Source organism: Tinamus guttatus, unplaced genomic scaffold (genome assembly GCF_059628265.1).
Source record: "Tinamus guttatus ecotype Peru unplaced genomic scaffold, ASM5962826v1 Tinamus_guttatus_pri_ptg000100l, whole genome shotgun sequence".
Taxonomy (NCBI): Eukaryota; Metazoa; Chordata; class Aves; order Tinamiformes; family Tinamidae; genus Tinamus; species Tinamus guttatus.
This window is the reverse complement of record NW_028288634.1, coordinates 22,513-94,601: the sequence shown is the minus strand read 5'-3', so window position 1 is coordinate 94,601 and position 72,089 is coordinate 22,513. Positions and strand designations below refer to the sequence as shown.

Sequence of the window (72,089 nt, the reverse complement as noted above, 5' to 3'; positions counted from 1 at the left end):
AAATTGACAAAAGAATGTTAAGAAAAAACTCAGATGTTTCACTTTAGCTCCCTTTTTTTTTTCTTTCATAAGAAAATACAACTCTAAATTGGCATTCAGTTTTCATTTGATATTCGTGTTTTTTTCCTCTAGTCTTTTTTGTAATATACTTTTTTCTACTGCATTGTGCTGCTTATTTCCAATCTCCCCTTTACATGATGGTTTATTTTTCTTACGTATATACCATGGAGTGGTTTTCTGGTTGAATTTTTATGATCAGTTTACAGGCTGCTATGAACACCTGTTTTGATTACACAACTGCTGTCTGCATACCATGTGGCTTCTCTACAAGTGATTACTGGTTATTATTTCACAGTTAAACATTTCCTTGATATATATCCCATCCTCTTGTGTTATAAAGGGAGCTTCTAAGGCAATAGATGATTTGCTTGGTCCTTCACTGTACCTGTTTCTACTGCATCTGCCACTTGTTAAGCTTATGGAACGATCCTGATATTGATTAAACTGTTTTCTCTTATAGATAACTGATGCTTGATGTATCATGTGTAGTGCTGAAACATAGTTTAAGTCAACGCTGTGGCTTCTTAGGATTGGCATAAAGACTAAAAGAATATTTATGATACTAAGAAACCAAATCTGAACAGCACATTCATAGATTTAATTTGGCCCAGTATGTTTACTAGGGAATGGCCTAGAGCTGCAGAGTTACGATCTGAAAATTGAATTTGGAGACATGGCTAAATGTATGTTTAATCTCTAACTGCAAAGCTGTGATGAGCGTGCTCCTTCCCCAGCCTGACTGACAAGCCTGACAGCAAGTTCAGATGTTGATCACCAATGTCATTATCCGGTTGTAATGTCTGCCTCCCTAAATCTCTCCCCACTGAACATTAACTGTACGGCTGCATCCTGCTGGGGGTGTTCTGATGGACCTTGGGGAGAGAGAGAGCAACAGCACAATAGCTGAGGACTAAGCTGGAGTCAGCCAAAATTTGACTGGCATGCAAAAATGACTATGAGTCAATCATCTTATTCCATAAATAGGGGAACAGCCCCAGAGCTGGTGAGCTCTCCTTGCAGGGCAGTGGGCTGCATGCTGTGGGAAAATTGCTTGAGAAGTGAGAAATTAGAGAAAAACTAGGGCCTAACAGAAGTTTTGTCATTACGGAAGCGTGCTTGGGGTGAGAGATAGTGGCCACTTCCAGGATGGTTGGTACGCACAGACTCTGCTCCTCCATGGTTCCCCAGGCAGCACAATCTGCCCTCCTCACAGCTGCAAAGAGGAGTAATGGAGGGTGGAGCGGAGTGAAAACAATGAGGCCAAGCTCTATTGTGCTCCCCGCAGAGGTGGTGACCTGAGGGTGCCATGCCACTGATAAGTCGCACAGTAGCTGTCCCAGGGGAAGCTATATATGAGAAGATGTCTGGTGCTGGGCCAGCAAGGGTGGCGAATCAATCCCTTTGGTTGGACTTTGCTCATTATAACCTCATTATAATACCAACACACTCCTCCATCCCAAAAGTTACCCGCCTCCAAGGTACGACCACTCCTCACCGAGCATGCGCTCTAGATTTTCTTTTGACTATACCTTTAATTAAAAGAGAGAGACTTTTACACCAATCAATAACAAAAGTATGACTACAGTCACTCAAGCTCCACCTAAATGGAAAAAGAACATAAAAGGTGAACTAAGGAGGAGAGAAGTGGGGGAAGACTCCATCGTAACTCCTGGGATCGATCCACAGGGCTGAACCTTTTTCCCCTCGGGTTGGGACACCACCTGAGGAGACTCTTGGAGACTGAGAGCCCTCTCCCATCTTCTTGGGTGAGTGATTATTGTGCATTTGTACATTAGAGCTAGATAAGAATCCTGAGCTGTAGTAGAGAATTTCCTGTACTGACATCCTAAACCTGCTTTGTAAATGTTGCATTTGAATAAATCATACTATTTGTGAACTCGACTACTTGTTTTGAATTCAGTCAGGCCTATAGTCAACAGAGCAAGTCTGGGACTAAAATTGGATTCCATCGCACTCAGGCTCCTCTGAGAAGGAGCTTTGAAAGCAAGGGGATCCAGTCTGAACCCCATCACTCAACTGGAGAGTCTTCCTGGTATTTTTGTATAAACTTGTCCTCTATGCAGTAAAGTGACTAAAATCTCCTTAAGTGACTTAAATCTCCTTAAAACCACTAATCGTATCAATAAAACATATTACTATTTCTTTCTTGATTGAAGTGCTTTGCATCACTCACACCCCCTCAACACGTTCATTCTGTGACAAAAACCTTCTCACATAAAAATTGCTTTGATTTTATTAGACAGATCACGACAATAGCTGAGGTCAGCAGAGGTAGCAACTGGATGTCTACAGCAAGAGAGCGTGAGCTAATTCCTTCCCCAAGGTGTGGAAGAATTGTTTGAAAGCAGGAACTGAGAGGAAAACTAGGGCATAACTGAAATTTTGGCATTACAAAAGCTTGTTTGGGGTGATACACAGTTGCCACTTATGCACGGACTCAGCTCCTCCACGGTTCCCTAGGCAACACAATCTGCCCTCCTCGCAGCTGCAAAGGGTAGTAACAGAGGATGGAGCGGGGTGAAGACACCGCGGCCAAACTCTGTTGCACTCCCTGTGCTGGGCCGCTGATAAGCCGCACAGTAGCTGTCCAATGGGAGATATACATGTCTGGTGCTGAGCCAGCAAGGGTGGCAAGTCACTCCTTTTGGATGAACTTTGCTTGAACTTTGCTCATTCTAATGTCAAAACACACCTCCATCCTAAAAGTTACCCACCTCCGAGGTACGACCACTCCTCACTGATCATGTGCTCTAGATTTTCGATTGACTGTACCTTTAAATGAAAGCGAGAAACTTTTTCACCAATCAATAACAATATTAAGTATGACTCTAGTCACTCAAGCTCTACCTGAATGTGAAGAAAAGTATAAAAGGTGAACTAAGGATGAAAAGTCAGGAGGGAAGAATCCATCGTAACTCCTGGGTCAGTCGACGGGCTGATCCCCCTTCCCTCCCCTTGCGCTAGGACGCTGCCTGAGGAGACTAAGGAGTGAGGAGGGAAGATTCCATCATAAATTTTGGATCAGCCGATACGCTGATCCCCCTTTCCTCCCCTTGGGTTGGGATGCTGCCTGAGGAGACTCGAGACTGAGAGTCCTCTCCCATCCTCTCGGTGAGTGATGATTGCACATTCGTACATCAGAGCTAGCTAAAAACCCCACGCTCTAGTAGAGAATTTCCTGTACTGACACCCGAAACCTGCTTTGTAAATGCTGCATTTGAATAAATCATACTGTTTGTGAACTCGCTTACTTGTTTGGGGGGAGGCGATCGGACCTACAGTTGACGGACTGTTCGTGAATCCGATACTGCCAGAGTCGAGCTTATAGTTGATCACACTATTTGGGAACTCGATTCGCTCCTAGGAAGGCGATCGGATTTGCGGTCCGCAGACTGTTTGTGAATCTGATACTGATTTGATATCTCCTCCCCTCCACCACTACCACTATGGCTTTCAAACTGCAACATTTCACACAAGGAACAATGGAAATAGGATCTGGAGGCCAGTTGAGTTGATTGGGGTGGGCACTCTTCTGAGCACAGGGGGAATTTGGAAATACTAAGGGCTAGAGCCAAGGACACAGGTGATTCAGACTGTTTTTCCACAGGGGTCTCATGATCAAATATTCCTCTGGATGTGTCAAATTAATTTCATCCTCCCCGAAATAATATTGAACGCATGCAAGCAGATAAAATGTGCTATGCAAATCATTTCCTTTGCTTTGGTGTTATTATCTTTCTTTTTTTAGCACATTTTAGCAGAGTTCTCTCCCTTGCATGGAGGTAGATTTAAGGCAAAAATCACATCCACACGTCAAAACTACACTGATCGCCTCCATCAAAAGGCAGGAGTATGAAAACAGAAGGGATACCAAAAGCAAAACTCTTGCAGACAGATGCCTCAGTAAGGAGAAGCCACAGAACTCAAAGGAGAACTATGAACTGAGGAGGTATAGGTAATAAAGTTATATAAAAGCTGACCACCATTGCCTCTTCTTCTGGCTATGTTTGAAAAAAAAAACAGCAAGGCCTGCTCACTACTGCCTTTTTGAAGTATTTAGGTAGTAGATCTGAAATGGATGGTGTTGCACCTTGTGAAAGAACGGACTCAGTCTGGGATGCAGAGTGAGACAACTTTATTCTCAAACCAACTTCTTTTATACTCTCTTAACACAAGTGTTGCTAAAATTACAACCGGTCAATATCTTGCCAGCCATGCAGTTGTAGTTATCTTCTTTTCCTTGCTTTGTTCCTCATCTGCTGACAAAACATTCTACATGCGGTTGTAGTCCTCCTCCTTTTCCTGCTTTGCTCCTTGCTGATAAGACATTCGTCCTTGCGGTTAATTGTTTACTAACAAGGCATCCAGTACTATTGTCTCTGAAGCGGGCCTCCACAGATGGAGGTATCCACTCCTGAAGGGGATAGAAGGACAGGCAAATGTCCATGAGTTGGCATTCTCCATTACTGAGCTGTGCGACATCCCCAGGATGTGGTCTTTCCATGTTTCTGAACTCCTGGTGATCCATATGGAGAACTGACTCTATGTATGTTGGATTCTATTCACAGGAGGTCTTTCAAACTGTATTCGAGATGCACAGCAGCAACCATCCAGGATCGGACCATACATCGGTAAAGACAGACATGTCCAGTCTGCAGGCACTCTTAGTCAGAGGCAGACCTGGGCTGTCAAGGAAGTTTGGCCAGTCTGCTCATGGAACTGGAGAGAAGCTGAGTGCATGGGACTACTGAAGACCAGGCTTATACGTAGGGTGGAAGAACAGCTGGTTATACCCCAAAGACCAACCAGGTTGGTGGAGTCACTACCCATGGACATATGTGAGAGCAGCAAACTCCCTAGAAAAGGGATTACCTGGGGAGCAAGCCCTGTTGGAGATGGATTTTAACAGCCAGTTCTACCAAACTGAACTGAATGAACTAGTGCCAGCCCACTCCTGGGCAAGCATGCCCAGTCCTGGTTTGGGAGCTGAGTAGTTCAGATGGCTGGCTTAGAGACAGAATATGTTTGTGTAGATGCAGTCATTAAGGCAGCTGCACAGCTTTGGTACCAGAGGTGGCTTCAGTCTGGTCTGTCTGAAGATTGGTGTAATGAAAATTTTTCTGCCTGCTCTAGAGGCTTGCTAGATCTATTCCTAAACAACTACACAAGGCAAGTGGAATACAAATGAGTGTAAAAGGAAGGCAGGGGAGCAGTGAAAATAATAGTAAATATAAAAAGATTGCAAAACAGGAGAAGTAATCACAGCTATCCACTTTAGTTTCCATTGTCATTAATAGAGATTTACTTTAGCATTTTTCTCTGTGATTCACATACAAACTATAAATGGCTGGACTGTTGCATTTGGTGATTTCCATAAGAAATATAGCTTGATTCATTATGAAGGTACTCGGTGAAGATATTTTTTCAGAAGCCTCTTGGAAATTAAAAGTTGCTCTTGTGAACTCAGAAGTGTATTTGACAAAGACAAGATGACTCATTTTTTAAATAATAAGAAAAAAAATGATTCTTACAACTTTTGAAAGAAGAAAGTGAAGGAAAAAAAGATTTCTTGAGCCCTAAATGTGCACATGGTCCTCAAATGGAGTCTAACCCACCACTTAAAGAGCTGTCAGACTCAGAACTGGTACTGCTGGTAACAAGAAGTTTTGTACAGTTAAATTTGCCCTATCATGGAGCAGTTGGAAAGCAGCCAGAACTGAACAACCATTTGGGAAAAGTTGTTTATTATTCACTTTGTCTCCATTGCCCCTCTCTAGCTGAGTGTTCTGACATACACTCAATCTTTGCCATTTTACCACATCACTGCTTAGTCTTAGACTTGATTTCCATATGTTGCAGAAGAATTCAGTAATTACTCAGTTATTTATATAGCGAGATGTTGCATTATTTGCTAACACCCACATATTGGGAAAAAAATTACCTCCAAGTACAGTTTAGACTAAGATGTTAACTGCAACCTACATTTTCTATTGGGAGTTTAATAATCTGGGAATTTCAGAAATCATTTTCATGATTCTTAGCTTCTTTATCACAATCTATATATTTTTCCTGTTCTCAGACCTAAGTCTCTGTCATCAGACCCTTCTTTTTACAGAAATCTTTTTAAAATTAGCTTAGAGCTCCTCATTTAAAGCGGAGTAGATATTGTCCTGCTAACTACTATCTGCTTGCTGTTTCAGCCATGTACACCATGATAAACAGCTCAACCAGACAAATTTGATTTACGAAGCAGCACTAGCAGCCTGTGTTAAATACTACCCCCTGCTTCCAGGGGAATGGTCAAAGAGTTCGTGCACTCACAAAAATAGTAGACAGTGGAAGACCTTCCCTTAGTTTTCCCTGCCTTCTTTCTCTACAGTTGAGAGGAGTTGTATCATTTTGTTGATGTCAGGGAGCCTCTCTACTCATCAGCAGGAAACATCCTTATAGACATTCGTATTATAGGTGCATAAAACAGCAGGGAATATTTCTGCAATAATAGATTGGCATGAGTACCAAATAAATACATTTTTATTTCTTTTACAAGGAATATTGTTTTCTAATGCTTCTGCCTTATTTCTATCTTGGGTTTGTATAAAAAGCCTTCAGATTCTGAGGCTACATATAGAGTTGTGGCATGATAGCCACCTTTTTTTTTATTTGTCCATCACCATTTTTCTTTGTAAATTGTCCTCATCATTAAGGTTAATCTGAAAAAACAAAACTGTATATGTCTTTCTTATCATCAATTACAATGCTTCCTTTTCTGTCTTCAGGAAAACTGTCAGGTTGAGAACTAATATACTCTAAGCATATTATATTAAGTGGCTGAGTGATTCATTGCAAGCTAGTACTAAAAATCCCATGGTTTTCTATCTGTTAAAACTAAGACAAGCAATGTCACTTGCAGCTAGAGTTCTCATTTTATGTTAGCTCAAGCATGCAGTTTGTTTTTTGTTGAAGCGTTTCAAAAAATAGTTGCTGATAGTCTGTGCCATTCACTGCAAAGGAATGGGAAAATCAACTGCCTGGTACATGGGACTTAAACACCTGCTTGGTAGTAAACATTCAGTACTTCCATTGACTGTAATGCAAGTATTCATGTGTTTAAAATTAAACACCTTTTAAGTGCTTTTCTGGGTAGGACACATTTTTAAAACTGATGTGACTAAAATGCCAACAACATAACAATAGCTGCAGACAGCTTTTTAGTTAGACTTTCTTGAAGCAAAAGACTTTAGTCTGCAATGGTCTAGGCTACTCTAGTGTCCAGCCTGTGTTTCTGATCATATTTCCCTGTTTGAGTTATAAATGCTCTGGTTCCCCAGCACAAACTGCCTGATTTGGTGGTGCAAACAGCATCTCCCCAACTGCCCCTGGTGTTCTGCTCCCTCATGGGGTGATGGGATGGACCTGGGTTTCCAGGTCCTGTGATTCTGTGATTCTGTCTTCCTCTGCCCCACCGGCAGTCCCCACCAATACTGGCTCCACAGAGATGCCAGCCCATGCAGCACCCTGACACTATGTGTGGAAATATATGGTGTTTTGTATCTGTCATCTCTCAAAATCCAGGGGACCTTGCGGGAAATAGTACACAATTTCCTGCATCTCTGTGCATTGCTGGCACTGGAGAGGAAGACCAATGTGCAATAAGTCTCACTTTTGAGCATTTTTTACAATGAAGAGGAAATGCAATGTTAATTTCAAAAATAAAACCTGGACAAAATTCTCTGGGGAGGCCAGTGGATGCAGTTATAAAGGGGAATAGCTGAGGCCCTTACTGTTGTCCGTGTCTAAATGGAGCAAATCTAGTCATGCTTTTCTAAAGATTTTAAGTTCATTGAATAGGTCTTTGGAAATGATAATTGTTACCCATGATCCTAATGCTGATCCTTGACTGTTTACAACAGTTGTAGCTTTCTGTGTGCATGTGGGCTATGTGCAAATCTGAAAAATTGGCACAGAACTTTCCTTTTGACATGCTATATATATTTAATCGCAGTAAACTCAGTGTGCCACTTAGCACAGGACTTCACCAGATTTTTCTTGGCATTTTTATAGTGTTTTTTTTTTTTGTAATGTCACTATATCCACTTTCTGATTTCATTCAGGGTGTAAGAGCACTCATTTGCATCTCCTTATAAAGTTGAGAGCCCCCTGTACTTTCAGGGTATAGAAATGCTAGCACATATTTTTCACTCCTTGCAAGGTTGAGAGGCCCCTGCATATTCAGGGTGAAGTAATGCTATAGCATTTTATCTTATCTTATCTTATCTTATCTTATTTTTCCTTCTCTCTGGAATTCCTGTTTACTAATTGATCAGCCGATTCCTATAACAATCGCACCAGTTAATGGTGGATGTTATTATTGAAAAAATCTTGTGCTGGTGAATAAAAGCAACTAACTAAAGCCCAGTGGTTGTTGCCCCTCTGGATTATTTTACTGTCTCCTTTAACAACGGATAGTGCGACAATATCCTAGTGAGACATTAATGTGAGATTTTCTTCTGCTCCTCAAATGGGAACTCTGATAGTTTTCAGCTGAAAGTTGCAACCTAAGAGACACAAGATATTAAAGTACATTTCAAACTTCCTCTGTAATAATCCCACTGACTGCATGGATCTTACTTTCTAAATGTTTTGTATTAACTTGAAACCACAATTAACTTAAGGACAATGTATAACAATTAGGAGGAACATTAGGGAATAAGTCTTCTTTGTGTGTAACCAGTAAAGAGTTTATGAAGGGGTCTGACGACATTTTTTATTTAGTGCAGCATACTTTCACTGCCAATTTCTGAAGATGTTAATCATTATTTCTGACAAAATGGTTTTCAATTACATTAAACAATGTTAGAAATTAAACTTCTCCCAAGAATCCTCTTTCAATTGAATGCCTATTTACAAAATGATGGGGTTTTAGAAAACCATTTACAAAACAAAATCTTTGCTCACAGAAATCGTTTAGTTGCCTTGGATACTCAGTATTCTGTACTCCCAGGAAAAATGCAGGTTGTTTTCTTACATCCAACCCTCATTGCCCATGAAATATGGGCCTATACATAGAATAATCACTGATCTTTTGATGCTGGCTACTGTACTTTGGATATGTATCAAAATACACAGTCCCTTTCAGGTTGATTAATATTCATTTCTTCTTCTAAAAAAAACCTTTCCCTTTTGCACTGTTCTGATAAAATTTATGAGGTCTTTTGCTCTAAAGCTTTAAAACACCCTACTCAAGACGAATGGTCTAGTGAATGGGAGTTTCTTACACAATTAGAAGTAAGGACTCAGGCATGAGGAAGTTGTTTATCTTAAAGTTCCAGTTTCTTTTTAATGATGGTGCACAAACCAACCTGAAGCATTAAATAAATTAGTGCTACTAACCTTTTAAAAAACTGAAAATGCCATTGCTTCATAGAATATCTGTTTGAAAAGGTATGGACATTTTTCATATTTCCATATGGAAAGCAAAATTGTGCTACTCCTTTTATGCTACCATATGGCCTTGCACATGCATGCACTTGCAATTTACCATTGCTGTTACAACAAATCTTTTAGCTGCTTTAATGCCCAGGTTCTTCTAGCTTTTTTGCTATCCTCATCCTCCTACATTATTGAGAAAAGTGTTCTTATTATGGGTAGCAAGTATAAACATTTTCATATCTATTTGCTTTTCACTTATTTTACAGCATTCCCTCTTCTCATTTTGGTTTCAGTGTGTTAGATCTTCCAGAACTAGCCAAGTAAGATTTCTTGAAATTCATAATTTTCTACCTGCCCAGATTCTGCAGGTATATGAATTAACTAATTTAATAAAAATCAAATAGTTATCTGAATGTTTTTCTTCACTGATCTCCTGTCTCTACAATTTCTAGTAGTCTTTAAAAGAGGGAGGAAAAAAAAGATTTAATTACTTTAGGATGGTCTGTTCTCCTCAAGCTTTCTACATGCTTAAGAGTTCTAAGTAATTTTGGTATATTTCCTTTGAGTTTCATCTTTATTTAAACAAAACTAAGTACCCTGTAGATCTTCAGAGATGCTCATGAGCATTTCCTATAGCTTACTGGTTTAAACAGAGCCTTAAAAAAATCTCTTACAGTAATGCTGACGACTTGAATTCTTTGCTGTATCAGCAGTGATCTATTTCTCTACAGCACTGTATCATAAATTTCTTTATTAAGCAAAGTACGCAGAGTCTTTATAAATCCATTTTAGGAGCTCCAAGCAGGAGCAGCACAATGTGAGTTCTTTATGGTAAGAATATAGCTATTGTTAAGATTTGATAGGGAATAATATCAGGATTTGAGCCTGCATCTTTAGGAATACATGTTGGAGCTCTTCAATGGAATGTTGTGATGGTTTGGGGGTCTAGAATCAGGCTTAGGAGACATAAGCTAGGTGAGTGAGCAAAGGTAATAACAAAGTGACTAGGGAACTTTGTGCCATGACTAAGGTCACCAGTTTGGCTTGACTACAGCCCTCAAAGTGGGTGTGGGTGAGGGTCTGGATAAGAATTAAAAGGCAGGCCAACAGGGGCGACACTGTGGAGGGTGTTTACTACAGGCCTCCTGACCAGGAAGAAGAAGTAGATGAGGCCTTCTACAGGCAGCTGCAAGAAGCCTCACGATCACAGGCCCTGGTCCTTATGGGGGACTTCAACCACCCTGATGTCTGCTGGGATGACCACACAGCTAGGAACAGACAGTCCAGGAGGTTCCTGCAGAACCTTGCAGATAGCTCCTTGATGCAGGTGGTAGATGAGCCAACAAGGAGAGGGGCACTGCTGGACCTGATACTAACAAACAGAGATGGTCTGGTGGGAAATGTGAGGGTTGGGGGCAGTCTCAGCTGTAGTGACTATGAGATGCTGGAATTCGCAATCCTGCAAGGAGGAAGCTGCTCAAGAAGTAGGATTGCAACCCTGGACTTCAAGAGAGCTACCTTTGACCTCTTCAGGGAGCTCCTTGGAGGAATCCCCTGGGCCAGGGTCCTAGAAGGAAAGGGGGTCCAGGAGAGTTGGCTAATATTCAAGCACCACTTTCTCCAAGCTCAGGATCGGTGCATTCCTACAAGAAAGAAGTCAAGCAAGGAGGACAGGAGACCTGAGTGGATGGGCAAAAAGCTATTGGGAAAACTTAATGAGAAAAAGAGAGCATACATAATGTGGTAGAAGGGCCAGACCACATGGGAACAATATAGGAACGTTGTCAGAGAACGCAGGGGTGCAACGAGGAAGGCCAAGGTCCGTTTGGAATTAGAGTTAGCAAGAGATGTCAGGGGCAACGGGAAGGGCTTCTACAAATACATCAGCAGCAAGAGGAAGATGGAAAACGGTGAAAACAGAAAACAGGGAAAACGGTGGTCCACTGCTGAACAGAGTGGGTGCCTTGGCGATGGAGGATGCAGAGAAGGCAGAGTTATTAAATGCCTTTTTTGCTTCAGTCTTTACTGCTGAGGCTAGTCCCCATGAACTACAGAGCCCAGACACAAGAGAGAAAACTGGGAGAGAGGAAGACTTTCCACTGGTGTATTGGAGATGGAAATTTCTATGATCTGTAGTCATAACAATCTCCCATGGGAAGCAGAGGCCAGAACTTGAGGAAAAAGATGTTTGCCTGCCTAGGCTGAGTGATAAGGAGCACGGATGCAGCTGCTCAGCCCAGTTCACAGGCAGCCCCCCCTGGAAACCTGTTGAAGGTGTCCGCTTGGCTGGGCTTGTAGCCAACTTAACCGCAGACGTCCTCCAAACTGGCTTTGGAGGCCAAACGCCCGGAAATGAGGAAGAAGAGGAGGAAGGCAGGACCCTCGAATTGAGGGCTGGGACCCCCAACTGGCATGCGTGCCTGCGCACTCGGGGCAGCGGGGGGGGACGAGTTGCACAACTAGAGGCGGAGTTCATCCGCCTCCCTGGCCTGCCTCCTGGGTCGGACTGACCCTACGTGCCAGGATGCACCGGGCATAGAGAGGACAGTGAGGAGAGAGCAGCGGGGGAAGAAGAAACTCCTAACTCTGAGACCTACGCTGTCTCCGCGGGAGCCGGTCAGCAACTCTCTCTCTCTGATCTGCCAGCTCAAGAGGATGTTCGGGTCCAGTATCCTGCCAGCAGGTATCACCTCATGAGTAGTTATCCATACTTTGCTTCTTTTATGTGCTTTCACCTGAATAAATGCTTGATGTAGTCACCTTGTTCTGGCGTGATTATTGCCGAATCCCGAGCCCATCCGGAACAGCTGGTCGAGGAGGACTGGGTTAGGGATTATTTAGGCAAACTGGATACCCATAAATCTATGGGCCCAGATGGGATGCACCCAAGGGTGCTGAGGGAACTGGCAGGCATTATTCCACAGCCACTCTCCATCATATTCAATATGTCATGGAGAGCAGGAGAGGTGCCTGAGGACTGGAAGAAAGTCAAAGTCACTCGAGTCTTCAAAAAGGGCAAGAGGGAGGACTCAGGAAACTACAGGCTGGTCAGCCTCACCTCCATCCCTGGAAAGGTGATGGAGCAGCCCCTCCTGGAGACCATTTCCAGGCATGTGAAAGAAAAGAAGGTGATCAGGAGTAGTCAGCACAGATTCACCAAGGGGAAGTCATGTTTGACCAACCTGATAGCCTTCCATGATGGGATGACTGGCTGGATGGTGAATGGGAGATCTGTGGACGTTGTCTACCTTGACTTCAGGGAGGCTTTCGACACAGTCATCCATAAATCCTAATGGGGAAGCTCAGGAAGTGTGGGTTAGATGAGTGGACAGTGAAGTGGATTGAGGACTGGCTGGATGGCAGAGCTCAGAGGGTTGTGATAAATGGGGCCAAGTCTAGTTGGAGTGACTAGTGGCATCCCGCAGGGGTCAGTACTGGGGCCAGTACTGTTGAACTTGTTCATCAATGACTTGGATGAGGGGACAGAGTGCACCCTCAGCAAGTTTTCAGATGATACCAAACTGGGTGGAGTGGCCGACACTCCAGAAATCTGTGCTGCCATTCAGAGGGACCTGGACAGGCTGGAGAATTTGGCAGAGAGGAACCTCCTGAGTTTCAACAAGGACAAATGCAGGGTCCCGTACCTGGGGAGGGATAATCCCAGGAACCAGTACAGATTAGGAGTTGACCTGCTAGAAAGCAGCTGCACGGAGAGGGATTTGGGAGTCCTGGTTGACAAGAAGTTATCCTTGAGTCAGCAATGTGCCCTCGTGGCCAAGAAGGCAAATGGGCTCCTGGCCTGCATCAGGAGGAGTGTTGCCAGCAGGTTTAGGGAGCGGATCCTGCCCCTCTGCTCAACTCTGGTGAGGCCGCACCTGGAGTATTGTGTGCAGTTCTGGGCTCTGCAGTACAAGAGGGATGTGGAACTTCTAGAGAGGGTCCAGGGTAGAGCAACAAAGATGATTAAGGGACTGGAGCATCTATCTTATGAGGGAAGACTAAGTGAGCTGGGCCTGTTTTGCCTGAAGAAGAGAAGATTGAGAGGGAATCTGATCAATATGTACAAATATCTGTGGGGAGAATGTAAATAAGAAGGGGCCAAACTCTTCTCGGTAGTGGCCAGGGACAGGACAAGAGGCAGTGGGTACAAATTAAAACACAGGAAGTTCCATCTGCATATGAAGGGGCACAAGAAAAAAGAGAGCAGTTGTTACCTTTTGCAGTTATCACCAGCAGGTCCTCACATTAATTCTCAGTTGTAGTTGGCGTTGCATCCAGCCGACAAGGTGATGCGTCACATGAAAAGAGTAGAGGGCTGCTGTCTATGTATGTGATTAAGTTTTATTTTGCAATATGATATTTAATATGAACTTTGTATTTGCTTTTTAGCAATAAGTTATTTCAAGAAAAGTGTTTTGGCAACAACCCCACTTGATTTGATTATACCTTCTTGGCTTTCAAACATGTATTTGAGAGAGATTCTATTTCTCTTTCAGAGCATACTGTAATTAAAGCAGCACTACTTATTTTCATGTTCAATTTAATCTTACTGATAAAAGGCTTTATTTTTTCCCTTGTAAATTAGGCTGTTTAACCCAGAGAAGAGAAGATTGAGAGAAGTGTAGGGTAATTGATAGAGCAGAGACCAGTGATCTTCAGCCAAATACATTCATTAAGTCTGGAGTGTGGGTATTTGTACAACCTTCACATGTCTTAACCCACCAATCCTGGAGCACCAACAATCCAGTGACTCATCCTGCATTTAAGTGAATCCCCTCTGCCTCACCAGCAGTTCCTCATTCCTAGTTTCACAATCTTCAACAGGTGACCTTTATTAACCTTTTATCCTATATATTCCCACAGAGGGAGTCTTATCAACATGTACAAATACCTGAGGGGGAGAAAGTAAGGAGGGTGGGGATTAAGCTCTTCTTGATAGTGACCAGCAATAGAGCAAGGGGTAATGGGTGCAAACAGGAAGTTCTATCTCCATGTGAGGAAGAACTTCATTACTGTGAGGGTGACAGAGCCCTGGAACAGGCTGCCCAGAGAGGTTGTGGAGTCTCCTTCTCTGGAGATCTTCTAAATCCACCTGAATGTGGTCCTGTGCAATGTGCAGTAATTCTCCCTTCTTGAGCAGGGTGCTTGGACTAGATGATTTCTAGAGGTCCCTTCCAACCGCAACCATTCTGTGCTTCTGTGAAAAGAAAATACTGAGCTGCATTTACTGTGAAAAGATGTGTTATACAATTGAAAGGCTCTGACTTTTTGAGCAACAATGTAACTGGCAGAGAAATGTGATAACTGCTGTTAGGGATGAGGAAAATCTGTGCCCTGTGTTCCTATCTTCTAACTAACAAAATTCAGCCATATTAGTGGCATTGTATTTCCCCCCTCCCTCCTGAGATGGGAACCAGTCTTGACTGTCCATTTGACAGTTGAGTAGTGTGACTGTCCTGTAGCTAGGAGCAAACAAAATATAGTGGCAAACATGTAGGATGGGTTTTTCTTTGTTCTTATGAGTCTGCAGGGCCCTGCCTTTCTAACTTAGCCTGCTTGAAACAAGTCAATTCTCCATCTTGGATATATCAACTGTACCGTGATATAGGAGGGGGCATACACCCTGCATGCACAGTTGACCAAGTGTGTTTTCAGGGAAATTGAGTTTTTCTTTGAGGTCAGGTTATTTCATGGAGACATGATCTCTTCAGAACTTGGAAAAAGTAAGGGAGGCTTTAGATGAGTTGTTAGAGTATGGGGCTGAAATGTGTCCAAGGCAATTAAGTACTACCACTGTTTGATCTGTAGCAAAATGCTTGTGTGTGCTGCAAAGAAGCACTTGGGCCAGGATCTCCAGGAATATCTCACTCTTGTGCATATACCAGCATACATCTGGCATACCGTGGATACCTTTGAAAGGCTGCTTTTTTTTTTTTTTGGTCTTTGTTCCCATAAAGAACAAAATCAAATGTTAATAGCTGATGTGATGCTGAATTATTTCCCCCCGCCCCCAAGAGCTGTGCAGCTGAATGCTCTTGTGGCTCCCCAGGAGTACATCAGAAATATGGCAGAGTCTCTGCACTGTGGCCTGAGAAGCCAGACAGCTTTAGCTTTTCCTTCATGCCCTTTTTTTGCTGCAAGATGCAATATTAGTGGGTTTCCCCTATTGCCCCCTGAGGAGCAGACATGTGGCAAAAAAATGTTCTTTGGAAGTTGTCACAGGTCATGAAGACCAAGTGTGAATGAATCTGTGCCTGGATTAGTTTAGCCTCTCTAATACAGTGTAAAACTATCGCATTTACAGAGCAAGAGTACCCAAGAATTAACTTACTTTCTTTGAAAGTAATGAGAGAATTTACGATTCCATCATGTTGCTTTGCAAAGAGCTGCAATGGACACTTTTCACTGGAGTTTCATATTGGCACCCCAATGTTGGTGGTGGTGGCTTGCAGAAATTTTGAGGAGCTCAGAAGAACAGCTGGACAAGAGCAGGTTGTTCAGATTGGTGGGTGTCCAGGCTTGGAAAGTCTTGCAGCAGCGAAGACGATGGTCTGAGCTGAATACTCGTGCAGCAGGGCACCTGCTGATTTCTGGGCACTGGCATGGCCTTGCTGCTGTTAGGTCTTATTCATACTTCTTGAGATTAGCATCAGACAAAATTTTTTTTCATGTTAAAGTAGCTTACTTCGTTATGTCCGTTTTTCGAATTTACTGAGAAGGAGGCAATCACCATTGAGACGAGAATCTCTTTAAGTGACTTTAATAAAAACAGAGAATAACTAAAAGATAATAAGCCTACCAGCTATCTGGGGTCTGGGCTCATCCCACGCAGGGGTTCCGCCAACGGACCCCGTACCATGCAGTCGCCGTCATTTTATTTCCACCGAGTCCCCCTCCAACCCCCCTGTTTCCTCCCCACCTGCATCCTGTTTATTGTTCTTCTCGTGTCTTATCTCTTCGTTCCATATGAAGGGGGCCCTGTTTGTTCTGTCAAGACGTTCCGCTCTTGCAATCTTGTGATCTCTGCATACGTGATTTCGACATCCGCAATTCTTTGTTGAGCAGTCCAGCTTCTAAGCACAATGTTAACTCTTCGTACTCCTCATTCCCCCCTTTTTCTCTTGTTCATTTAGAGAAACCTTTCTCTATTTCTTAGGTAATTGCTTTAGAACCATTATTTGTACTGCTCCTACTCTTTGTCTCACAAATTGAACTAACTTATTCAATATTATCGGGCCAAAAATTAAGAGTAACAGAATCACTATTATAGGTCCCGCAAAACTCGTTAGTAGAGTGGTCAGCCATGGGGATTGACTATACCAACTCTCAAACCATCCTTCCTTGGCTTCTCTTTCCCGTTTTCTTCTTTCTAACCCTTCTCTGACCTTTGCCAGCAAGTCGCGCACTATTCCCGTATGGTCTGCATAAAAGCAACATTCCTCTCCTAATGCGGCACAAATTCCCCCTTGTTGTAGGAATATTAGGTCTAATCCCCTCCTGTTCTGTAACACCACTTCCGAAAGTGAGGATAATGATTTCTCTAGGTATGAGATAGACCGTTCTAATTTCTCAATATCCTCGTCTACCGCAGCTCTCAGGGCGGCCAGTTTATTCGGCTGTATTACCAGGGCCGATACCCCGGTGCTCACGCCTGCAATTCCTAATATCATAGCAATTGTTAGAGAGGACAAAGGTTCCCTTTTCGCTCTCTAGTGAGCTACTTCCCATTGAACAAACATAGTTTCTGCTGGATGGTATACTATACATGGTACGACCACGACTTGTATGCAATACTCTCCATTCTTCTGGAATACAGTTAATGACAAGCATGGCGTAAGCCCAGTTTTTGAGCAGATCCACCATTCATTATTCATAGGAACAGCCCACTTCATACCTGGGTTAATTATATTCTCTTGTTCCTTTCCACAAATCAACTTCTGTCCTTGGAGCACTTTCCCTACACATAGCCCTTGTCCCCTCACTATTTGCAAGGTAATTCCTACTTTCCTATCCTCCCACTTGCATTGTTTTGGGTTATCTTCATTACTATATTTGAAGGTACCATTGACTCCTATCGCCTCATAGTAGGGGGGTCGTACATCGTAGCACAATCAACAGGCCTCAGTGGCATTAGGATTAGTTTCATTAAGAGCCTGGTATGCAGCCTCCGCCATTCTCCACATTGGTCCTCCTTGCCATTCTTCTCTATAGGGGACAGTGGTAGGTGACTCAGCCCCCTCCTCCATACTCCCTGTAGTTACGGTGGAGTTACTCGTATTCATCTCTCCACTACCACTACCCTTCCCTTTTCCTTTCTTTTTCGGCTTCTTCTTTTTCTCCCCTGGATCCTTAATCACAGTGTTAGGTCCCACGGACCTCCTATCACTCAATATCTCTTTCTTGATCATAATGTATCCTCCCCTATCTTGACTTTGTTCCCATATTCTAACTCCCCACATTTTACCAACCTCCCATCCTTTATCCTCTGGCTTTGTGATATTTAGTACTAAATACTGGCAGTTTCCTTCGCTCGGGAAGTTACAACTATTCCCTCCGCAGACCCCTACCCCATAATGAGCAGGGGGTGTGCAACCCCTGGGTCCCCAACCTACCTGCAGAAACTCGTCTCTTCGGGGAGGGTCCCATGCGGCTGCTATTGTTTCACAGCCCCAATATCCACAGAAATATTCCCCAGGATAATTACAATAACTCTTGCCTGGATTTGATCCTGGGCAAAAATACCATGCGTGAATTGGACATTTTCCCTCCCCCTGGGGAACGAGATCACAGAGGTTTATGGAGTCAAAACTTGGAGGTCCATCTACCACCTTAGTTTGAATTACTTTAGACATGCCCATACTTGCCAGAGTCCATCGGTAGGGTCGATGGGCGCTATCCGGTGTTCCTCCTCCTTTTCCTCCTTCTACATAGTCCCATATTAATAGCAAGAGCAATGTCCACTTAGGCATTTCCTCGTTGGAGACGGAGCCTCAGCGGATTCTCCGGATCTTGCTTGACTTGCCAATCACATGGTCGGGTCTCCCCCTCCGTCGCTCTGCGAATATGCGAATGGTGTATCCACGGTCCTAGACCATCAACTTTAACAGCAGTTGGTATAACAAGTATCACCACATATGGACCCTTCCACCTACTTTCCAGAGTTTTCGGATTATGTCTTTTTACCCACACCCAATCCCCTGGTTCAACCTCTGACTCCGAATTTTGTCCCTGGTTTCTCTGATACCATTGTCGTAACAAAGGGAATAACTCATTCTGTATTTCCTTCAAAATTTGCACCTCCCGTCCCACTTCTGTAGACTTGCCCATTACTTTCCCTACATTTAACGGATATACGGGTGGGAGTGTTCCGAACATTATTTCAAATGGAGTCAAGTCTAGGGTATATGGAGTAATTCGAGTCCTATAGAGGGCAAAGGGTAACACGGTTACCCAATTTTCACCAGTCTCCCTTACTAGCTTCGTAAGGGTTTCCTTGATTGTTCTATTCATTCTCTCTACCTGACCAGAGCTCTGAGGGTTGTAAATACAATGTAAGTTCCAATTCGTCCCCAGACTCGCGGTTAGTTCCTGAATGACTTTTGCCACAAAGGCTGGTCCATTATCCAACCCAATGCTTACAGGTATTCCATACCTCGGGATTATTTCTTCTAGAAGTATTTTGGCCACTACTTGGGCCGTCTCTCGCTTGGTGGGGAAAGCCTCAACCCACCCCGAGAATGTATCTGCTAACACTAATAAATATCGATATCCATATTTCCCTGGCCTCACCTCCGTAAAATCTATCTCCCAATGCCTCCCCGGCTCTCCGCCCCTCCTTCTTATCCCTTCATGTACCTTTTTTATTCTTGTTGGTTTCATTTCCTGACAAGCCTGGCATTTTTCTATTATTTCTCTAAATGCCTTCCTCTGGTTCTGGAACTACAACCCGAATTTTTCCATCAGTAGCCCCATTTTTCTTTCCCCCAAATGTGTAGTTCTATGTAGCTGTTGTGCTATCTTCTGCCCCATTCTCGTGGGTATTATCATTCTTCCTTCAGTGTCCCAATATCCCTCTTCTCCGTCTCCTCTTCCGCCAATTCCCTTTATCCATTCCTCTTCGTCAGGTGTATAACTAGGGTCTCTTCCAGTGGGATTTCCAGCCTCTGGCAGGGGCCAAGCAAGAGTCACCACTACTTGCTACTGTACTAAATTCCCTAAGGCCGCCTGTCTAGCAGCATTGTCCGCAGCCACATTTCCTCGGCTTACTGCATCAGTCTTTTTCTGATGTTCCAGTATATGCACAATAGCCACCACCTTGGGTTTCTTTACAGGCAATAGGGGAGTATTCCAAGGGGACTTACACTTGCACAAGATGCCGGCTTCCAACAATCTCTTAATATGCTTAGTTATTCCTCTTCAAGCTTCAGGGGTCATAGGGTACTATTTTACCCGAACTGGGTGCACACCAGGTTTCAATTCCACAACCAGAGGAATCTTCCCTTTTACTTCTCCTATTCCCGAATTCTCTGCCCGTACCTCCGGAATTTCCCTCACCCACTTCTGTGTTTCAAATCCAATTTCCTCCTGCCTTTCCTCATATAATTTGTATTCATCTTCTATCCTAACTGTAAGAACTTGAATCGGTCGTCCATCCTTGTCATCAACTCTTACCCCATTATCCTCAAAATAAATTCTTGCCCCTAATTTGGTCAATAAGTCTCGTCCCATTAGTGGTACCAGACTCTCTGGTATATACAGGAAAGCGTGCGTAATCTGCCTATTTGCCACGTCAACTTTCCTTTCCGATGTCCAGTGATATACTTTATTCCCATTTACCCCTTGTACTCAAGTCTTTCTATTTGACAATTTTCCCCCTTGTTCATTTATTACAGAATATTCTGCTCCCGTATCTACCAAGAATTTTACACATTTCCCTTCCATTTCTAATTCTACCCAAGACTCGGGGAAGGATACCGAGTCTTGGCCCCTTCAATCACTCTCTTCCTGGGCTGCCAACACCCTGGGGGACCCCCTTTTCCCATTTCTCTGCCCATTTTCTCTCTTTCTTTCGGGGCACTCATCCTTCCAGTGTCCCTTCTTTTTACAATATGCACACTGATCTTTCCCTAATCTAGGTCGGGGTCCTATCCCTTCAGGAGGTGGTGGTCCCCTTTGCCACATACTCCCCTTCTCAACTGCCCCATAGAATATTTTTGCAATCTCTTTTTGATTGCGTCGATTTTCCTTTGCCTGATATTGTCGGCCCTCTCTCCTTATTCTTTCTTGCCTCTCCTCCGGAGTTTCCCTATTATTATACACTTTCTCAGCCACTTTTAGGAGATCTTGTACAGTTTGCTCTCCTAATCTTTCTATTTTCTGTAATTTTCTTCTTATATCGGAGGCAGCCTGATTCACAAATGCCAGTATTACAGCCGCCTGATTTTCTTCCTTTACCAGATATAAAGGGGTGTACTGCCTGAATGCATCTAATATACGTTCTAAAAATGCAGCGTTTCGTTGCCCTCCTGTCTAACCGCGTTTACCTTGCCCAGGTTAGTTGGCTTTCGTGCCGCCGCCCTCGATATACACGTAGGCGTTCCCTACCTTCAGGTTGTTCAAAATCCCACGGAGGTCTTACCAATGGGAACCCCTCATCAATAAGATTCTGCTGGCCGGTTGGCCTCCCATCCTCCCCTGGTACCAGTTTCCGAGCTTCTGTCAAAATTCGCTCGTGCTCCTCCGTAGTGAACAGTACCCTTAAAAGTTGTTGACAATCGTCCCAGGTGGGATTATGAGTAAATAATATAGATTCTAACAGATCAATCAACGCACCTGGTTTCTCAGAAAATGAAGGGTTCTGCATTTTCCAATTATATAGATCACTAGAAGAGAATGGCCAATATTGATACGTGCGCTGCCCCTGCGGTCCTGTTGACCCTATCGCCCGGATCGGGAAGGCTTGGGATGTGCTAGACACCCTGTCTACTTCTGCTCTTTGGTGTGATCTGGTCCCATATGCTGGTCCTCCCTCCGCTCTCCTCTCTCCTCGCTGAGTACTACTACTAACCCCCTTCGCCCATCTCAGGCGGCGGGGGCACATACGGAGGGGGGTTATTCATTTGTCCTCCCTCTAAATCTAATAATTCTGGATATAAAGAGGAATTTGAATCTGGTAAGACAGTTTTCCCGTTCTCCTTATTTTCGTCCTCACTATTCCCTTTTTTTTACTATTAATACATCCACCTTCCCTTCTTCCCGAATTTCCTTCGTACAGTTTATAAATGGTTTTAACCAAGGTGGAGGATTCAAGACCAAATCTTCCCAAGTATAAATATACGGTATTTGGTCAGGGTACCCCTCCGATCCCGACCTCATAATTATTTCTTTCACCTTCCTTATTAAGCCCAAATCCAAACTCCCTTCTCAGGGCCAGCCCACATCAAAACTTGGCCATTCACTTGTACAAAATATTTCCCACTTATTTTTACTTACTTCCACAGACAGATCATACGCCTGATGTTTAATATATCCAAAATGTCCCAACATTAATGACAATGGAGTTGATTTCCCTTGTCCCATATCGTCAGCGAAAATCAATATTCCAATTACTGATGCAAAACCAGCGAGTATTATTACTGCCCTAATTCGAGTTTCCCAATTCAAATTTCTCAAATCAAAGAAAAATGAATTCCCAGATCTTCCACCCAACCTTCCCTTCCCTTCCTTCCAGGGGAACTGGGGAACGTCTCCCCCAGTTCCCAGCCGACTCTCCTTTGGTGCGTCCACCTGGATTAACGTCGACTTACCTCTAGAGGCCTCCCCGGACTTATTATCTTTCAGTATTCTATCCTTTCGTGATTTTGACATCCACAATTCTTTGTTGAACAGTCCAGCTTCTAAGCACAATGTTAACTCTTCGTACTCCTCAACTTATGCTACAGATTGCACGCAGTTCTGTAAAGGTTCTTCACATTTATGAGGCAGAAACTACTTGTGCTGTTAATGGCAGCCAGGAAGATGTATAGTAATGGAGGCAGGTTAATCTTATGATGATGGGACAGGTGCTTTAGAAAATTGAATCCTAGGTTAAAGTTTGGGGGTTGTGGGTTTTTTTGTTTGTTTGTTTGTTTATTTTTGTTTGCTTGCTTGCTTGTTTTAAAGTGTTAATTCATGACTGATTTATTTGGAAACGTATTTTATTTCTAAGTTTGAGTGCACTACTCTCCACTGTTGTGGGGCATTCTGATTTTTGGGAGGGTTCTGTTGTTTTTAATTTATTTTCTCTCCACAAGTGTGAGGGAACAGTGTTGGAGCCTTAGCGCTTTTGCAAGAATATGAGGAGCTGAGGCGATGGGAACCGAGGAGCTGAAGCGATGGGAACCGAGGACACCCGGAGGAGAAGATAACGTCTGTTAGCAACTTTTAATGAATTAGGCCAGCCATAGCCAGATAAGCGTCCGGGAGGCCCAGCAACAGAGCATTGGGAAGAACACCAGTCAGCTGCAAGCTAGCTATGCATGGACACTATAGCCTAACCAATGGGAATGCTGTTGCTTAGCGCGTGTCTGCGTTTACGGGTGTTGGAATTGTATAAAGCTACATAGCAGACAATAGTAAAGCGAATCGAACCTGCTTCACATTGAAGTGTTGTTCATTCCGTCTCGCGGGGTGGGCCTCGGCAGAACAGTTGTATACTCTGCTTATTACATGTTAAGACCCCAAATCCAAAATACTTGCACAAGGTGCCAGCTGTTTTATGTGCTGGTGTTGTTCTGCATGCCTTGCAAGTTACGCATGGGACTTACCTAAAAGCATTTTGGGGTTGTCCAAGAAGAGATGGGCTAGGAACGGAAACTGTCTTAATGGTTAGTTACCACCGGGGGATAGTCTACCAGGAGGTCTCCTGGCTAGCAAGTGGGTAGAGTTGAGCGCTGTCTTGCTGGGGTTACCCACCGGCCCACCTCATGTGATACAGTGCATGAAAATGAACCTTTTTTTAAACTTCTGGAAACAAAAAGGTAAATGAGGTACTCAGGTTTAGGGCACTGTCAACAGTTGTTAACCAAACTTCAGTGCAGCTGAAAGTGGGTGGTACTTCTCATTAAGAAGTGAACAGGCTATTTTGCCCAAATCAGTAAATGTATTCAGGGTTGAAAGGTTTTTAACTCCAACAACTGGGTTTTAGCATTTAACCTAAGAGTGAGTGGTAGTGTGTACCCTTTCTGATCCCACTAAATCTTTAAGGAGTTTATCTAAAGCCTAATGGAATCTATTTCAAAGGCTACTATTAATCTAGACTGACTTTCCTTCATGGCCTTTGTTTCCAAAGTTTGTTTTGTTGTTTAAACCAATGTCATTACTCTTTCTGTAATCCTGTGTCCCACCTCGTTACCTGTTGTAAGAATTCTGGGGATTTTTTTTTCCAGCTGGGTGCACTTCTGTCTTCCTGGGTTACAGAACCATGAGGAACTGGCTGAAGCTAGGTTCATGGCCCTGACTGCAAGTTTTCTGTAATCCAGTGATTTTTGAACTTCCTTGGCTGGAGCGGGGGGGCAGTGAGCAGAATACTTCTATCTGTCTGGGCTCATTGTCCCACTACCTTTGTCAGAGTTAAGCTCTCTCCTATTACATTTGATGTCTCAAATCCGTAGCTGAAGAAAAATAAGCCTTGTTTTCTAGTTCATCACTTAATAGGACAATAGAAACAAGCATTAAAATGGTAGTTAATGCTCTTGAACTCTGAGCATTTAATAGTTATAAATATTCTGTATATTTTCATGTTGAAGCAATTTTAACTTTGATCAGACTAAGCTTTTCAACAACCATCACCCAAATTGCATTCAGTCTAACCATGACCAGCTTGCTAGTTTTGCCTATGTGACAGCAATAGTGGAGTAAGAAACAACTTTATGCAATGTTGTCTTCTTGTTTGCTTTTTGCAATATATTAAACACAACATCCAGTAAAAATATAAGCACATCTTTTAATAGTAGTAAGGTCAGCACTTCTTAGCAGAATTCTAAGCAGTTATCTCTGTGACCTTTTAAACTAATAAATTTAATTTAGGAAAAAGTTATTAAAATATACCATAAGGCACATCATTCTCTTTGATTCATTTCCTTACTGCTAGAGTGTCTCATGGATTTCTGTTGCATATAAAAGGGCATTGCCTGATGCAAATGTTCAGACCATTTCTAGCTCCATAAAAGTGGAAGAAGCAAAGCACTAAGTCACTGGTGCTTCCTCTCATCCAATAAGGCAAGAGAGAGGCTGTTGCGAAATGTGCACTTGACACTTCTTATTACCTATGGGGGTTTGAGTGCAGCTTTCATGCTGTCTGGGGAGAGCATCCTGTGACAGGGAGAATGGCACTGTAGATGTGCTGTCCTTAAGGCATGCATCTGGAAAGGAGCAGAAGAAATGTGTATGCTGGTTCTTGCTCTTATATGTATCTTCTAGTCATCTGAGCACATATAGAACATGACACAGCTGAACCAAATCCTTCTCCTATGAGCGTCCTTGCTAGCAAGTTTTGGGTTATTTATTTCAGCTGCTTTTCCTCAAAAAAAGAAACCCCAAAACAAAGCAAGCAAGCAAACAAGCAAATAAAGGGAATTTCTGATCTCCAAGTATGTTAACAGGTGTGGCTTACGGACATCCACCCCTGAGGGAATGGAAATCAAATCTCAGGGAGCAGAGTGGTATTTCCTAGAGATTAATTTGGATAGATAAATTGTCCTCTGTGACTCCTCTTTCATGGAAGACTTATGTACCAGAATTGGTACAAGCTACCAGGGTGTGCAATGAAAATATGAATTTACTTGCCATCAACATATTCTGACAGTCATCGTGCAAGTTATTTGGAGCAGTAACATGGTGTGCAGCTTCAGGGTAACTTCTGTCTCCGTTTAAATGAATTAGTGAGCAGTGGAAGATTGATTCTTGACTGACTCTTCACAAAGCAAGTGTCATCATCTCCCTTTCTGGACTCCTTTGTGCATCAGCCCACTTTTCCCTTCTGGTAGGTAGTTAAGGTAGTTCCAGAATTTACTAATGCCTGTGCCAGAAGAACAAGCATGGAGTGGCATCATAAGGCAGCAGCCCTGGAAATCCCACAGTGCCAGCTGAGACTGCAAAAGAAACAATTCTGCTAGACTTCCTATACACCTGGGAAGCTATTGATAATAGTAATGCAAAATTAGTGCACGATAAATACCTTCCTTTCATTTCAAATGGGGTAACATGTTCGGCCTCATCCCATCGAGACAAGTTTTGTTTTCTCTTACAGTGATCCTTAAGATGGCAAACGAAAGTGCTATGTCTGAGCTGCTGAAGTCTCTCTAGCTTGTGTACATTGAATATGAGGAACTCCTCTGTGTGGGGGAATTAGGAAGATTATGTAGATATTGAATGCACACAAAAGGAGCACCCGGAAGAAGCAGCGGGTGATCGTCGTGGCTGACTCCCTGCTGCAGGGCACGGAGGCACCAATAGGTAGACTGGACCCCTTATCCAGAGAGGTCTGCTGCTTACCAGGGGCTCAAATAAGGGATGTTACAGAAAGGCTCCCAAGGCTTGTCCAGGAGTCTGACTATTACCCACTGGTACTGTTTCACATGGGCACAAATGATGCCACGGGGAAACTGAGGGATATCAAGCGTGACTTCAGAGCCCAAGGGATGGCCATCAAAGGTACGGGAGCCCAGGTAGTATTCTCCTCTGTCCTACCAAAGAGGGGAAGGGATTCAAGGAGGAGAAGGCGGATATGGCAGATTAACAACTGGCTGCGCCGCTGGGCTTGGCAACAGGGTTTTGGCTTCTATGACCATGGGACTCTGTTTGATGACCACCAGCTAGTGGGGAATGATGGGAACCATCTCAGCAAGAGGGGCACACATCTCTGCCAAAAGGCTGGCCAACCTGGTTAGGAGGGCTTTAAACTAGGCGAGAAGGGGGAAGGGGAGTGTCACACAGACAGGGCAATCAGTACCACGCAGCCCAGGTCAGATGGCTTCCAGCGGGAGTATGGTAGTGGGGAAGTGAGGATAGGAAATGATCACGGAGGGTCCTCTTTCACCCCTCCTGGAAAACCTGCGGGCTCGATTACTTCCCTGAAATGCCTGTACACCAATGTGCGAAGCATGGGGAATAAGCAGGACGAACTGGAGATCTGTGTGCGGTCCCAGCGTCATGATCTCATTGTAATCACAGAGATGTGGTGGGATAGCTCGCACGACTGGAGCGCTGCCATGGAAGGCTATGTGCTCTTTAGGAAGGACAGGCTTGGAAGGCGAGGTGGTGGAGTTGCTCTTTATGTGAGAGAGCAACTGGAAGGAGGAGAATGAGTGAGTTGAGAGCTTGTGGGTAAGGGTTAAAGGGCAGGCTAATGTGGGAGACATTGTGGTGGGTGTCTGCTACAGGCCACCTGACCAGGATGAGGAAGTTGATGAGGCCTTCTATAGTCAGCTGGATATTGCCTCACAGTAACAAGCCCTGGTTCTCATGGGGGACTTCAACTACCCCGACATCAACTGGAAAGACAACACAGCCAGGCACAAACAGTCCTGGAGGTTCCTGCAGTGCGTCGATGATGATAACTTTTTGATGCAGGTTGTGGAGGAGCCAACAAGGAGAGGTGGGCTCTGGAAGTGTGGGAGAGATGAATGGACAGTGAGGTGGATTAGGAATTGGCTGGCTGGCAGAGCTCAGAGGGTGGTGATCAGCAGTGCAGAGTCTAGTTCCTTGAAGGAACCTCTAGCTGACATTAGATGTTCCTCCACAGCTTCCCAATCATGACAGTTATCACGAGCCCACTCCCCTGAGAAGTTGGGACTCGGGTTCACTCCATGTCTCCGTATATAATTAGTGATACAACTTGCCATCCTGCCGATTACGCCAATTTTGTCACGGAACGAGTGGTGGTGGGGGTGAGTGACACAATGCACTTCACTCGTGGGAAAGAAATAAGAATAGGTTTTATTGGTAATGACAATGGTTTCATGAGATTCTATGGCAAGGTCACTTATTAGTTACTGCATGGAGGTTCAAGATACACACAGAATTACCAAGGACACCCTCCCGTTGGGTCACGAGGTTCAGATTGGACCCCCTTGCTTTCCTTGCTTTTCCCCTTGCTATGATTCTGTTAAATAATTGAGATATTTTGAACAAGCAACACATACTCTTTTAGCAAGCAAAGAGTAAAGGTCAGGCATCAGATAGCATTCCTTAATCTCTAAGCTGAGTTTTATTATTTGTTCCACAGAGCCAGGCTATGGAGGACATACAGCCTGAGATAGTCCTGGGTAGTATTTTGACTTGGTGATGATTTTTGGGTTCCCCTCCTTGCTGTTCCCTTCTTGTTCTGGGACAGAAATGGAGAGAGAAATAAGCATCTGCAATGGTCAAAACTCTTAGAAACAAAGATTGTCCTCACACAGATTCTGCATCATGTGCTTGGGTTGAGCCAGAATTGTTCAAATAACTATCAGACAACTTGAGTAGCAGTGCAAAGTGAGCTACTCCTTAGATTCCTGCAGCACCAACAGTGAGAGTCAAGGCAGAAGGAACTTCATAACCTGAATTGTGCATTCAAATGCCACCAGCTCATTTCTGGCCACTTTGTACACAAATAACTGTCATTTTTTTCACCAACCTAGAAGGTTGTAAAAGGCCTCTGCATCTGACAATGTCTTTCTTGGAGGCGCTGAGTAAAGATCAAAGGAGGGGAGGGTGAAGACAGCTTGTGGGGGGGGAGAGAGACTTTACCAATCTGCTTGTCATTTAGAAAAAGCTTAATGTACAAATTGTTCTTTCTCGATAAAACCAATACTGTGCTTCATAATTCATCCTTTTTAATCTTTTTAATGCAAAGGAAAAAGAAGGCAAATGTTAAACTTTTAAAAGCAAGTATTTTCTATGGTAGCAGTCTAGCTGTCTGTAGTTTAATGTCTAGTCATCTTTTAATATTATATACTACAGTTGGAGAACCTTGAGCAGGAAGCTGACTACCCTGACAGATGAAGTGGATGTTCAGACTGATGAAATCTGAATAGAGACTAACACCGCCACCAGATACCAGACCCTGTCAGCATTGCCTATAGAGGTTGTCTATCTCCTCTTTGAAGCTGATATGGGCATAGCCTTCAAAGGACAGTTAAAACTCATCCATTGACTATTAATAGCCAGGCTCCAGGCTGTGACAGCCTGTCTCTATCCTATTTCTATCTCTGAAATTTGTGGCAAAACTTATTTGTAAAGCCTACCCACTACTTGCCCATCTCTCTTCTGTTTCCATTCTGCTGAGAAGAATATCTGCAATTCTGAAAGTGCACTTATTTCATGCTGCTGTATTAGAGTAATTGCTTCAAACCAAAAATAAATATAGCAGAATCACTAAATATATTTTATAGGCTGGAGGAAACAAGGCAGCATGGCAGGAAATATAACCCTGAATCTTGTAGCACTGGAAAAGCAGTCTATTTCTTATGTACAATTGTAAAGTTTCTTTTCATGTACTTGATAACTGAAATAAGTAAAAAGTATGGCCTAATTTTCTACCACTGCACTTTTGATACCTGAGCGGCTTCCTCTGTGTGTAGATTGCAACTTAAAACCCTAAAAGAACAGAAACCCTTCCAGCTGCTCTTGCGTTATCTTTTGAAGCAGCTTGGGATTCATTTGAGAAACTTAGTGATATCTTTGGATGGGAGAAAGGGTGGAGTCATAGTAATTCCCCAGTTACGAGCATGGCTACCTGCTCAAGGCGATGTACAGGGTCCATGCCCCCTTCTCAGGAGGGATCTTGCCATCCACTACCTCCTGCTAGGCAAGCAGGTGCCTGGAGCTGTCTGGCCTTTCAGGTCAGGCTGTCCCAGGGACGACAATGCCATAAGCACAGATCACAGGGCTCAGAAGTTGAAAACATTTACTGCAAAAAGTTGAGGGTGGGTGAGAGCAATGGAGGAAGTGGAGGTGCCCTGCACTGTTGATGATAGACTTTGCAGCTCAAGCCTACATGTTTGTAATGTAATGGGGTTTTCTCTCGACAATGACACTTGCTGCTTGAGAGCATATTATGCTATACCCCATTACATCTTTGTGCATGTGCTTGGCAATGCCTTTTTCAGTGACTGGCCTTTAAAATGGTGTCTTCTGCTAAATGATGTTTATGAAATTCAAGTTTGAGGACTTTTTGATCATTAGTGTAACATTACCCTATGCGCCACAAGTGTTTGAAAGTACAGGATAAATTAGGGGCGATTCTTAAGACAGGTTTCTTGTCATCATGCATGTGTGCGAAGTTCATGTGCCAGCCAGGTTTATTTCCATGGATCTTTCTAACTTCTCCCGTAGAAATTTGGATTCTTGGTTTGTTTGGGATGGCAGAGTGCTGCCACACTTTGTTCTAGGCAGGCTGGCTTTTGTTGCTCAGGAAACTGTAAAGTTTATCTTAAAGTGCTCCTGAGGTAGGTTTTTGTTTGTTTGTTTTTGTTTTGTTTTGTTTCGTTTGGCTTTCAGACACTAATTTATCACAAGCTCTTTCATGTTTTCTTCTGCTTTCTATTATGGAGTTTTCGAGGGCTTTTGGTGTGTTTTGTGTGTGTTTTTTTTTTTTTACTCTTGGTTCATTTTGTGAGATGAGCAGCCCTCAGCATACCCATGATCTCAGAATCTCAGACCCAAAGCGAAATTTCAATTAAATATCCTTATTGTTTGTAGACAATCATTCAAAGAAAAATCTAACTACAGAAGCAGTTTCACAGATTTGCCATAGCATTACTTTCTTGTTTTGGCAAGCTATTATGGTGAGCACTGTGAAGGAGCTTATGTTTCAGAAATAAACTTAAAAAATAGGAATGGCATTCATGGTACAAGAGTAAAATGAGGAAAAATGAAAAAGAGTTTTTAATTAGGAGTAAGAAAGTTAAAACCATAATAATTTGTGCTGAATGCAAGTTTATATATATATTTTCGTGGACGAGATTCACATGTAGTGCTTTTCTAAGACAGATCTTAGAAGGAAAGAATTATCAGTGTCAAAAATTCAGATAAAATCTGTAGAGAGCTATAGAGTAAATCAAGAAATTGAATTTCCCTGGTGTTGTTATTTGTAGGAATTTCAAATAATTTGGCAGACTAGTATAAAATCCTATTGATGTGATTAGCCTAATCCAACAGGACTGCTTGCAAGAATTTAGTAGGTTCAGGCTCTTGAGTCCTACTGTATAACAGAGGTTAGAGAGGTTAAGGTGATTGATAGTTACTCTTTCACAGCAGGATAAGCCAGTTGAACATTTGTAGACAGCTCTTGACTCAACCTTAACTCTGAGGAAATGGCAAGAATTTTTAATACGGAAGTACAGTTCTTTACAGAGTTGTCCAGTCAAGACAGGGGAAAGTAATCATAAAAAGGGTCTTACAAATTAAAAATTATGTTGTAAGCAAGAGAAGAGCTAGTTCAAGCTGGCAAGAGAAAAATAAATGTTTTAAGCTATAAAAAACAGTATTTTGCATTCAATGACTGCAAAAACATTCTAAAATATACATGAAAAAAATGGGAGAATGACAAAATTAAAATCTTCAAGAAAAAGATCCTTATGCCTAGCTATTCAACTGTGATGGCTTAATGTCTTCCAAAATTGCATCTAGTTTAGGATTTACTGTGGCTGAGCTGGCAGAGTAGTAGCACTATGTAATATCATCCATCTTTTGACTTTGGTAACTCAAAGGAGATGAGCTGAAAAAAAAAAACAAAGCAGATTTGTAAATACTATGCATAGTGCTTATTATTTCTGGTCACAAAATACCACAGCCTATAAAGAAGTAGTACTCAAGCATGCGCTGCTTTTCAGATTATGAAAGGGCATGTGTTTGGTTTGGGGAATATTGGGTGTTGAGAATAACTCTTCTGTTGTGCCTGACTTTTGTGTTATTGTCCTCCTTGGCTGTCTTGGCTGACCAGAACTTGTACTCTTTCCATAAAGCAACCCTCATTTCCTTCACCAGGCATATTGGTTATATTTAGCCAGACTTAGTATTCCTAGGAAGCATTTACCCCTGCTTACTGGCTACACTTAGCTATAGTTGTAACTCCTGTATGTAAATTAATGAGGGGCTTATATAATTTGCTATTTATAAAAGAGCAAATATTATAAATTATTTTATAAAGTAAAATAATTTCCTATTTATAAATAGAAATCATGAGCGCAAATTATATGTACTGTGCATTTACACTTACCTAGGGTTGCTCCTCTGGAATAGAAACCAAGAGAAAAGCCATCTGGAATCGTTTCATAAATGTGTACCATGTGCTTTCTGAGGAAAGCAGAAGACTATTATTTGTGCATGAAAGTAAAGTACCACAGATATCCCACTAGTGTAACTCAGTCTATGCCAGGTTTCTTTCCAACCTTTTTTTGAAAATATTAAGTGTGTGTTACAAAGCTTGGTTGCATAGCAGAGACCACAGAGACCATGAGGATTGCCTACATAGGATGCATGCAGAATCTTGTGTTGCCATAACACATTTGTGTGTGCTGAAACTGTCTTCAAAAACTTTAAACACAAAGACAAGAGTGGAAAAAGGACCAACTTAAGACTTTCAAAGCCCAGATAGTTTTAATGGGAGACTACCACCTTAGAAGTGATACTTCTTTCTGGGTATACTTACCTGGTATGATTGGGGGAACTCAACTGAATAAGTTAATGGGAATTCACTCATGCCTTTTGCACACATAGTTTTAAAAAGCCTTTGCCATGGGCATTGCATAAATAATTTATAGATGTGTGGGTGTGTAGTGTGTGTACAAATGCATTGTTAAACAGAAATGCTAAACAAAAGCCTTAAGAAGATATTTAAAAATTCATGGTGTATTTCATAACTGATTTTCTAGGATAGATTATATTTTTAACTAATCACTTCAGTAACTGAAGCAGTCAGTGACCTTTTAAAATGACTACACATACACAGCACATTGTTAGAGGAACATTGATGTTTTTCCCCTCCTTCCACTGCAGGCAAAGTTTAAAGAATGAATTTTCATACTGAGTGATAATTAAGCTTGATTTTTGTTTCTTAAAGGTTTAGTATTAGCACTTTTGATCATTTTTTTTAACTGTTAAAGTCTGAGCAACCAAGGAAATAAGTGCAGAAAATAGCCTTTTTATTATATATTGTAGTAGTAAAGTTTGTTTGAAGTGCATGAATAAAAAGTTGGTGAAATTACAGGAGGAACAATCTAATATAGTAATAATAGGTGCATTCACTGTGCATCTGGGAGGAGGAAGAGGGGAAAAAAATAGTTTTCACTCAGGATTCTGACATCAGAACCCAGATAGATAACACTGATTAGAACCATAGGGCTTTACAATAAAAGCTAAAATATTGACCATATGATGGCAAAAAAGTCTTTATTTTGTGGTTAGCTCAATCTCTTCTAGCTACTCTCTGATGAAGTTGGTGGTGCTGTAGATGAGGATCTCCTCCTTGACAAAGACTGTGATCGCTCAGCACTGTAAGCAACATGTTTATCACAATTTTGTATCCGAGACTCGAGGAAATCTCTCTGTTGCTGGCTGATTGTCTGGCTAATCAGTTCTGGGAGAGCTTGAATGCTACCAATTAAAGTTTCCAGTTTAGTTTCCAGAGTAACAATTCTCAAAATCTTCGCTTCTTTCAAGTCAGAAATCATGTCGTACATGATGTTTTGAGTCTGAAATTAGAAGGATGTAAGCAAAGGTTTAGAAAGTTCTTGCAAACATTGCAATGTGCAACACAACTTTACAAGGGTTTGCACTTCACAAAAGGGGATATGAATATTAGAACAAGATCTAGTCTTATGAAATAATTTGTCGATTCACAACAAAAATTTCTATTGGTGCTAATTTTTTTGAACATAAATGTAACACTGATATTTTCAGTAGCATTTTAAATGTCAAACTCTAAATTAATTAGATAAACCTTTTTAGAAGTTCACATATTTAAAAATGCACCATTTGCATGTGTAATGCATAACATACACATGCATATGCATGTGTAATGCATAACATTCACTTACACGTTCTTCATTTTGAAAGGATGAATGTTATTGCAAAACAACAATAATTGCCTACTAACCTTTGCCAGGTCCACCAAAGTGTTGGCTTGATCATTCAGTTTCCTTTGTTCCATTTTTACACTTCTTAACCTAAAAAGTGGAATTTTAAGTGAGACTGTGTGGGTGGCTCTGGAGTCATCCAAGGCTTTCTAAAAAACATGCATAAAACTTACAAGGACAAGAGAATTGCATGGACAATGCCCAAGTACATTGTATAAGATCAGAATTGGTCATGTGTCTAGTACAATGAGAAGCATGCTTCTTTGACACCGCAAAAAAAAGAAAGAGCAAGGAAATGTGATGTCCTTTAGACTACTGTTTGCTATGGTTAAAGTTGAATTCAAAAAGGGAGGTAACAGTTTATCCAGGCTACATGAAAGAAAGCCAAAACATTCCTCAAAGCCTCAGTATCGTGGCAAGTAGATATAGGAAGAAACAAAGGATTTTTGTTGTTAATGTTGTAGCAATCAAATCTTCCCATGCCTACATGACTAGATACAGGTATTAGTCCTGTTCAGTCAGAAATGGATTGGCTTAGCAGGTATTTGAACCTGATGGAAATACAGTGATAAGTGAGTTCTCACTAATTTAACAGAACTTTCATCTGACCAGCAGCTAAATAACCAATATACTTGCCAATATGTTTAATTACCTTACCTTTCTGTACATAGCTTGCAAATCTAAATGATTACATTTTAAACTTATGTTAGACATAACTTTTCAATGCACTATTCAAAAATTATGAAAGAATTGAGTGTATATTTTATCTTTGCTTACCTTTGTTAGGCATGTACTTTGAAAGATATATGCATGACCTTCCTACATATTTTTGAATTAAACTGTTTTTCAGATTAACTTCCATAGGAGTGGGTTTCTATATGTGATTTTCAAAAATAAGCAATTCATCTCTTAAGTGAATTAGTAGTATGTTAAACATTTTCCAACAGAGATTAAATTAGACTTTCAATGATTTTTCTAGTGGATATTCTGAGCAATAAATAGCATTTTTCAAAAACAACACATGAATTTATAACACATGGATGATAAATGCCATGTGTTCTAATATCTCAAGGGGCAACCAAGTGGTTACCTCTCAAATGAAAATAATGGCAGCATTTTATGGCATGTGGGTTGCTAACGCACACTCTGCCTATTTCTCACCTATTGTGTTACTTAGAAAATTATGTTTATCTTACAAAGGAAACGTGACTTCACAATAGCATATACAACTGTTCTTGTAAAACAAAAACTGAAAGTCTGGCAGTGGTGCACTAAAGAGCTCCATGCTTCTGCCAGCTTGTGTGGTAAGTCATGGCAGATATAAAGAAGTTCTTCACTTTGTGGCTTTGTGTGCCTCAAATTGCTTCAACCATAACCCATATGTGGAAAATCCTTTTATCTTCTCTGTATTTTGAATAAATAGGGGATAAAATTCTGACCCCATTTAAGTTAATAACAAAACTGCCAAGGCTTTCGGAGGGATCAGGATCATTCTCCTTAGGTTCCTGGAAGCCAACCGATCTGTTCGTCCACAATAGCTTGACATTTCCAAGGGAGCTATAAATTATTTTAAACTAGAGGTAGAATTGGGGAAAGGAGTCCTATTCAGTGATGTTTATTTTATTAAACTAAATTGAAGAAAATGGATACAAATTATCATTTAAATTCTGAGAAGTAAGTGAAGGCTGGTAACTTCAAAAATGTATTAATTTTTTGTTGTTTTGTTTGTTTTTCTTTGTGTGTGTATATATATATATATATGTAGATATACATATCAGTATTTTAGCTGTCTGTGTGTCTGTCTGTCTATCTAAATAAATAAAAGCCTTCTGGGAGTTGCTCTAAACTCAGGAATCTTGTATTCAGATCTTTAGTTACCAAACATTCACCTTTCATACCTAGGCTAACCTCCATGAGGAAAATAAGTTGTGAACAGTGAATATGTTCTTAATATGTAGAAATAACTCTGTTAAGGTAGAAATCAATTGTTCACATTAAAGTCGACATTCCAGAAGCTTATTACTGAATGTCATACACATTTTTTCTTCCCCTGAAGGCTTCCTTTAGAGCAACATGTGTATGTGGTTTGTAGGAATGGTGCTTTCAGAGGCTACAAGCTGGAGCTATTTTAAAGGAAAAAGTATGGAGGACCCTCCAGTGTATCATTAGAGCCTGAGGACAGATTATTTACTCGGAGGTAAGCATGTAATTATTTGACCAGAATGATAATCCTAGTGTTTTGGTGAGTGCACTTTCAAACAATTTGCAGGATATATACTTTCTGCTTTTCTTAAAGGTCTCTGAATCATCTATTTGCCAGTCTGTATGTTGACTTCTTTTGAGCAATCTTTTATCAAAAGCAGTACCCACTGATACCAGTGTGACAGTACCTAATGGCAACCAGCCCAAAACTCGCACAGACTGTAAAAACATATCTCTAGGTAATGGCAAGTCTTTAGCTGCAGCAACCAGATTACAAGAAAACTGACAGACTTTTGTTCTCAAGTTCATTAAGAGAAAATATGAAATATTCTGATGTTATAAACTTCACTTATCACAGCAAAAGATCATGATTCTCAATCGCGTTTCCTTGGCAGCAATCAGACCATTGAAGTTCACAAATAAAGACTCTATTTTTTTTGCATGCAGTGGTAAATTCTTCAAATTTAGAAAGGAACAGCTCATACAACTTACTTCCGAGCTCTATTTTCATTTTGTTGAAATAAAAATAAAAAAAAAAAGAAAAGAAAGCAAACTGTAAAATACACTAAAACAACCAAATGAGCACAGCGGGCTTGATTTAGCATGTGGGACATCCTAGGGACTTGCTATTGCTTCTACTCAGTGATGGCCTCAGGTGGAGTCTAATGGGCTTGCATTTATGACAAGGGAACTTGCAGTATGTTGAAATGTTCCCATTAGCTATCAGCTTTAAATGTTCTTATTCATACAATACATAAAAATGCAATACTATTGTTTAGAGTGCTGATCACTTTCACCTTATTTACTGTGCATGAGGAGGAAAAAAGACCCAGACCAGATGAAGTTACGGTCACAGGAAATATCCTCAGACCTTTAATGGCTGTGACTTTGAGACTGTTAACATGCCATGTTAACATGTTAAACTGGCTCTAAAACTTCACTCCTTTCATCCCTGTCTCCAATCCAACAGTGGGGAGAAGGACCAATAAAAAAAAATGAGAATCCAGAAAGAGGGAAGAGAGCCATGTGCTGTGGTGACTTCCTTGGTCCCTTCAGAAAAGTTCAAAGACGCAAAGGGAGAGCAAACGAATTACACCCAGCTACTCTGCAGCCAATGGAAGAAAGCAGATTGCTAGAGCAATGTTTCCATCCATGGCATGTTCCTCAGCATACTGAGAAAACCTTTTTTTTTTTTTTTTTTTAATAAAACATTTTTTGGAATGGGAAGCAAAGTGCTAAAGGACGGAGGGAAATGAATTATTAATACAGCTGTTCAACATTTGGCTGGTACAGCTAGGGAAAAATAAATGTTTGATGGCACCTGTTTCACCCCACCCTCCCCTGCCACATGATTAATGAATTTTTAAGGCAGGTGCACAACAACACTACAAGCTGTGAAGCTCTCTTCTGTGCTTGAATAGAAATGCAAAGCTGCATATCAAACCTGCTGTACTTTTTATTTTAGATTCCTCTTTGTACATACCCATAAGCCTAAATATGCACACATGCATGCATTTATACACACACACACACACACACACAGAATAAATAAGGTTAAAATGTTATGGCATAACCTTTGCAATCAGAGATTCAATTATTGCAAAGGATGTGCAGGACACGCCATCCTTGCCCCCTCACCTCACCTGGGTCATTTAAACTGAGCCACATGTCAGAATTGAGCTAAGATAGTTTTTTTTTTTTTTTCCTAAGAAATGCCTCGGCTTTTGTGGCCTTGTTATTGCCTCAATTATTTCTACAAGAGCACAATACCAGTTCATCTTGCAAGTTTGCTAAATATGACACTGTAATGAAGGTTTGTAGAATATTTCATACTTTAAAGCTTAGCTACCAATTCTTTAAAACAATGCTATGAGACAGAGAAACAGTGACTGTTATCCTCAATTTACTAATAAGAAATGTGATAACCTGGCCTTCCTGCTTCTCTCTTTCATGCAAAATGATGACACACAGGAGAGTCTGCATAAATATAGGCTAACAGACGTTATCTTCTCCTCCGGGTGTCCTCGGTTCCCATCGCTTCAGCTGTCTGTAGAGTCATAAAACTATTGTGCAAAATAGAATCCAAGACCCTGAGAAAGAAGATGTTTGCCTGCCCAGGCTGAGCGATAAGGAGCATGGAGGCGGCTGCTCAGCCAGGCTCAGAGCCGACCTCCTCCGAAAGCAGTTGAAGGGGGCTGCTCAACCGGGCTTGTAGCCAACTTAACTGCAAACATCCTCTAAATTAGTTTGAAGGTCAAACACCCGAGAGGGAGGGAGATGAGAAAGGCAGGACCCTCAGACTGATGGCTGGGACCACTTACTGGTATGCACACCTGCGCGACCAGGAGGGAAGGTTATGTGACTGAAGGCGGAGTTTGTCCGCCCCCCGGTCTGCCTGCTGGCACGTACTGGCCCTACATGGCAGGATGCACCGGGCAGAAACAGACAGTGCAGAGAGAAAGGAGGGGTGAGACTCCTAACACTGAGACCCACGTTGTCTCTGCGGGGACGCCCGCCGAGTTAGGAGCCTGTCAGCAACCCTCTAATCTGCCAACTCGAGAGAATGTTCAGTCTCAGTGTCCTGCCGACAATCAGTGGAACTCACTAGCGGAGTGCACAGCTACGTGAGGTCGTGCCACTGGATGGAAATTGTGTTTGTGCTGTTTGTGTCTGTGGTCTTTAGATCTTTATTGTGTAATATATATATCAGCAGAGAGGGCTGAATAAGCACAACAAGAAAGTGCAGAATTCGAAAGCGGGAAAGCCAGGAATAACTCAGACTACGGCGTTCCCCCCCACCCCACCTCCCCTGCCCACCCCCCACCTCACCCGTGGAGGACTGGAAACCGTACTCTGACTTGTATCCTTGGACAGAGAGGAAACCAATTGAAGCTATGCAAACATAAATAGAAATGGAAATAGAGAACCTTCCAAAATGATTGGGACATCTTAATAATTGATTTAAAAGATTGTTTTTTCACCCTACCATTGCATCCTGAGGACCATGACATATTGGAACATATGAACCAAATGCTGCAAAAGCAGAAACTGGACGGGACCCTTGGACTTAATAACCTGGGGAAAAGGGTATGCTTGTGTCGTTATAGATACTGGAACCAGATGGGTGCCAGAAAAATGGGTGAGACCTTGGCTGGAAGCAGACTCGCAGACATCAGACGTAGCAGGCAAGCAGCTGGTACCCTAGCTGTGGAAAGTGTGAGCCTGCAGAAGAACAACATGGGGGGAAGAAATGTTACTGTTATTATTAGCTGTATATTGTGGCTTTTCGGAGGTAATGTTGCTTTTAATGCTATTATAGGAGCTGATACTGCTTTTAATGGATATGTCATGCTTCTTAGGCATATTGGTAATTATACCCAAATTAAGAGTTGTTGGCTTTGTGGGACAGCAGATATAACCCATCAGACGGGTATCCCTTATAATTCTGGTGGTCAGGCCATTATTGAGCGTCAGCATCAAAATTTAAAACAATTATTGTTTGCTTTGAAAAAAGAGGGGGAGAAGGGTCCCTACGAATTAATCAGTAAAGCATGCTATGTCTTAAATTGGCTTAACCCTCGAAATGATCTTTCAGGAAAAAAGGTGCAAGTAGAAGTTTTCTGGCCGCAGAAACAGATCTGGGAAGGTCCGGTCGAGTTAGTTACGTGGGGACGGGGCTATGCTTGTGTACTTGCAGGAGACAGAGCGACCTGGGTACCAGCCAAGTGGGTACGACCGTGGTTGCGGAAGAGACAGAAAGAGTTAATGGACCAGGATGTCAGAATGGATCAGGCTCAGCTGGTTGGTAATCATCTTGATAATGGTGACAGGGATAGTGCAGGGGAAATGGAGGACAGAAATTCAGCAGAGGAAGAACATTTGGGTCACCATAGCTAATCAGACAGGCCAAAATGCCTTCTGTCTGAAAGGTCTGTCTGAACCTTTATTAATTTAGCTGCATTTCCACAATATGTCACAAAATATATTTTGTAGGCTATATACATGGCTGCCGCAGACTAGATGGGCATGTCAAACAGAGCACATTGTGAGAGAATTGCTTGAGAAAGGGGAACTTAGAGAAAACTAGAACCTAACAGAAGGTATGGCATTACACAGGCTTGCTTGAGGCAAGAGACAGTTACCACTTCCAGGATGGTTGGTATGTGTGGGATCTACCTCTCCACAATTCCCTCAGCAACACAATCTGCCCTCCTAGCACATACTAATAAGAGTAAACAAAGAATGGAGCAGAACGGAGACACCATGGCCAAACTTTGTTGGCTTCCCTGCGGAGGGGATAATCTGATGGTGCTGTGCAGAGGACGAGTGAATGGAGGGTGGAGCGGAGTGAAGACACTGCGGCCAAACTGTGTTGTACTCCCTGTAGAGGTGGCAACCTGGTCGTACCATGCAGCTGATAAGCCAAATAGTATGATAAGATGTCTGGTGCTGGACCAACAATGGTGGTAGATCAGTTCCTTCCAATAGGCTTTTCTCAAACTTTTCCTCATTCTAATCTTATTATAATACCAATACACAACCCCATCCCAGAAGTTAGCCGCTTCCAAGAAATGACCACTCCTCACTGAGCATGCTCTCTAGATTTTCGATTGACTCGAGAGACTTCTTAAACCAATCAATAATGAAAGTAAGTATGACTAGAGTCACTCAAGCTCCACCTAAATGTAAAAGAAAATATATAAAAGGCGAACTAAGGATGGATATGGTAGGAAGGAAGAATGGGGTAAGAACTAGGAAGGAAGAATGGGATGGTAAGAATGGAGGAAGAGGAATGAAAGAAGAAGGAAGAGGAGAGAGGGAAGATTCCATCATAACTTCTGGATCGTCGAGAGGCTGAACCCCTTTCCTCCCCTCAGGTCAGGACACTGCCTGAGGAGACTCCTCAAGATTGAGAGCCTTCTCCCATCTTCTGGGTGAGTGATGATTGCGCATTTGTACACTAGGCACTAGCTAAGAACCCCACACTGTAGTAGAGAATTTCCTATACTGACATCCAAAGCCTGTTTTCCAAATGTTGCATTTGAATAAATTGTGCTATTCATGAACCGGACCACTTGTTTTGAAGGCAATCGGACCTACAGTCGACAGACTGTTGGTGAATCCGATACTGCCAGAGTTGAGCTTATAGTAGATCACACTAATCGGGAACTCAGTTTGCTCCTAGGAAGGTGATTGGACTGACGGTCAGCAGACTTGGTGAATCTGATACTGCCAGAGTTGGGCGTATAGCTACCACAGTATTTGGTATCTCTATTAAGAGATGAGTCCAGCCACCCCCAGTCCCTCTAACCTTTGAGGATCGGCTGGAACCCAAGGGGATTCATCTCTTACCAAATTTGTCCCCCCCCATCAAACTGCAACACACACAAATAGTGGCATGGGTCCTGCCCATTCCTTATGACGAATCTGTGGTTCCTGAGGAAGAAAGGTCTTTTTCCCATATAACCCAAGAATTAGTAAGTGAAACACTGTACAACTCTAGTGGTGAGATAGATAGCTTTATGACAAATACATATTATAAATTTTAGCTAAGTACTTACAGACTGGCATACCAGAAATCAGCCTAATCCTGCTGTTGGTCACAATTCTCAGGCTTGTTTTCAATCCCTTTAGGTGTTCAGCAGAGGAGAAGAGCTGATCTGAATTATGTCAGCAGTGTCCAACAGCCATACAATGGTTGCGAGAATATACTCCCATTCTCTACACCTGATGCCAAGGGTAATAGCTTACATATCTACTTTAGATTTTAACTACTAAGAAAATATGGAGGAGAGAAACAGCTAATTGCTGTTGAACTGCACAGCTGAAAACTTGATTTATTGTATATGCTTTTCATTAAACACAACATAGATATTCATAACAGCTGTTCTATCACAATGTTCTGATATGTGATATGCGATGATGCAATATGTGGAATTATTTGCTGCAAATGAAACCATTTTTTCCCTATCATCTAGTGTGTTTTGTAGCTTTTTACCTGTAGAGCAAATAGAAACAACAAAGGATAGTCTGAGTGGTAACATCCACCCATACTCACAGTGGCTCAGCCAATTCATAAAACATTATGAACACCTGTGAAAAAAACTGTGAACAAGTTCGATTTATCATGTGCTGGGCATACACAGCCAGCATACTTTCTTTTCTAAACAGACACTACTATTAAAAAGAAAAACAAAACAAAACAACAACACTAATTTTTTTTCTTACTCTGAAAGAAGGAGTACAAACTCAAGAGCAAAGTTCTCAGTAGGGGGAGAGAAAGAGAAGACAGAAATGCCTGGACAAGAAACCAAAGCAAAATAATACTTACTGATGAATAGCTTGCAAGAATTTGCGTTGATGTTTCCTTACTTTTGAATGGTCTATCTTTTTAACCAGCTTTGTGTTTTTATAAATTAACCATGTTTCCCTGAGTACATTGGCCGCTGCATTTTTCACCTGTTTAATAAAAGAAAAACACTAGGCTGACAAAAATAGCATTATGTATTTTTTTCTAATCCATTCTAATGTAAACCCTTTCTAAAGCACCTTAGGACTCTGCCTGTGGGAAGTGGGTATATGAGAAAGCTGAAGCAATGAGGCCAGAAAGAAGTGGTCTGACCAGAGAGACTGCTGAGCAATTTCTAAGCTGCTTGTAAGAGTGATACTGGGACCTGCTTTCTTAGCATCTGGGAATTACTTGTCCCGCTTGAAAAGAGTTAGGACCATGTGGTATTTATGGCAATATAAATTACAGTGAGGGAATATTAATGCATTATTTGTATGGTAATTAACTATATGTATTTTTTAGGAGCATAAAGTTCCTCTCTTCTTGTTGTATGATTATTACCTCCCATTTCTCTTATCAATGTAATATTCTTAAATATCCAGAACTGTTCAAACAGATTTTATTTTTCTGCATTTGTTTCCTTATTCTGTTTTCTTTCTTACCGTCTCACAGGAGATGAAAAATATCTCATTAATGAATGTAGCTAGTGTTCTATTTCATGAATTTTTCAATTATTTTTAGTAGGTCTATAAAATGTTGAGTACCCTAGTTCCTTCCTCCAATATTCTATGGAATAGTTGAAAACAATAGAAAATTTAAATGTAATGTTGAGTAATGGCACAAATCCTAGGTTACTGATAAAGGCAAACAGTCCTTATTATTCATATCTATTTTTTCTCCCTCTAGCTTTCTAACATGCCAGTCACTGCAGCGTCAGAGCTAAACTGATGTACTGGCTCAGACCCTATGGGAATGCCAGGCAGCTGTTCCTGCTGAGCAGGAGCTCCCCCCTTGCACCTGTAAAAGCACTGGAGAACTTTGGCCTTGACTTCAGTGGGAGCTGTCTTCAGGCTGTGAGGAAACCTCCCCAGTATTTGTGGAACTGATTTGTGCTGGGCATCTCCAAATTAAAGGGTTGGTTTTGCTTTTCATTTGCTTTGTACTGAAGCTACCAAAGCACTACTTGGATGCCCTACTAAACAGATATTTAGCTTTATATATGAATGATAGCTGAATGGGATAAACTTTAAAAGACATAAATGAGCACCAGTCTCTCAAAATCTGGCCAATCTTCACAAAACCTTTTTCTCCCCTGAGAGAAATTTTCAGCTCAGCTGTCAGATCACACTTGAAAAGTTTTCTTGTCAGCATCTTGAATGTCAACTTGTTACGTTATCATGGACAAGAATTAAAGCAGTTTGCTACATTTGAAATCTGCCACTAAATCACCATCTATGAGTGAGATTATTTTTGCTACCTGTTTCTATACTCTTCTCTATACTATATCCCTTCCTGTGGTGGGATTCGTTTGGCCAAATGCCTAAATTTACAGTAGATTCCTACTCTAATTGCATGAACTGACTCAGATAAGATTCACCTTCTTTTTGCTACCACCAGCATGGATTTCCAAAAGTATATGTCTCTGTTAGGAAGGGACAAACTGTTCTCTGTGACCTAGTATCAATTAGACCTTATTTAATTATAGAGTGCAAAGCAGCAAGCTCAACTAGACACTTGAAGGTAGGTTACACAAATCCTACCCTTTATGCCTGTGTAAGAACTGCCTTCCTGCTCATCTTTGGTATTCTTCACTATAACTGCTTGGGGAAGATGTATGCTTTTCCCTGGTGACCAGCACAGAGATGTGGAAGCTAATAAAACTGGAGCAATGTTTTGACATGCCTGAGAGGAGCATTGGCTCCAGTGGAGACTGGAGTGTCCTGACCAGAGGAGCTGAGGCAGCATCATGCAGCACCATTGTGAGACTCACTGCTGGCGCAGCTGACCTTCCCAATCTAGAGTGGAGCCCTCTTTCTGCTTCAGGGCTCTCCACCCATCAGTAAGGACAAGCTCCAGTGAGTTCCCATTCTGAGTGTGAAGGCTTTCCTCCCAGTATTGGTTCTCCTCAATAACTAAGATTAATCAAGCTCTCCCACTCATTTTTGCATTTCCTCAACACTGACCTATTTTTCGTGGATACAGAATTTCTATTGCTTCCTTTGCTGTGTTCTTTCATTTTCCAAAATCTTATTTGTAAACAAAAGACTGTTATATCTCTTTTAAGGAAATTTTAAAAATAGTTTTAATAAATGTTAATCATTTCTGAAGTTTTTGATCTTATTAATATCTCTTTCAAATATTTGTATATTATCTACAAAACATCTTTCAGTGTGCTGTATTACTGTGTTCAGTACACAAAGCAATTGCAAAGACTACCTCACAAACTATGAATACTTGAAATTATTCATAACTATAAGAAGGCGTATCTTTTTATAAAGGACAGTCCTTCATAGCTTGAAGTTCTGAAATATATCAGTCATTTTATTTTACCACAAGTATTCTATGTATTCTTCTCACAGGCTGTATGAGAGTTTGTCAGATTAATATAGTAGTCTTTAGTTTCATAGCTTTTAACTGTTGGTTACATGAGTTGGCTTCCAGCAGCACGGACCCTCTATAAAAGACTAAGCAAAGCCTCAAAATCTGCAGGGAACATGCTACTGCCCTTGACTTCAGAGATCTCAGGGCATTCACTTCCTTCACATGTCACCTTGCCAAATCACACGTATGAAAAAGTTCAGTAAGAAAATGGAGCACAAGATCATTTAAAACCAATGCAGAAATTTAACATACATTTCCTTTTCAGTTGTGAATATAAAGTAGGACTTACTCTTTTAGTTAGCTGGGTGTCCATCATGAAATTATGCACATGTTTTTCAGCTTTGGTAAGTTCCAACTTCCTTGCAACCACAGCTACCACCAGTGCAGTGCACCCAGCACCCTGAAAACAATAAAATAAACCCCCAAGATGTTACTACTGCATTTTGCAGAGCTTTTAATGGATTTTTCTCCTTTGCTGTACAAATACAGCAGGCATCAGGTGATTCATCAACCCTGGTAAATATAGTGAACATGCTACAGCTTTTTCAGTTCAGAGTACTAGGAGTCAGCAATTGCAGGTTAGTAAACTGTCAAGGCATCAAAATAATTAGTGAGCAGCATCATTTAAAAGTTCTTTTTTTTTTTTTTTTATCCTGCAGGATTTTAAAATTCAAACACATCCCATTTCTAGTGCATAAACAAAGGAGGTTATCAGAACAAGTTTTAAAATCCAGAATATTAGCAAAAAATATAGAATACGCTGTTCTTAACAATTGATTACAGTGTATGTCAATTGCTAAAGAAGAAATTAGATTGAATTAGTACTTAGCACACAAAAAAAGAAAGCTTTCTTAGGTTTTTCTTTAAGGCCTAAAGATAATGTTGTCATAAATTTAGTATTTAACCACTTTAGCATACTTCCCCTCTTGTTTTCTGAGGCTTTCAATGATCTTTTTCCCTATAGATTTTCTGTATCACTTATTACAATTTAAAATAGTACACAACCACAACACCATTATTTCAAAACTTGAATGGAGAAGGTTGCAAGTTTCTAATTTGTGCTGTGTATGTGTATATTATGTGTGTATATTATGCACAGTCATGCATGTTCATAACAGGCCAAAGCCAGCAGGTGCCAGTTCCTTTGAAATGACAGTACCTTTATTAGCATTGCAAGGTTAAAATAATTTTAACGGAAGGGGAAGGAAGCTAAAATGAGAAAGGTAACTAGAAAGAGCATATATTACACGCAGCTCCAGGTACCATTTACTCTGACACCATTCCTAAATTCTACTGTTTTAATATTGTTTCTTAAACCATCATTCACAGATTGTTTTTAAAAAGTATAAAATATCATTAACTATACTACATTTGTGTTTAACTTTCAGGTTCACCCAAATCTAACTGCTTAGTGCATTTGTATCAGTTACTCTCCCAGAGAAAAAAGGTCTCTGGTCAAAGCTTACTACATTTTCATTCACAAAGCTTTCTTCCACTCTTTCCATATTTCTCCCATTAATTTACTCTCGCCCTGTTCCTCCTCTATACCTGCTTTACTATTTCCAGAAAATACAGAAGAACATTATTGAACCTAACTTCCCAGGCACAAATTCCCCTACAAAACGCACAGAGATGCCAAAACAAACCAACTCATTGGAAGCCTTTATTCACACACTGTTCTCAAAAAATGCAGGATTTGCCCTCTTAATTCCTGATGTACCCAATGAATTTTGTGAAAGCCTCCAGTTAATTAGTCTCCAATTTCATTCTGCTGATAGATCGTGTCATTAAATTCATCTGCTCCCTCACAAGGACCCATTGTCTTCAATTAGTTTTGATCTGTCAGTTTCTATCCCCCAGTAGTCCTCAGGAAGCCCTAAAATAAGTCCCTTATAATTTTGCTGTAGCTGCCCATGTAGTTGGAGGCTTACTCTCTAATCGTGAGATGAAGACAAAAAGGGGATACAATAGGTTGTTCACTTCCCCACATCCCACTAAGAGTTAATGAGGAAGAAAATAGCTAATGCAGCTATCCATGTTATGGAAACTACCACCATGGTCTGTATGGCCTGCGAGTTTCCGCATACCAAATTACAATTGCAAGTTATTCTCCATTCAGATTACCACTCTTGGCTTCATGGGCTCTGACATTATCTCAGAATATGAAAACAGGCTCTTTTAACATTTTTGTAAAAGAGAGCAGTAAAACTCAGCAGACTTTTCTGTAAAAGAGAACAGTAAATTATTCTTTAAACAACAAACAGCTTACAGAATAACATAATAATTATATAATAATTAAAGTAAATGATTCTAATTAATATTTTATGTTATTGCTCTGCGCTTTTATATGGTTTCACCTGAAGAGCTCAGCATTCTTAAAAATAATAATAAAGTTAGAATGATCCTGAACTGCAGCAATGAAACACAAGCAGTACTGTTATTTTTAAAATGGAAGCATCGTACTCGCTGTGTTTTGGCACATCTCTGTTCACATAAAATTCAGTAACATGAATTCAATGAGTTCATGTTCTTACACCCAGGTATTTTCATTTATCTATACTATAGAAAGCAGAAACCCTTGTCTTATTAAAATAATTTGGGCCAAGTAAAAGCCCAAACTAACTTCTCAGAAATGCTCCAGATCAACATGCTACCTGCAAGCTGAGCAGTGTATGAATTCTATTTGCAATGAGCTGAAACTGAAGCATATGAACCTCACCCTGAATGCACATTATTTGTTGCTTCATATGAAATGGTTTATATTAGTCCTTGGCAAAAAAAAAGTTTGAAAACAAACATGACACAGACTTTCAGATGGGCAGAGCAGCAAACATAGGCTTGGATTTTACTGCATAGTGGCATCAAATCTCTGATGGTGATATGAAACTTGCATTTGTGAGCAATATGTCCTTGAAGCAAAGGGTCTACAGTCATTTATACTGCACAGAGCATTCCTTGACCATTGATCCACTTATCTGCTAACCTGCATGAAAACATTTTGATATGTTTGTAAACAAGAACATTCTTCTCAGCTCCAATTTCAAAGATGCTGCTCCTGTTCCTAACAAGGAATGATGACATAGGTTCAAATGCTCATCCAGTTAAACCATGGCCCATGAAAGCTATTGCTAGGTGAGCTCTTTGATGTCTATCATCCAAAGTAAATAGCACAAATAAATAGAAAACAAAGTTCTGTGGGTATTTGATTCACATATGTACTTTTAGGTACGTGTTAAACATTTTTTTTTCAGTTATGCAAGTCTATATGATGACTGATGTTACTTAGAAAAATGAACACAGAAGACTAGATAAGTTGAGGGGGAAAAACAGAATTTGTCAATAGGCGTATGCTTTCTGACACCAAGCCTACACTATTTCAAAACAGCAAGAAGAGAAGTTATACTTTGAATTTGGGAACTGAAAAAAATGCTAAAACACACTTCCCATTCCCAAATTTAAAACTATTACTTGGTGTTACCATTCACTTTGCCCTTAGGCCCCATAAACTGCAGCTTTTCCTATCTATCCACATATCTAAAACTCTCATCTTGCCATTTAGTTCTGAATTGTTGCAAACACCCTTTCATCTGCTTAGACAACCCTTTCATCTGCTTAGACAAAGCAATTTATCTCCGTCATATCCATAATCAAAGACTTGCTGCAATTGGTAATTTCTTTGCCTCTCTTTTTTTTTTTTTAACTATGTTACTCTGCTCTGTGTCTCTTTACTTTCTTCTCCATGGCATCAAATATAGAACATTTGCCCTCATTTTGGTTATTTTATGCTCTCAGGTTCTTCCATCCCATCAATAGTGATGCACTGGACCCTGGCTCTAATAAGATCATGATGCCAGCATTCATTCCCCACTTCTAAAACTTTAATATAAAACCCTTCACAACATCTTTTGACTTAGAAAACACTTAAAAATCTAATACGTTGTTTTCTTTCAAATACCGCCCCCCCTTTTTAGTATATTACTTACTTACTACAACACCTAGCCAAACCAGTGATGATACTTAGATTTGTGGTGTGTCATGATCACTTGCTCTAATACTGTATCATAAGGCCTTCTTGGTCCTCTCTCTTTCCTATATGGGGTTGGTAAGCTTTTTGGGAATTAGGACTACATATTTCTCCTGTCTTTATACAACACCTGACTCAATGGGATCAGATAGAGCTCAGAAGCTCTACAGTAATATAAATAACAATGCATGAAGATGGTAGGTCTATCCTGTATACTTCATAACGCTAGACCTGGCTTCGTCCTTTTTCACCTTCAGCCCCCACTCTGAGAAACCTACCCAGAAACACATTATATACTGTATCAGCTGAGATACCTGTATCAGTCTCATCAGAGGCCACTATCCTGCTCTTTTCTGATGCAGCCCTCCCTGAGCTTTCATCATCATCATTGTCTGCCAGTCTTGAGCTAACTAATTTAAAGCTATCATAGATAATTTAGATTATGGTGTACTGCAGCAGACGTAACCATGCACAAATGCAACAGCTGTTCTAGAGGGGAAAAAGCTGCCGTTGCCCAGAGTGACTAAAATTGTATCTATCTGATGAGGATGAGGCTATGAAGATCATGCCTTTCCTTATACTTTATAAGTGCTCAGACTGAGGGTTCATACTGACAATGTACATAAGGAGTGCAAGACTGCACTGTTCAGACTCGGACAATGTCTAGTGCTTGGGCCTATCATTCCCATACGGGCCCAATTTTAGTGATAACCTGAGAGATGTTTGCAAGTCTTCACTTAAAGGTTATATTTTGGAATTCTTTTTGTTGTCTTGTTTAAAAGCTTAGACAAAGAATGGTTAGCACTGTCTGAGAAGTTACACTGAAAGCTACATTTGGTCAGCAGCTTAAAAACCTGGGACTCAAGACACTTTACACTCCTTTAAGTAAAGTCTTCCTGCATTTCCACTTGGTTCTTTCTTTGGTAAGGTTACAAAATGCATTTACATGACAGCAATGAATTGAGCAATTTCTGCAACTATTGAGAGTGCTATTGGTGAGAAAGGAAGCAATACAGTGTATCAGTGGCTCTGTTGAAAGTCTGCTGGCAGCTATGGTTTAGCTAGACTGGAAGTGAAGTGCAGTCTTTAGTGCTGTAGTTGTCACAAAAATGTCCTGCTATACTTGCCTGTAGCTGAAAGAAGGCAGCTGCCACATTTCTTGTTCATATCCCTTGGAATCCACTGAGAGAGAGAGAGAAGGTCCGCTTTGCAGACACATGGCTCTGGTGGGAAATTTAGCTCTGCACCAGAAAAGGCACAACATTCCTCCTGCTGCTCTGCATAAAATAAAAAGCCTGTAAGAATTTACACAGATACTCTGCTCATTTGGCCATCTAAAAGGTGAATTTATTGGACTACCCAGGGAGGAAAAAAGAAATGAAAAAAAAAATCTTGCTTGAAGTAAAAAAAAAAGGAAAAACGAAACAAAACAAACTCTCCAAAATAAGCAATGCAAAAATTGAGGATGGAGGAATCCATCCATGGGACAGAAAGAGGCTATGGAAATGGTATCATATAAGTGTGGTTTTGCATTTGTCGTTTACTGGGAGAGAGATGCAATCTTGCAACATCGAAGCAAAGTAGGATGAGTAATAGGACACCAACTATATCGTCTCAACAAAAAATGTGATCTAAAATAGTTTTGCATTATTTATACGTCCATATATTCAATATTTTGCCTGGCTACTAATGTATTTAGTGGAGTTTGTAAGTCTGCTAGAATTCGGTTGCAATATTTTAACTTCTATCTATAATACATCAGATAAGCAGTAAGGGGTACTGGCAGGTGAGTGATAGGTATGAAATAAACTCTTTTTCTTTAGTAGTGCATGTTGAGTAATGAGAAAGGCTCCTGGGACAGCATGAGAAGTAATAGTTTGTAAAACAAAACCAATCTTTTTCAGTAGGTAAAACTGTACATCTTCGACAAGCCCAAGAAATGAGTGCACCCCACGCCCGGGCTCCCAGGAAGCCTTTAATCATCATAAGAGCTGAAAAGCCCACTGGAGAGTGTGACAGCCATGATTAAATTGTTCTGCTTGGCATGTAAAACCTCTTTGCTGAACAAGGAGGTGAAATCTGATTTCCCTTAACTAGCAGTCTGAACAACCTATAAAGCCGATGGGAAGCATTAGTTTTAATAATTCAGGATGAGGCTACCAATGATGCTCTCATCCAATGTCTGTCACAGAAAATCATGCAACCCCAAAAGTGTAAATACAAAACTTTCATGAGAAAATTTGTAAAAGTATAAAACAATTGCTCTATTAAAATCCAAAGCTATTGCAGATTAAACCAAATCAAATTACATTTTTTCAAAACAAAGCAAAAATTCTCCTAAAACAAAATTCTGCTCCAGTCATATTTATGTAAACGACAATATCTTGGGAGAACTGCTGTTCATTCAGTCAGTAACTGACTGCCTTTGAACTTGCTGAAATGCAACTGTAACTCCTAATTAGATCTGAGGGAAACAGTTTCTATGTCCTTTGACATTTCAAAAACTTCTCTATTCTATGGGGATGAAATTAAGACCTTCTGAGTGTTTTTTTTTTTCCTGATTCTAAAAGATGGTTAAATCTTCTAGAAGATTTTGTTTACTCAAGCACAGACAGAAGACTGTCTCTGCCATTCTTTCGCAGTCTAGCTTACTGCCCTAGCCACTACTGCCCGAGCGATCACTCACACACACTCTATTTCTCTCTCAGGAGCTATTCAGCTTCATTTTTGTAATTTTATGTTCTTCCTTTTCTTTATTTTTCATCCCAACAAGCCATAGTCATAAAACAATCCAGAAGTAACTATGTTCCCAAGAAAAATTTCCATTTTGGCAAATTGATGTACTGGAACAACAATAATAAAGGAGCTGAAGAAAATTCTGACTAGCCCAACTACTACTAGCTTCAACTCTAAGAATTCAAGCATCATTAACTGTCTTCTCCATTGTATGGCTCTGCTTGACACATCATCCAGTTGCATTGTATTATGTTAGAAGGAATGAATACAAACTGTTCTGAATCCTGAGGTCACTTACATTTATTAACAAATTCTCACAATAAAATGAATTATATTCTAGCATATAGCTGAGAAGTAGACCTGAAATGCTACCAATCTGCAAGAAAGGCTTTTCACATATTCCTGCACTGTCAGGAAGTAAAAAACAAGCTGTGTTCTACATTTTTGAAATTCCTCCAGTAGGCTTCACATAGACTGCGGAAGAATTGTTTGAAAGCAGGAACTGAGAGGAAAACTAGGGCCTAACAGAAGCTTTGGCATTACAAAAGCTTGCTTGGAGTGATACACAGTTGCCACTTCCAGGATGGTTGGTATGCACAGACTCAGCTCCTCCACGGTTCCCTGGGCAACACAATCATCTGCCCTCCTTGCAGCTGCAAAGGGGAGTAACGGAGGATGGAGCGAAGTGAAGACACCGCGGCCAAACTCTGTTGCACTCCCTGTGCTGGGCTGCTGATAAGCCGCACAGTAGCTGTCCAATGGGAGATATACGATAACATGTCCGGTGCTGAGCCAGCAAGGGTGGCAAATGATTCTTTTTGGATGAACTTTGCTTGAACTTTGCTCATTCTAATGTCAAAACCACACCTCCATCCCAAAAGTTACCCGCCTCCAAGGTACGACCACCCCTCACTGAGCATGCGCTCTAGATTTTCGATTGACTGTACCTTTAAATGAAAGCGAGAAACTTTTTCATCAATCAATAACAATATTAAGTATGACTCTAGTCACTCAAGCTCCACTTGAATGTAAAGAAAAGTGTAAAAGGTGAACTAAGGATGAAAAGGAGGTGGGAAGAATCCATCGTAACTCTGGGGTCAGTTGACGAGCTGATCCCCCTTCCCTCTCCTCGGGTTGGGATGCTGAGGAGACTCGAGACTGAGAGTCCTCTCCCATCTTCTGGGGTGAGTGATGATTGCACATTCGTACATCAGAGCTAGCTAAAAACCCCACATTGTAGTAGAGAATTTCCTGCACTGACATCCGAAACCTGCTTTGTAAATGTTCCATTTGAATAAATCATACTGTTTGTGAACTCGACTACTTGTTTGGGGGGAGGCGATCAGACCTACAGTTGACAGACTGTTCGTGAATCCGATACTGCCAGAGTCGAGCTTATAGTTGATCACGCTATTTGGGAACTCAATTCGCTCCTAGGAAGGCGATCGGACCTACAGTCCACAGGCTGTTTGTGAATCCAATACTGATTTGATATCTCCTTCCCCCCCCCTCCCACTACCACTATGGCTTTCAAACTGCAACATTTCACATAGACAAAGCTGTTCGCCTGATTGCTCTGAGCTTTTACCAACAGATACAAGAAATGATAAAAAAATACAGATTCTTCATAAAGGTGCAGAATAGTTTAGGTAAACCTTCAAATGGCAATACAATCTATTATCCGCTTACTGCTATTAGAAAATTGAGTCACTTCTACAGTTCAATCATACCCACAAGGCAGCTCTGAGCATAACTCAAAATACATTGTTGCGTTTTGTAAACAGTTCCATGTTTCTGCACCTAATTACAGAATTAAACAATGTAAAGAAAAGTTTCATAAGAATCCCACAATATTTTAGGAAATAATGCAAAATAATGTATTGCATATAATAATGCATAAAATGCATAAAATATTTTTCAAATATTACCACAGAAATCTGATGTTTACCTTCCTTTCCTTTTATTTAGGAATCTTCCCAAGTAGATCTGCAGTCGATGGTAACTGCAGTTATAGAATTACTCACCTACATGAGTGGAATTCAGATCCAGGAGTTAAAAATTGCTACTTAAAATTTTTCTAAAAAAAACACCTAAATCTCTTCCTTACCCACCTCTATGATGCAACTTGAAGAATACCTTCAACATATGTTTGCATCCTTCATAGGCTTAATGTGCTCTCTGGTGTTCATTTTAATAAGAGCATTTGAGCTGCAATTTCAGCAACAATGAAGTTAACAGGAAAATCCTATAGGATATTTATTTGATCTAAAACAATCTTCATTCAAGCTTTAGCCAACCACACTGTGCAGCCTGTGATTGAACAATTGCAACTCACCCCTTTTATCGTAGGAACATAGGTTTGACCTATTAGTTCTCTCAAGTCTGCTTTTTGCTGCTGGCACTGCTCTTCAGGAAGGCAATCCTTAACTGCACCACACAATAATGCACTAGCTCCTCATATAATGCTGCACATAAAAGCAAAAGAGCCCTTCTCAAACACTGCAGAAGGTCTTATATTTGAAGCCATAAGAATATATCGCTATTATATTATCTTGCATAACTACAAAAAGCTCATAAAGATCTGTAAAAATTAACCATAAATACAAATTTATTCAGTAATTGCAACATGAATTGCATAGAATAACTATAAGTAGCAGGGAGAGGTATTTCTACTTGTTTATTCCAAATGCAATGGCTATTAACGGAGCCAAACAGACCCCCTGTTCTCATATTAGGCAAGGAGCTATTCAATATAGTCCATTTTCTTCAAATATTTTTAATAGTTCATTCATTCATTCTCATTATTCCCATCCCATAGTCAATTATGATGCATCTTCTCATAGCTTCTCATGCTTACTTTTACTTCTACTAATTTCTAATATCCTTCTTTACATTTTTTGCAATGTATATACTTCAATACATTCCTCATAAAGCAAGGAAAATTTCGCAAACCTTTCTGATGCCCTGATGCTGTAAGATAGTTCAGCAGGTGAAAACACTATCCATGTATAAGCCATGACACTAACATTAATAGGAGCATGAAAAAAGTGCTGCACCTGTAGCTGAGCTCGGCCTGCTGACCAGGACCTGTGAGGGCTGGTGGAGTGTACACTGACGACCACTGTGTGGACAGACAAAATTCAGATGCATTACATGGCACAGTGAAGACTGTGTGGATCTCCCCATCTCTTCCATACCCAGTTCTGATACAGAAGATGGCACTCATATTTCCATCCATCCATCACTAACTGTGTGTCTATCTGATGCATAGAGAGGGCGGGAGAAATATTCACTATTGGATTTACAATCTACCTGGTCCGTAGTCTACTATCGCTGCCAAGTGAAGTTACATCAGAAAAAAAATAATTCAAAGTGGGGTTACCCAGTTTAGTTTCTCCTGACAGTATATAAAAAGCATCTGTATTTACTCATGCCACCAACTCTGTATTGCCCTGTTTCAATACTTTCATTATTGATTCACATGTTTATGTGCTCTGTAAGATCAAAAATTAAATTGTTAAATATGGCAGAGCACATTCTTTAGTATTTCCCCTCTTTTTCAAAAGCCAAGTGGTTCATGGTTTTCTTTTTGCTTGCTTAATTATTCTGATACATTAGAATTCTTTCTTTACCGGCTTACTCTTAATGATTCTCAAGTGCTTTTCTTGTTTTCTGGAGGTATGAATTTGCAGAATTTAAAACATGTCACTTGAACCAATGTCTCAAGAGAGCAATAGCTATCAGTTTTAACAACTAGCACAACTTGGTGCTATCGACAGACTGCATAAAGTTGACTTCCCTGGCTGGAGTCCAATGCAGGGTTCCACCCATGCAGTTCAATTTCCATCCCATGGAAAGCTATTCCTGAGACAAAGGTAGGAAGAGAGCCAGTGCACTCCTGGGCTCTCCTGTGAACAGGGTCAAGACACAAAAGGAGCCCTCCCAAGGTACTGATTGCACTAGTCTAACATGTTACTTCAGATGCTAAGAAATTACTTTTTTTTTTTTCTCTAAAAAGCACACTTTGCATATTCACTTCACAGTTATTATGGTGTATCTTTTAATTAGTTTATCAATCACTCCTCTGCAAATGGAAATTCGTAAGTCTATTCTTTTAGGATTTTATCTTTTCCACAATAAACATGAATTAGTCACTGTACAGGTTGCAAAAGAGTAGCTGTCTTTAAAGAATTATATCTAAAACCTATGAGCTTTTTGGTCTTGAACAGATCTTTGGGCCTAAACACCATTAATATGCTCACCATTTCATATTGCATATCTTTCAGATCTTTTACCAAAATAAATCATTATTTTCAACATCTGAATTTGTCCCTTTGCTCCATAATTTTCCTGTCAAAGCTGACAGTTTACCAAAGCCATATTACTGATGTCTTTTGAAATGCAATTAAGGGTCAAAACTTCCCATACTGTTTTGACTAACATCACTCTCTAACTACCTCACCCCTTTGTTGTCTCTGTAGGCATTTATCCCAAACTCATTATCACGTGATTCTGACTATGTACATACGTTTGAATGTTCAGTCTTAGTGCTTCCAAGGTAGCTGCAGAATTTTTAAATCATGGGAGAAAAAAAGACATGAAAGTGAGTATCATCTGTACATTTTTACAAACCAAATTTTCAAAGGGATCTTATTGTTTCAGCTGTAGAAAAGAAAAACCAGTACTCTAAACTTTTCTCCAAAACAATGGAAACAACTGCTGTAAACAGTTTTAGACCAGAAGCCAAATGGTGCTATGATAAGTAAATATGACATTCATAAGACAAATATGGCTTATAATTTCACCTTTTGTGTGGTTCATTCACCAGCATGTACAGTAACACTTGAAATAATTTGGAGAGTATTTCTGTAATTTCATTTTTGCCTTGTTCTCATTGTAATAAAATCAGGCTGCCCACAGTCATCAAATCTCTAAGACCAGTCCAGATGCTGATGTCATTTACATCAACATAAACCTGGTAGCAGTGTGAAACCCACAGGTGATTTGTATCAATACTGGTATTCTTACTGCACTTCTGCAAGGATTTGGAACTTGTAAGATTTCTGCTACTGTACTTTTTTTCAGAGTACTGAACAATTTTTTGAGTGCATATTCAATGCAAATTAACCCAGAATTTGGCTGGTTCTAGTCAGAGATGGTAATGAGAAGGGATAATGATCTGATACCTGCTTCCCAAAGCATTTGCTGCTTCTAAATGTTTTTTGGGAAGAAGAAAAGCATTATAACAGTGTCGTGTCCCCTTTCTGCACATCCCTGTATGTTCTACATGTTCTTCTGTTTTCCTAATAAAATTATGGCACTATTTATCCTCTTTAGTATCAAAATCCTTCTGAGAATGAGGAACAAAGGCAAATACCCCAGAAGATGGCAGATTCGAGCTTAGCCAACAATCTTTAGAAAAGTCTTCCGAGTCATTCCTCTTCAGCCTGTTTTTTCCAACTAAATTGAAACTATGTATTCAGAGACACATGCATGTGCCACCAAAACCAAAATGCACTAATAGTCCTTCTCCATAAAGGTGAATACATTAAACTATTTTACTCTTTGCACATAACTCATGTTTTTATAAATAACGTATTTACCAAAACACTGTTTAAAAAGAAGACATTTTCTGCCATCATTTTTTTCAGCCGTAATCCCTATATACCTGTTTAATAGAAGGTAGATATTTGAGCTGCATTACTTTTATGATCAATAGATAAGAAAGCAGAAACATACATATTTATTTATATTACTGTCAGATATATTATGATGCCTATCTGTTTTTTTTTTTTTTTTTTTTCACTCACAGGGAAATTTACACAGGAGCTTTACACAAACAGAAGTGGCAAGATCAGAAGCTTTATTACTTCTAACTTACTGCAGATATGCAGAAGTTTCTATGACATAGTAATTTATTGTCCTACTCCCTGCCAAACTGCACCTTTGGCTAAATGGTGCAACACACAAAAACTAAAATTAGACATGAGGTACATCTAATAAATATGTACTGAACATGCATGGACTAACAGTTGCTGCATTTTATCAATGGTCAGCAAAAATTCTTAATGAAACAGCACTACATAAAACCACTTAGAGCAATGGAAGCCTATGGACTGTACGGTATTAAGACTATAAGAAATAACATAGAAAACTATGCACAAGCAAAAAGCTTAAGCACACTAGTCTCCACCACTGTTCTGTGCCTGTAAGTAACAATTTAAGAAGCAAATGTCAGATCTATAGGTTCATTATTATTAGTGGTGCAATCACATATATCCAAAGATAATCCAGAAAATGTGACATTGTAACATTTAGTGAAAGACTCTATTGAGATTTTGAAGCTGCAAATTACATCAGGGTGGAATTTGTTTCACTGTGTTTCATTACACAGCTCTTCATTTTACTTCTAGAGGACAAAAGCCCTCTGTTCCATAATATGGAATGAGAGACTGTGGGAGTGGTGAAAGTAAGCCTATATACTCTGCAACCTTTTTGTTACAACAGCCAAGAGTTTTGGGACTACTTCCAGCAAACTTAATGTCATACCTGGCAAATAAATTCAGGAACACTCACCATGATTCCAGTGAGTAAACAGACTCCTTTCCCACAGTATGTATTAGGTACCATGTCACCATATCCAATGGATAGAAAAGTTATTGAAATCAACCACATTGCTCCAAGAAAGTTGCTAGTAACATCCTGTTGATCATGGTACCTGGAAGTTTAAAAAAAAAAAAAAAAAAAAAAAAAGTAAAGAAAGAAAACAACTTCATCACAAAAAAAACCTTGTAGTAAATTTCTGTGCTGCCAGAAAGGGATATCACTAACTCGTGGTCCAACTGTTCTTGCATTCTGCTACTATTTCTTTTTAACAGCAATTATAAGAAATAATATAAATCTCTAATGCAATGACACTAGCAGTAAAGAAACAGAAGGTACAATAATAGCACTAGTAGCAGAGATGCTCATGACTTTTTATAGTTAAGTACTCTGTTATTATTAAAATAGCAGAAACCTTATTTTTTAATAAAATCTCTTAATGGAGGAGTACAAGTCCTGTTGATCCTCTGCAGTTGCATACTACAGATGCTGCTGTCTCAGGCATACATGGAACTCAGAGAGGGATGTGTGGGCAAGCAGAGCAGATCTCTATCTCTTCGGCCTAAATGTAACTCTATAATCAGAAATCTAATACCAATTTGCCACATGAATGCTGAGTTAAACAACCTAGGATCCTCATTCTCCTTCAGCATGTTCAAGATAAATAGAAATGTATGCTATTGCATTCCTCATCACCACAAGATCGTCACCTTAAAAATAAGAAAACCTCCCTTTTGCCTTAATGTCAGCTATTAAATGCAATTTTCTGATGTGCCATTTGGTGTCTTAGTTTTAATATTCTAATGGAATATATTCATCTTCTCTTTTAAAGAAAACAAGCTCAAATGAATAACTTAGTCTTCACATTACATATAGACCTAATCAACTAAGAAGCCATTAGGACATGTTTTAGGGATAAAACCTGCTGTTACCACTCTCTCTGTGGGGAAGAAAGGCCCAATGGATTAATGTAGATGCAGTTTTGCTTCCCAGATACAGAGTATCTCTACAACAGAGTCAATCTCAAGATTGCAATAACCCCTGCAGCTGCTGTGAAGCCTCAGTTTAGTTATCTATGCTGTTGGATCCTCAAGGGTATTATTTTAGCTAATCCCCAACCCCAAATCAGTGTCTCACAGTGGGTCACCGGGTACCACAGGGGAATTAGTTCACAAATCCATAAGCAACCCACTTTCCACCACTGAAATAATTGCTTCAGTTTTCTTCCTTTCCAGACCTCACTCTCAATGATGGAGCAGGAATGCAGAGTGAACACAGAACCAGCCTCAGGAAATTCCCTGTTCTCTCACTTGCAAGATATTCCTTGCACATATCTGCAAAATATCTTCATTCTGTTCTTCAAAGTCTCACCTATGCCCTGATGGTTACAAGAACCTAGAAACTCTTTGACTTCCAGAGACTACAGTGATAATTACAACCCAAGCTGTTCTACTGGTCAACTGTACTCATCTCTCTGCTCTCTTTTGGTCACTCTTTGTGACCAAAGTGCAAAGGATACTTTGTATCCTCTCTGTGGGCTCAACTTCTCAAGCGTGGCAATTAAACATAACTTTATCTTTCAACAACATCAGAAAAATCCTTTCTATCTCAACTGCATGGAGGAAGTTGAAAGAGTAACTTCTCACGTTAGAAATCTGTAAGAAAAACAGAGACAACTTGAAAGGGAGGCTACTGTCCTGATAATCTCATACTTTCTAAAACAGATTTACAGGAATTAGGGTTTTTTTTTTTTTGTTTAGCCTGACTCATGATTTTTGGATTTCTGTGGTTAATAATTCTGGTACCTGCCTAAATCCTTCTGATTTTCATAACATTACAAGAGTGTTTGAATAGATTTTCAAGTGCTTCATATGTATTTATCTAATATGATCACTGAGGATTCAAGAATTAACTAGGAAAGCCAGGGGAGTTTTTCTTTTGAATGGGGAAGAGGGAACAACAGAATTTACAAGTTTCTATTTTGGCTACACTATGTCTACCATCAAGTAAAGAATCATTACATCTATATCAAAAAAGGAAGGCACGAAGAGGAAGTAGAAATTGCAATAACATATTTGTACAGCCCTGGGAACAACTACTGAAAATGAGGAGATATTTAAATGGCTTTGCTTTAGGGAGGAGGGAAAAAAATCCTGGTTGGCTCTCTGACTTGTTTTTACACATATCACAACCCTAAGACTGACTCATCCATTTTTTTCCAGAGAACAGTAAAACACATAAGGCAGCAATTAACTCCTTAAAGCTCACTATTCTCAGTCAATAAAAGCCACCACTAGAAACACATTGAGCCATTCAAAGTAAAAGATAACAGCTAATATTTATTGTGTTAAAACCACAGCTATGAACATGCTGATTTTCTGGATCATATCCAGCCTCACACAGCAACAGAATAAAGGGCCATTTGGAATAGCAGTGTATTCCTCCGAGGTAGGAAAATCCTTCTCTGAAGCCACACAGGCATAAGTTCTATATATCACCTTTTCTTCTCTAACAAGAAAGTGCTAGTGGGCAGGTGGTACTAGAACTAGAACATGCTACTCTCCAGATAATCCTCATCCTGTGAAAAGCCACTATTCAATTCTCAGAAACCAGCATATATCACTTCTGAGACTATTTTAATTTAAGACAAAAAAAAAAAAAAAAACTGAATGATTAGATCTGTGCAAAAGTAGAATGAGTTGATTCCTCCTCAAGCCAAACTGCATGGGTGTTTTACCATTCATCTCAAGAAGACATAAATATATTCTTCAACTGACAGTACTGCAGTGGCGTGGTTTGTCAAGGCAATATTCCAGATTCCTCACCAAACATCAGTCCTTTTCTTCTAGATTCACTCTCAGTATGATTTTCAGTGTTGTTTCCCTTCAGAATTATGTTCATACTTGATGATGTTTCAATTAACTGATACAATGCCCACTTTTTAGTTGCAGTTATAACTCATTGATTTAATCTTGACATCTAATTCAAATTCATCTTAAAAAGTGATGAGTAAGAAGAAATAAAATATAACATTAACTTAACCACTGATGCATTTATTCACACTTAGCAGCTTCAATGCAGTTTATTTTGCCTCCTTGGGCAGCCTATGATAACTCTGCACTCTTTGGTTTTGTTTTTCAGGACAACTCAAGGAATGAACTAAAAAATAAGTTGAAAAGATCATCCTTTCTTTAGGGAAGAAAATGGACTGCTTGTATAGTAATCATACATAAATTCCCAGTTAGCAATACAATGCCAATGTAGGCTGAGTTTGGTCTTGTTAAACCTTAATAACTTTTGGACTAATAATGGCTGGAAACAGACTCAGCCCATTAAATCAGATTCTTGTCAAGACTCAGTTGAAACACTGATCTTACTAGCTATTAGATCTCTCCCACTGCATTAAATCCCTTTTTAGTCTTAGATAGTAGATATTGGCAGATTTTTTTCTTTTAATATAGTGACAATCACAGGCAAATCCTTTTATTCCTTCCAATTTCCTCCTGTTTAAAAAGAAAGAAAGAAAAAAAGAAAAAAAAAAAAAAAGGATGAAACAAAGACCCTGACTCTGAGACTAATGATGTCAATGTAAGAAGTTCTGCCTACCTTAGTGGGTTCAGGATCAGAAAGATGGTTTGAAAAGTGGATGTCACTTTTTTTCCTCATAACACATCTCCTGACATCCCCCAAATATTTACAAACAGCAGCTAAAATGTTCTTAAGCCAAAGAAAAAAAAAGGCTTCATGTAAGTGCAAGATGCTAAGACAAATGTCTGGATTTTACGGAGATTCACAACTATAACAATTCTAAACTCAATCCAAGTGAGAAGGTGTAAGCAAACAGCCTGGATTGCTTTTGCAGGGGTTAAAATGTTTATTGTTTTTCTCTTAATTACGAATATTTGTGGAGAGGAATGTTAAATACAATTACATAAGTAGCATTTATGTTATGTTAACTAAGATGGATCAAAATAATAGTCTAAGAGAGAATGACGGAGGAGATAGAGAAATCAACACAGAAATAGAAGGGTGAGATGACATGTTTTAAAGAAACATCATTATGATTGAATATAAATTGCAGCTTAAACATAAGCAAGCACACAAAAAAGAATTTAAACTTCCAGCTGTTTTCAGAGATTTACCTCACGATGCCTGGGCAACAGGTAACCTGCTAGTAGAGCAATAAAGACTAATTGATTTTTTTTTTCCATAGAGTACCAAACTTCTGTTCATCCTCAACTGGCCAAAGCCTTCCATTGTTTTCTTGAAGCTATAGAGAGCTAAAATTCCACTAAATCAGTATACCTAAATCAGCATACCTGTATGCAGCCTTGGGAGATGGAAAGAGTTCCCATCACCCCAGGAGAAGACATTTGGCTACAAGCATAATCTGGATATACTAAAGATGCTGCAGTTGATCTGAAGACTGGGCATAAACCTGAATGTTAGGATGGAAGTTCCTGGCATTTGTGAAATGTGTCACACACATCCCTTTCCAGAGCATGTGGACCATCTCAGTTCTGTTATCATCAAAAACATTTTCACCTGCCTTGAATAAATGTGAAAGAGTTTTAATGAGACTGTGTTGGATCAATTTTACATGTAGAATGATTGGGAACCTTTTAATATTGTAACAGACAGCAATCCACGATTCCATTTAACTTCCTTTTCTGGAGGAATACAAATTGTTTGTTATCCTAAGGGGTCCCCCAGAAAGAATATGATATAGTGGCAGGCTAAGCATATTTATCAACTTCTATCCCACAGTAATTTTAATAAATACACCAAATCTGTAGCTCCTAATACACTGAGACAAATTTTTGTTTGTTTGTTTTTGTTGTTTTTTTGGTGGTGGTGGTTTTTTTTTTTTCTTCCAGTAAATGCAAGCATAGAATAGAGCATATCTGATGCTGGATGAAATAGTTCCTAGGATGAAATGGAGTTATGAAAATAAATAGCAAGCTGTTACTTACATGTTTTGTAGGACTTAACTATATCAGCAATAGCTGAGATGATTGAATTAGATATCTTTCCTATTTCTGATTCCCACTTAAACTATTGTTAAAATGCTTAAGATTAAATTCAGATGCAATGACAGGAATTCTTTTCTTCCTATTGAGGAATTGAATAAACTGGATAACGTTTGAAACATTGTTCTTCTTTTAAAACAGTTTAGAATATTATGTTCCAATTATAAGTATTTTCCCGGCTTAAAAACTAAATAAAACTGAATTTCTAAACAAAAAAAGTGTAAAACAGAATAAAATAAAATTTTGAAACAAACACTGAATTTTGGGGTAGCCCAAACACATAATTTTTTAGCTAATAAACATGTTTTGTCTGAAACAGTTTACCATCTTCCTCAAAATTCTCTTTCAACAGCAAAGACATATTATTTATTCATTTCCTCCTAATATCATTAAAAAGCTATTCATCAGATCATGGATGTTAGTAATCAAATGTAGTTGTATTATATTAAAACCAATGTTAAAATTTAAGGTTTTACACAGGCTTCTTCCTGGAACTTGATGCCTAGATGTGCAATACATGACACAAGAATATTATTTTAAAGTCATCTTTTTCAGATATTTTAAAAGACACACTTCTTATTACCAATATTTCCAATTTTTTGAAATGTAAAACCCTTGTATTTGTAGAAGCAACAAAGAAATTCCAAATTCAGAAAACTTGGACCTGAACAATAGCACAAGAACACATCTATTCTTTCACAGCAGCATAATAGCTGTGTACATTTCAGATACACATGAACTGTTCTTCAAAGTTTTATTATATTTTTTAACTTAACCAAAAGGCCCATGCAGTATTTGATTAGCAATAGAACTCATTCCTCAAAGAAAATCATATAGGAATTACTTCATATTTGATTTTTAATGAAGCAAATACTAGGTTACATGCCACTGTTGACCTGTGCAACGATTTTGCATAAACAGATAGCATTTATTCTAACAAGTTACCCTCAGATAAATCACACCAAAAGGCTTCATCCAGTAAAGTTCTTCCTAATATTCTTTAAGTATCCCAAACTGAAGATGTCTTTAATTTATCTCTACTATGTCCACTGCTCTATGAGAACTTTTCCCTATGATGGGTAAGAAGTATGGCCAGACTTCTTGGAAAACAGTCCCATGGATGGAGGCAAGAACAGGAGATGCTTCCCCAGTGCCCTTTTACCATGAATGTGCGTGACTCGTGTATCTTGATTTCCTAAGGAAAAACAACCTTTTCCTTATATTTTCCCAATTAATATGAACGATGCTGTACCTTCAAAAGGTTTTAGGTTATATGAAAATTCTCAAGTCTTTAAAATTGTTTTGTTCAAAGAGTATTTTTTCTAGCCTTGCTTAACAGTTCCCATCATCTGACACACACACACACACACACACACACCTCCAACATCCCACCTTTTTGGCTTATTCCCCCAAGATAATCATATTCGTACCCTCACTGTGTTCTTTTCAGCAATTTCAAGCTATTTTCTTCCTGCATTGTCATAACAGATATCAAATCTTATCTCTGTGGACATCAGCTCTCATCGACTTCAGTGGAACCAGGATTTCTATTGCTTTTTTTTTGTTTTTGTATTTTTTTGCTGGAGTTTCAGCTGATCATCCCTTAAAATGTTTCCACAAACACACACTTCAGACTTCTTACTTTGCCTTTGCCTTCATCGCACTGTTTGGAAGCCAATAAAGCTTCATTGTTGAATGTAATTCCATATGTCAAGAAAATTTCTTATAAAATAGCTAATTAAAGTGAAAAGAAAAGGTAAAAATATACTTCTCCTTGTCAACATTTAAAAGTGTAATAATGAAGCAAAACATTCATCTGGGAACTTAAACTTATATGTTACTTATATGTTTATTCCTCGTATATTTGTTTTGATTCACTATCATAATGAATTACACTAAAGATCTTGGAAAGCTGTACCCTAAGTCTTAGGTGACACCCTAAGAGTGTTACCTCTTAGAAACCAAACTGAGCTCTGCTGGGCTAGACTACCTTCCATCTGCCTACAGCATGTTCTTCTAAATATCTGCCATGACCATTTTGCAAAACAAGATGCTTATTTTGGTAGACCTTGTCCCTGCTCCTTTATGGCAATTTCTACAATCACCCGTCCTACAAGACTGAGGCAGCGGCACAGGGAAATGGACCCAAGAAATACTGTCTGTAGAGATGCAGCCATGCCCCTTCTGATAGTATGAGCAGCACCATACTGCCTACAACATATTAAGAGTTTCCCCTTCCCTCTTACCCCCATATGCATTACATCTTCTGCGTGGGGTACTGCTGACTCTCTGAAGAATGTTAATAGGAACCAAAAATCATCTTCAGATGTTTTTTGTTTCTTTATGTCTGTTACTGAATATTTTTCTGAAGCTTTAGCATTCTTCATCTTAGAAAGTACAGTCTCAGCCTCTTTTTCTTAGACACCATAATTGGCCACATAGAAGTTATAATCTCCAACCAGCCAGTCAGTCATTATTTTTTTCATATTCCCACTCTGTCTGCCCATTTCTACTTAATACTTTAATGCAGTAGCGTAAACTCTGTTTTTGAAAGAACAGCATGGTTTAATTACTAGTTAAAAAAAAAAACTACTAATGATAGTTATACTCAACTTGGTATGTAGCCTAGGATGATTGCAAATAAAGATATAATATAATGATATAGCGTGGGAAACTGTGAGAAACTGTGGGAAACTGTGGGATACTGTGGGAACAGTGAAAGTTAGGAGTGAGAAACTTTGAAAGTTAGGAATGTGCTGAATAACAGATTAGCAGATAAAGAAACCTAAAACATAGACTGGACGCACCAGTCTCTGGTTGGTTACCTGGTGGCCAGTAGCAGGATTGGACCCAGATAGCAATAGGCTATAGGAATTGGCTGGAGGCAGGAGGAGGGAGCACATGGACAGTGCGTGGACAGCGCATGCTCACAAACTCGGAGAATATATGTTTGGTCTGATGCTCAATAAAATGGCTTCTGGCTTCTGGTTCTAAACCTTAAGCCCCTGCTCCTTCAATGCTCCCACAAATGGTGCCCGAACAGGTACCGATAGGCGAATGGGGAAGATCGTGCGGTGAAGCAAGCTTGACAGGACGGACGGGGGACAACACAGAATCATAGAATCATAGAATGCTTAGGGTTGGAAGGGACCTCTAGAGATCATCTAGTCTAATCCCCCTGCATACGCAGGGACACCTAGAGCACGTGGCACAGGACTGCATCCAAGCGGGTTTTGAAGATCTCCAGAGAAGGAGACTCCACAAGCTCTCTGGGCAGCCTGTTCCAGTGCTCTGTCACCCTCACTGTCAAGAAATTTTTCCTTAAGTTCCTGTGGAATTTTTGGTGCTTCAGTTTCCGGCCATTTCCTCTAGTCCTATCAGTGGCCACCACTGAAAAGAGACCAGCACTGTCCTCTGCACTCCCTCCCTTGAGGTACTTATAGACACTGATTAGATCCCCTCTCAGCCTTTTCTTCTCCAGGCTGAACAGGCGCAGCTCCCTCAGCCTCTCCTCATAGGGCAGATGTTCTAGGCCCCTGATCATCCTTGTGGCCCTGCGCTGGACTCTCTCCAGCAGCTCCACATCCCTCTTGTACTGTGGAGCCCAGAACTGGACACAATACTCCAGATGCGGCCTCACCAGAGCTGAGTAGAGGGGCAGGATCACCTCCCTAGACCTGCTGCAGACACTCTTCTTAATGCACCCCAGGATCCCATTGGCCTTCTTGGCCACGAGGGCACACTGCTGCCTCATGGTCAACTTATCATCCACCATGACACCCAGGTCTTTCTCCGCAGAGCTGCTCTCCAGAAGGTCAGTCCCCAGCCTGTACTGGTCTCTGGGGTTATTCCTCCCCAGGTGCAGAACCTTGCACTTGGCCTTGTTGAATTGCATGAGGTTTTTCACCGCCCAGTTGTCCAGTCTGTCCAGGTCCCTCTGGATGGCAGCACAGCCCTCTGGGGTATCGGCTACTCCTCCCAGTTTCGTGTCATCAGCAAACTTGCTGAGGGAGCACTCCGTGCCTTCATCCAGGTCATTGATGAATAAATTGAACAGGACTGGACCAAGGACTGACCCCTGGGGGACCCCGCTAGCTACAGGCCTCCAACTAGACTCTGCACCGCTGATCACCACCCTCTGAGCTCTGCCATCCAGCCAGTTCCTAATCCACCTCACTGTCCACTCATCTATCCCACACTTCCAGAGCTTGCCCAGGAGGATGTTGTGAGGGACGGTGTCAAAAGCCTTGGTGAAGTCGAGATAGACGACATCCACCACTCTCCCCTTGTCTATCCAGCCGGTCATTTCATCATAGAAGGCTATCAGGTTAGTCAAGCAAGATTTCCCCTTGGTGAATCCATGCTGACTACTCTTGAGCACCTTCTTGTCCTCCATGTGCCTGGAGACAACGGCCAGTATGAGACGTTCTATCACTTTTCCGGGGACGGAGGTGAGGCTCACTGGCCTGGGTCCTCCTTCTTGCCTTTTTTGAAGACTGGCGTGACATTGGCCTTCTTCCAGTCCTCCCGCACCTCCCCCGTTCTCCAGGATCTTTCAAAGATGATGGAGAGCGGCTTAGCTATGACATCCGCCAGCTCCCGCAGAACTCTGGGGTGCATCCCATCAGGGCCCATGGATTTGTGGGTATCGAGTTTCCTTAGGTGCTCTCTGACCCAATCTTCCTCTACCCGGGGCAAGTCTTCCTCTCCACCAGCTTCTTCTCTTGTCCCTAGGGCCTGGGGCTCTAAAGGGCTGCCCTTGGTAAACACCGAAGCAAAGAAGGCATTCAGCAACTCTGCTTTTTCTGTGTTATTTGTAACCAGGGTGCCCATCCCGTCCGCCAGCGGACCCACGTTTTCCCTGATTTTCCTTTGGCTGTTAATGTATTTGAAGAATCTTTAACTCATCGAGATGGGTGAATTTTGCCTAAGGGGGGAAACGGGCAGCGCAGCGCGGCGGGTGCTCGCGTGAGGACATTGCATTTTACCTAGGGGGCCGCTGACGCGCAGCTGACTCCCGCCCTCACGTGGCTCACGGACAGGCCAGTGTGGGTGGATCAGTGGCCCCTCCCTGCGGAGAAGCTGCACCACTTTCGCGAACTTGTCGCAGACCAACTGCGTCAAGGGCACCTTCGGCCATCCACCAGCCCATGGAACACGCCTGTGTTTGTCATTAAAAAGAAAAGCGGGAAATGGCGATTACTACAAGATCTACGTAAAATTAATGAAGACCTCTAATAACCTGGGGGCGAGGATATGCTTGTATTCATGTTGCAGGACAAAACCATTGGGTACCGGCACGATGGATAAAGCTGGCATTATCAACACCGATGGCTGCAGAGGAGAAGATCCCGAGGAAGAGTTCCAACAATCATCGGAGGACTAATCCTCTATGGACTTGCTGCAACCAAAGCGATCACTGCAATGCCAGCACCACCACTTCAACCTCGAAAGAATGTGTGGGTAACCTTGGCGCACCTGGGGAACCGGACTCAAACGAATATTTGTAATGGGATGTATAGTGCTAACTGTAATCATAATCCTTTGTATGTATTTATTTGCCATGTCTCATACAATTGATATGTGCCTTAGTGGAAAGAACGACAACGGCCGCTCTAAAGAAGAATGAGAATTTAGTCACCACCATCGAAGGGGAGGAAGAAGAAGAACTTGCTGAACTTTTGGGAGGCTTTACAGCGTTGCCAAAGCCAACTCCTTGGCTATTGCATTTTGGGTCCTTAACTACGTCTGGTGCTAGAAAACAAAAAAGGGGGAGATGTGAGAAACTGTGGGAAACTGTGGGAAGCTGTGGGAAACCGTGAAAGTTAGGAGTGAGAAACTTTGAAAGTTAGGAATGTGCTGAATAACAGATTAGCAGATAAAGAAACCTAAAACATAGGCTAGACGTGCCAGTCTCTGGTTGGTTACCTGTTGTCCGTTAGCAGGATTGGACCCAGATAGCAATAGAGTCAAGGAATTGGCTGGAGGCAGGGGGAGGGAGCACGTGGACAGTGCATGCTCACATACTTGGAGAATATATGTTTGGTCTGATGCTCAATAAAATGGCTTCTGTTTCTAAACCTTAAGCCCCTGCTCCTTCAATGCTCCCACAATATAGCATAATATATTAGACATGAAGATATTAAAAAGCACATCATGTGATACCATGCTTGTTTGACTTGTTCCTTTTAATGGGAAATTGTGAAAATTGTGTATCAGAATTGCGAGATTTTGGTCAGCATAAGAAATTATAAGAATGTATAGAAATTCTATAGGATTCTGGAAACTTATAAAAAGAGGTGGTAAAGCAATATGTTGTTATATATATTATATAGGTCTAGATTCAGTCACAGTTAGCATCTAGCTCCCAAAATTATTCAGCTGGAAATACCAGCACTGAAGGCCTGGCTTCCTTGATGCCATTACTGAAAGAGTTAATCACCTAACCGTGAGATACTCTGAAGGCTTCTGCTTGGGAGTCCCGGTCCCAAACTTTCTCCTGAACTGAACCCATGAAGCTAGTAGTTTTAGCTTATAACTACAGAAAAACCTGGGTTCCAGTCCCTCAGAAAAGTGCGTTATCCAGCAGATCAGAGTCTCTCTCCAACACTCTTGCTAAAATGTACTTCCAGAATAACCAGTATACTATTGGTTAAACATTTGCCTAGGAGTAAGATTTCGCTTATCTCTCAGAGGCAATTTCATAAAAGAATTTTTTTAGGAAATAGCAATTACTTCTTCATCTCTTCTGCCTCAAGTCACAAAGGAGAACATCTAGATCACAGCTATGTTACAGAATACAGGCTGTATATCACTGCATGTTCAATTGCCCAATTTATCTCACAATTAGCAATCCTGGAGGAAAGGAGAAGAAAGTATTTTTTAAAGATAGTTACTTTGTAGTTACTCTCCTATACTGATCTCGAGTATCCATCAGGGTTGTTAGTTTCCTGCATAGTGTGTCTTGTCGTTTTGATATTTGTAAATCAGATATTCGTAATAAGGTTATAGAGCTGTAGATAGGATTAGCAAATATGATATTTACAACTTGCATTGGGAAGATATGCTTTGGCTTGATGTGTTTAGTGCACTGGAATCAAGGAGATGATACTCATAGTGACAACGCAAAAATCTTATCCGTCCCCGACTCTGCCACCCATGGTTTGAAGGATAACTTAGCCCTAACTTTAATAAAGGGGTTTGCAACTGCTCTCAAGGAATCTAGTATTATCGCTTGCTTGTCTCTACCTAAATCTGTAGAAGACCCCCTTCCTATGGGTATCCTTCCCATTGACATAGCAGAGAGCTTGCTGAGGTTGTGGAGTACACCGGGTACTCTCCGTATAGTGAATCCTTATTCTCCAAAGAGAGAGCGAGTTCCTGTGCAGTTTAGTCGGCCATTTAATTTTTCTACCATTGATAAGACAATTTGCACTTATTATGAAAACAATAGTACTGCAACTCTTCCCTGTAACTGGATCTTATGGGGAGCAACAGATTTGCAACCTTGGGGACGAGCAACCGCCACTCTGCAACATAGTCCACCTATAAATGCATCCTGGTGTACACAGTGGAAGAGAGGGCAAGATTGTCCCCCCAACATAATCATAACTTATTGCTCTTGGTTTGGAGAACCAAGATTTTGCACCATTTGGCCCAGGATTTTCTTTTGATTCAGTACCAAACAAACCAGTGTTGTGGTATTGCCAAAATGTGATAAGTTGCTCCAATTGGGAACAACACGATTGGGTCAGACACTATTGGCCAGTTTACATTTCCCTGAAAATAGGCTGTCTGTGCCATAACCACAGCATAAAATATAAATCAGTAAGTGAAGATTTTGCACCTCATAATGATTGCCGTATAGCTTCTGGTGACGCTCTGGCTGGTTTGATCTGGGCCCGCAGTCACGGCAATATGTATACCTCCTCATCGGCTGGATTACCTGAACTCCAGTGTACCTTGGGCCTTCCAACATTGTCCCTCTCTGACCCCACTGGATGGCTCGAGCAAAACGGGCAAAAACAGAACTGTCAGGACATGTAGAGGGGTGGCAGGACCCAGGAGCAGCCGCTTGCATAGCCTGGGGAATGGAAGGATTTGGTCGTGCTACTGTGCAAACGCGATTATGGTTAAGTAAGCTAGCCTCTCAAGTAGAAAAACTAGTTAATGCCACTGATACTAGTATACAGTTGCTCAATTGTCAAATACAAGCCACATCAAAAATGATTCTTCAGAACCAGATGGCACTGGACTTGATGCTGTCAAACCAAAATGGACTCTGTGGCTACCTAAACCTCTCCAGTACCGACTGTTGCATTTATATCCCTAATGTTACACAGGACCTCGATACCAATTAGAGAATATACGACAGGTGGCGAAAGACACCCATGAACTCCGGGAATCAATGAACACTAGTTGGCTGGCGAAGGTGTTTAGATGGTTTGGATTTGGTGTCACTGGTTGGATCCAAAGTTTAATAGAATATGTGGTGATGTTCATTGTGATGATAATTATCCTAAGTATAGCAATATCCTCTGTAAAATCCACTATAATAAATGCTATTAACATAAAGATGATTCAGTTCACCACTTATACCCCTTTACAGGCGGATGACCCAATCGATGTCCCGAGTACTAAGACTCTAATTTGAGACTAAATTTCAATATACAATGGTAACTGGAGTCACGGGGTGGATACAAAGTTTGTTATAATCATTGCTTACTATTGCAACTGCAATAATTGTATGTATTCTTGTAGAACTAGATCCCCTGCCTTTTCTGTAACTCCCCCCGTCTAATGTACCAATGTGCAATCACTCGCTTAATTGCATCATATTTAGGCCATATAATATTAACACCTACATGACTTTATGTGAAGCTTGAGTGACTATAGTCACAGGGTGGATAATGTGGAAGAATTGTTTGAAAGCAGGAACTGAGAGGAAAACTAGGGCCTAACAGAAGTTTTGGCATTACAAAAGCTTGCTTGGAGTG

At 40.7% G+C, this 72,089-nt stretch overlaps 1 protein-coding gene across 1 annotated transcript; it reads right to left on the bottom strand.

Annotated features, from left to right (window-relative positions):
* Window positions 1-32,877: 32,877 nt before the first annotated feature.
* Window positions 32,878-58,179, bottom strand: LOC104566751 (small conductance calcium-activated potassium channel protein 2-like). Its single transcript, XM_088520836.1, has 5 exons — window positions 58,037-58,179; window positions 44,990-45,100; window positions 42,142-42,269; window positions 33,629-33,698; window positions 32,878-33,224 (listed from the first exon to the last, which is right to left on the bottom strand). Exons 1-5 carry the CDS (start codon window positions 58,133-58,135, stop codon window positions 32,949-32,951), a joined length of 684 nt encoding a protein of 227 aa, XP_088376962.1. The 5' UTR covers window positions 58,136-58,179; the 3' UTR covers window positions 32,878-32,948.
* Window positions 58,180-72,089: the final 13,910 nt, after the last annotated feature.

Coding starts and splice junctions, on each gene's coding strand:
- LOC104566751 (XM_088520836.1), bottom strand. CDS start 58,135: ATGTGGTTGATTTCAATAACTTTTCTATCCATTGGATATGGTGACATG. Junction 42,270..44,989: donor ACACCCAGCTAACTAAAAGA/GTAAGTCCTACT, acceptor TTTATTAAACAG/GTGAAAAATGCAGCGGCCAA. Junction 33,225..33,628: donor CTTTGGTGGACCTGGCAAAG/GTTAGTAGGCAA, acceptor TTCTAATTTCAG/ACTCAAAACATCATGTACGA.